At 41.4% G+C, this 62,037-nt stretch overlaps 3 protein-coding genes across 5 annotated transcripts; 1 reads left to right on the plus strand and 2 right to left on the minus strand.

Moving 5' to 3' along the window:
• Positions 1-11,880: 11,880 nt before the first annotated feature.
• Positions 11,881-22,968, plus strand: LOC307253330 (deoxynucleoside triphosphate triphosphohydrolase SAMHD1-like). 2 transcript variants are annotated; one of them, XM_080031319.1, is made up of 16 exons: positions 11,881-12,196; positions 12,373-12,439; positions 12,948-13,020; positions 13,677-13,837; positions 14,596-14,711; positions 14,844-14,914; positions 17,232-17,411; positions 18,748-18,848; positions 18,981-19,089; positions 19,177-19,268; positions 19,354-19,469; positions 19,861-20,000; positions 20,581-20,676; positions 20,844-20,948; positions 21,095-21,232; positions 21,947-22,968. In XM_080031319.1, exons 1-16 carry the CDS (start codon positions 12,016-12,018, stop codon positions 22,100-22,102), a joined length of 1,902 nt encoding a protein of 633 aa, XP_079887445.1. In that variant the 5' UTR covers positions 11,881-12,015; the 3' UTR covers positions 22,103-22,968. The 2 variants fall into 2 exon arrangements, with proteins under 2 accessions (XP_079887445.1, XP_079887446.1); XM_080031320.1 differs by having other exon boundaries at positions 17,232-17,390.
• A 336-nt stretch (positions 22,969-23,304) lies between these two features.
• LOC307253145 (protein NLRC3-like) lies at positions 23,305-39,614 on the minus strand. 2 transcript variants are annotated; one of them, XM_080031032.1, is made up of 12 exons: positions 39,484-39,614; positions 34,690-34,827; positions 34,425-34,562; positions 33,506-33,720; positions 29,222-31,019; positions 28,907-29,083; positions 28,370-28,546; positions 27,779-27,952; positions 26,525-26,698; positions 25,733-25,906; positions 24,256-24,429; positions 23,305-24,007 (listed from the first exon to the last, which is right to left on the minus strand). In XM_080031032.1, the coding sequence occupies exons 2-12, from the start codon at positions 34,818-34,820 to the stop codon at positions 23,989-23,991; spliced, it is 3,351 nt and encodes a 1,116-aa protein (XP_079887158.1). In that variant the 5' UTR covers positions 34,821-34,827; positions 39,484-39,614; the 3' UTR covers positions 23,305-23,988. The 2 variants fall into 2 exon arrangements, with proteins under 2 accessions (XP_079887158.1, XP_079887159.1); XM_080031033.1 differs by lacking the exon at positions 39,484-39,614 and adding an exon at positions 36,457-36,570.
• Positions 39,615-57,524: 17,910 nt separating this feature from the next.
• Positions 57,525-59,206, minus strand: snai1b (snail family zinc finger 1b; the record flags this gene model as incomplete). The annotated part of the gene is made up of 3 exons (XM_080031775.1): positions 57,525-57,706; positions 58,173-58,760; positions 59,125-59,206. The coding sequence occupies 3 exons, from the start codon at positions 59,204-59,206 to the stop codon at positions 57,525-57,527; spliced, it is 852 nt and encodes a 283-aa protein (XP_079887901.1).
• Positions 59,207-62,037: the final 2,831 nt, after the last annotated feature.

Consider the following 62,037-nt stretch of genomic DNA (forward strand, 5'->3'; position numbering starts at 1 on the left):
TCCTCTTTATTTATAGGTTAGATGTAGGCCCTTTTATTATTTTTAGCCCCATATTATATCAATTATATATATTTCGCAGTTTAAACTTCGTGCTTCCTGTTTCTCTCCACCCCAGAATGTCTGTCCAATGAATGAATGACCTCAGATCACGTGTGGTTTTGCTTCGTAATGCTGGTTCACTTGCAAAAGGGGCAATATGAAAGTGGACCACACCAAACAAAAAAAATCAAAACTCTATTTGGTCTGGACCAAAGCAAGTGCACTAGCGGACTTTCCCAGTGTGAATACACCCTAAGATATCTTGCCTTTTTTGTGTTGTCAGAGCGATCGCTGCCTTCAACTAGAGATAAGACCCACCAACTGTCCACTAGAACAATGGCTGGGGCCTAAAAAGGGATAAAAGAAAAGAAAGTTAACGACACTAATAATACACACTACACAGTATAATTACTAATGTTTGGTAATTACTAGTTCATTAACCATGCATTTCGAGAAGACACTATTTATCTCTCCCTCTTTTTTTCAAAAGAAACTCTTTTTTAAAAACACAGCTGATCACATCTTAACGCTTCTCACATCAAAATTAGTCTAACAATCAAGACACTAATGCGTCTGGAGTACCTTTAACTTGAGATATTAGAAGGATAGTCCACACCTTAAGGGTGTATTCACACATGGAAAGTCCGTTAGTTCACTTGCTTTGGTCCAGACCAAATAGAATTTGGATTTTTTTGTTTGGTGTGGTCCACTTTCATATTGCCCCTTTTGCAAGTGAACCAGCATTACGAAGCAAAACCACACGTGATCTAAGGTCATTCATTCATTGGACAGACATTCTGGGGTGGAGAGAAGCAGGAAGAACGAAGTAAAAACTGCGAATTTATCATTGATATAATATGGAGTTAAAAATAATAAAAATGCCTACATCTAGCCTATAAATAAAGAAGAAAAAAATCTAATTATTGTTGTTTCATATGTTTATAATATGTAGCCCTATGACAATGCCACGTTATGTGGCTTCTAGCCTACGATGTGAAACATCATTTTTACTGTATTTTTGCTGCTGGACGCGCGACTCGCGTGAAGAATAGGCTCAAACTGAAACACAGCTGATTAAGCTGTGTATCAGCTGGGTGTCAGTTCGGCGCAGTTCAGCACCAAACTGACACGGGGACAGTATTGACGGTCCCGTTGGGAAGAACAATAAAAACACACACTTCATGCAAAGCGCAGCGTGAACCTGTTGGCACTGTAGGCTACGGGAGACGCTCCTCTCCATCTGATCGCTGATCCGCACGCATCATTATCAAATGTAATATTTTCGCTCGGGGCTCCCGGTCAAACCACAACTAATCTTCCTAACAATGGCGACAACAACACTTTCCCATAATGTGAAGCTGATGGCGATTTATTAAAAAAGAAAAGAAAGAAAAGGCGCAGTGCTTCCTGCAATTGGGTCGGATCGAGTCCGGCCAAATTCACACCACAAACGAACTGCAGCAGAGTGCGTTTTGAAGCGCATCGAGACTACCTCTTCAGCTGGGTCTCGGAGCGTTTGTTTGGTCCGCCCCCGAGTGCGATTGCTGTATTCACACGTGTCTGAAAGATGCGCACCGAAGGTGGAAGTGCACCTGAGTTCGTTTCAACCGAACTAAACACAGCATGTGTGAATACACCCTTAAACATAAATCAAAAAACAAACATCAAAAACGTGTGGCACCTTTAAATTGAGATACTTATCTCCACTGTCTATAATCAGGGCCTTATATTGCATGAAATACCACAAAGCGTGTATTTAACCTTATGAAACAAAACTTTAAAGCTCACAGAGCTTGGGGCAGATCTTTTCAAAGAGAACCCTCAGAGTGAGAGTGAACTCAACTACATTAGTATCTTATTCAAACGGGACCTATATAATACTATGCATGATTATACAATACATTTAAACCTTTTAATCTGATACTAGTCAATAGTCCTGTAAAACAGTGCCACTTTTGCGCATTTCAATGAGAACTCTCCGCAGGCTTCGTGTGTGTGTGATGTTTGGACGTCAGTGTGTGTGTGTGTGTGTGTTGTGTTTAGCAGCGTCAGCGTGTGTGTGATGTGTGTGGTAATATTTATCTGTTAGTATCCGAGCTGAGGTAGACAAATAAATAACATGCAAACACTAGACAAATACATAAACATGCAGTTATATAACGTACAATTATTTCCATGCTGGTGTGAGAGAGAATTACAGAGCCCACGCCAAAAGCATTATTTTTCGTAACCCCACACATGAGTCTTATTGTCAAACATTAACCCCACACATGAGCTTGTCCAACCCTGCCAGCCGTCCTGTGTAATCTACGGTTTCAGCCCCCTCCCCTCGACGCGGCCGTCGCCGACGAAGAAAAAAGCGCGCTTCCGCGTAATTACAATTTTATATTTATTTATAACACAGAGCTCTACTTAAAACATGTCCTAACACACGCTCAGAGAGTCACTCTTCTAGACAAATAACTGGTTAAAACAGTTCAATCTATTTAGAAAGACAGAGAAAATAGACTTTGTCACGAAGAGCAGCTTCCGCCCACATCTTTACTCCGTTCATTGCTCTGTGCAAACTGTTAAAACCTTACCCACACAAGGATACAGTCCCCTGTTTCAAACATCCACTGCGTTTGGTCAGCCCGCTGTATAATTACATAACAGTTTTCGAACATCCAAATAAATGAGGAGTCTCCTCGCTAAACTGACGCGGATTAGATAATCCTCACAACAAATGTCATACATCAAACACTTGTATCCGAATTCAGGTTCTGGCAGTTCATAATCATTTTATCAAACACAATTAACCCGGGCTCTGCATTCTAGGGAAAAATAATTAACCCAGCATTTCAGAAGCACAGACAGGACAGACATTAGCACATAAACAAAACACATATGCCAGAATTTTTTCTGCTTCTGCCGAACATCATTTCCTCATTCTCCAAAACAAATTAAAAAATTCAAACTAACTTAAAATTATACCACTCTGTTAGGACCCGGCTTCAGACTCACCACTCAACAAAATTTGGCATAGTCAAATATGAACTTTGGTTTTAAAAAACAACAGGTGTCCAATTACCTTTATTTCTTTTTGTCAGATCTGATGTGTTGAGTGGAGGCTCCGCTTCCAGGCCCGACCAGCTGGTCGAGACTCGTCCTCCTCTTTTCTCCCTCTAAAGCTCGTCGGTGGTCACCATTTTAATAAAACTATATTAATTCACGTATTCGTTTCTTAAGAGGAATGGAAAAGATGCAAAAATGCTTGAGGAGTCAGACGAAAAAGGTTCTATGGTATTTAATGAAAAAATGATGTTCAGCAGGTTACAGTTATGCAGGTCAAGCGAACAGCCAAAAAGAAGTGAGAGTCTCTCTCTTCATCAACACATTATAACAAGTACAGATATGCATTTGATTGGTCTATTCTGAATCATCTTCTTTCGTCTTCCGGATTGTTGAATCTGCCATATGGGGGAGAAAAACGCCTCTGAGCTGGTGTCCTTGATAGAATAAGGTGTCTTATCTGTTGCTAAACTACCGGTGTGAGCGAGCCTACAGAGGGCCATTGTTAGAAAGGGATACTCGTTGGCCTCGAGACTTTGGGAAAGTCAAAAATTGTTCAACAGTATGTCATGAGATGTCTCAGTTCTTACAGAAGGAGCTTTTTAACGCAGTATAGAGTTCTACGACTTTCTATATCACATGTTTTTCAATGATTAATTGTTAGTTAGGCTATATAAGATATATTGATTAAATGCATTAATGATGGGGTTATATCATCATTAATTATTGAGAATTAAAAATCCTGACACCCCTGCAAGTTTCAGTAAGTTTAAAGAAGTGCCACACTGTTACTGTCTTTGAAATGCATTTAGACATTTTAAGGGGAAAACACATTGTATTTATTATTTCAACTATTGAGTTATTTGTAGAACAGCATGCTAGTGTAGGCCAACAAGATTTATTTTCTGAATTTTCAATACTTTATTTTTATGTTTTAAATTGGGAAAGACATGTTCCAAAACGACCTGTATTTAAAAAGAAATCAAGCAAGTAGGCTAATAATAACCATTAATGAATTATAGGCTATCACATCACAGTAGGCCTATTGTCCACAATAATCACAGCCCCCCATCCATGAAGGAACTTTAAAAAGTTGAATTTGCACTTGATGTGCCTACACAAGTGTATGGTCTATTATTTGTATTTAGTGTGTCTGCATAGTATTGCACCAAAACAATAGAAGTTTTCTTTAATTGTGTTTTGTACTGTCTGTAAAATTATACCTGCACATAGCAAACAAAATTGCACAACTGTATTCAAATAAACAGTTGTTTATTTCTATAGTGCGCATTGGCATCTTCGAGCAAAATACCCCCAAAATTTTCGCCGCAGCGCTCGGCACCGCGCCTCCTGTGACCCTGGCCAGTGACCACTTTGACAAAGACATATTATGGGGGAAACACTGGTAAGAGTAATGATTTGGTCATTCATCAGATGAAATATTGTGGAGTTGTCTGGCTCAGGCCTTTCACACCGCAGCAAAATCGGAGCCGGTTCTGGGCTAGTTCGGAGCTAGAGACAGTGTTTTGGTTTCACAAGGCCAAAGAACCGGCTCCGGCCTGTAAAAACCGGTTCAACTCAAACACCAGTATTGAGCAGGGTCTAAATCAAGAACTGCTTTTACGCCAGGGGCAGGGGGCGGGGTTATCCTTACCTTCATGGAGGGATTATCCTGACCAACCAGACCAACTCAAAGCTCAAACCTCATGCCCGCCATATTTAAAAACACCGCTACTACGAGACGTAAACATAACATAATTACCGAACGTAGCGATCAAATTGACCGGCGAAAATACGCTGTATGGGTCCTGTTTGCAAAGTAGGGTGACCAGATCCCAATTCACCAGATGTGGGACAAAGACTACGTTTGTGCGGGACAATGTGCCGTTTTTTTTAGCAAAATAAACTTGTGTCACCACCGGTAATGCCAGAGACACGGCTTTCTATATTAAAAAACACTATCTTTAGATCAGTGCGCAGCAGTTAAGTTACTGTTAAACAAATAGAGCATTAAGGCTGCGGCTTCACATTAAAAGCATTTCACTGGCTTCACATTAGGATTTCACTGGACAAACGTGAGTTGGCTTTTATTTTGAAGTAACAGGAAAGTAAACCCACTGAGCCGAGCAGGGCGAGACAGACAAACGGAGACACACACACACACACAGACAAACGGAGAGACGCACACTCACTCACTCACACACACACACACACACACACACACACACACACACACACAAACGGAGACATGTAAAAATAACGTATTCGCCGCTGTTGTTGTGCTTAAAGCTAGCGGTAGCTTTAGCGTTAGCCACAAGAGCAGCGGCGTCGGGTGACGTACACACACGTTTACAGTGACGTCATGACGTTGCTCTCTTGCTGGCTCCATGGCTGGCTCTGGTAGTTGTGAAACCAACCGGTTCATAACTGGGATAAGGCTGTAACCAGTTTTGAACTGGCCCCAGCACCAGCCCGGAACTGGCTCATGGTTCTTTTTGGTGTGAAAGGCCTGAGAGAGCCATGTGTATTGTAAGACCGCTTTTCAGGGGGCCCATCAGGACTTTTTGTATAGGGGCCCAGAATTTGGTGCTACACCCCTGCTCACATCTATAGCACTATTGAACAAACAACCAGTCCAGTCCTCATTGCTGTAGGCCTAATACAGGCTACTCAATGTTAATGTAGGCTACGTTTAACTGTATTATATGCAATCTCTTTTACCATGAACACCAGTTTCTTTTATCCTCTTTTTATCTTGTGCAAATTATGTTATCATGGGTAATTTCATTTTAATTATTTTAACAATTGCATAATAGGCTATGCGTAATTTATTTTATAATAGGGCACAAGCTCTGCCATCTAATCTCAACCAGGTCGACTTTTTTTTTGTCTTAAAGGAATACTTCCCCCATTTTGAACCTGCGTTCTATCATTATAAAATCGCTATTATAATATAAGGAAAGAGGTTTTTCTTCACTCAGTCTTCCCTTGGCCCAGATGTCCTGAAACCCCACACCCCACCCTCGCCGCCTCCTGACGCGAAACGCGTCAGGAGGCGGCGGCGTGGCTTGCGTGCCAGAAGGCTAAAGGACTACAGCCTCTAGTTCCGCACCTTTTTATGCCCACCAATAAGGAATGAGGGGGGCGGGAGCTCACGGACGAGATGTAAACACAACGTCCGCCATGTTTCTCCCCCGCTTAGAGAGAAGCCGAATCCCCAGAAACTCCGACCATGATGGCACAAGGACATTTTCCATTTGTAACGCCTGAAGGGGATTTTTAATGTTAACTGCAGTGAACGGACATTCGTGTCTACCTGTATAAACGGGAGTACAGCGAGGAAGAGAGGTGATAGTCGTAAGGAGGAAGAGGAGAAGCTAGCTGTAGCTACACTAGTAGCTGCTCCATGCTGTGGAAGAAGAGCTCCAGCCGCTGTGCCTGTTGTGTTCCCGGCGTTCACTGTTAGAAACGTCACCGTAGATTTGCAGCAATTATGGACAGAGGGACCCTGGATACATATTTCAGCATTGAGATGGTGAACTGGAGGCGCCAGCCACAGGCCGCGGGGAGAGACGGACGTCAACCACAACACAGTAAGTTTTTATTTTTAGTCATTCTCCGCCACACATCTTGCGTTTACGCCTGCCTTTCTTTTTTCCCCTGGCGCTTGTGTTAGCAGATCAGAGCAGCCACACAGCGCTGTATTAATGGGAATTATCAAATAAAAACTCATGTAACAGGCTGGTAAAAGCAGCGCTGCAGCAGTGAGACACTGACTGTGGGGGGGGGACATGCGAGCTAGATACACTGCACATACGTAGGATGTGACCCGTGCGTAAACACGGCACAAGTGTTATATCTTATTATTAAAGTTTTGAATCATGTTATAAAATGTCTTATTGGCACTACGTTTTCCTGTGGTTGGTAACATGGGCAGCAAAGCCAACGTGAAGTAACCTTGCAGTTCTTTTTCATGTATGCGAGCTACTGCAGGCTAAAATGAGCTTGTCTTACTAATGTTTTGCTCAATGTTTTATAGACAATATCGCCGATTCATGCAGTTTCCTGTCGTGAATCATGCAAAGAGAGAGACCCAGCACCTGACCATGCACGTGATGAGCAGTACCGTGGCTATCAAGAAACAAGATCGAGCAGCTGTGACCAGAATGACCTGAACCAACACACAACACATTTTACTTTTATAAATAGTTGTTCATATTTTTGCGATTAAAACTTTGAACTCAAGTTGGTTGATGTGGTTTGTCTACTATCCAGAGTGCTGTTCAACTGGAGTACTATTAGAGAAATACAACTGGGGAAAAAGGTTGAAGACAATCTTCAGATGCTGAGCTACTGTAGGGGAGAACGGGGTAATTTGTCACATGGGTTGGATGTCACATTCGTTATATCTCGCCACCAGAGCGCGCTAGCTCTGAAATGTTGATATAAAAAAGGTCCAGAATTGGGATCAGAGGTCACATACATAGACTTCCTCAGAGGAAGACAGCTGCATTTCAGGTGAGAGGATGTTTTGTGTTTTTCATGTCAAATTCAAAATATTTTGCTTCTCAGTATTTTTCTTCTAGGCTTTTACACAATGGGTTTATAACAAAACACTTGTTACCCATACAAAGTGTGAAGGGTAAACTATAGTTTAGATTGTGGTTAGCAAGCTAATTAGTTGTCAGATGGTTGTTGGCCTTGATGCTAGCAAGAAATTCAAGTTGGGGTTGGTCGTCAAATTTGTTGGGGGGTTGGTTGTCACATGTTATCTCAAGGCTGCAGACAGAAAAGGAACCCAATAACGAAAGAAATTGTCAAGCTGTATCCTCACTGACACCCCAGAGAAGGAAAGAATAGAGCAGGAAAAGGCAGCTAGCAAGCAAAAGAAAAAAGGGCAACAAAATCAAAACAACCCAGTGCATCCCAAACTAGACCAGCTGCCAAGGCTACAGAACGTTATGTAGGCCTATTTGTCAACTTGACAATGCAATTAAACATTCAAATTTGGTTCTGCCTCCTTGCCTTCTTTTTAAGATTTTTCCCATTAAGATAACATTGTGACAAACAACCCCATAGTGTGTGACAACCGACCCCTTGATGGGGTTGGTTGTCACAATGTGTCAGAGTGTCTTTGATGGTAAATTACTTCTTCATTACAATAAGTTGGAAAAAAAGAGAGACACACATTTCTAGCCAACACCTTAAGCTTCAATTTAATGTAGGAATGGCTATTGACAGATGTTTTGGTGATGAGCAATTCTCACTAGAGTAAAAAGTGTGCTTACTTACCCCGTTCTCCCCTATTCAATAAATAAGCAAATGTTTTTTATGCTATCAATATAGAAATGTGACCTGAAGTACTTCATTTTAATATATTCTGGCTAGCTTTGGAAGCAACACTGATAGCTTAGTTATATTTCTGGTTTATCTGTGTTTTTTCCTGTGATTGTGTCAATATGATGAATCTACCTTGCATCCTTGTGATTATATAACATTTACCTCATAGATTGTAGATTAAAAACAATATGACATACAGTAATCTGTGCATCAAAATCAGTTACTATTGTTCAGCCTCCAACCAACAAGTCTGTAGTGGTGAACATGTAGACCTTATAGGTCCATGGTGTAGACAGGAGTCCAAGCTAAGGTACAACAACATAAGATATTTTATTGTTTACAAAGCAAAATCTTGTGGCAAATCAATGCTATAGAAACCAGGTAACACACAATGAGACAATTCTTAAAAGTAAAATGTCCTATATACGAACATGATAAAGATAAGATATAAAGGATGAGCTATGAACAAAACATTTTACAATAGGTCTAGAGGTGTGAGGACATAGTATTAGCATTGTATTAGTATTGCTGCTGAATTTGATGTAGGGGGCTGTTATCCTCTCTGTGAAGCTCACTGCAGCCTCTTTGATGTGGGCACTGGTTGCAGTTCAGTGGGAGACAGCCATTGATCAACTTTATACCCCACTATCAAAGCTGACATGGAGGGTGTAGACATCGGATTCTGAAAGTTCACCATAAAATACAACAGTTAGGACCATAAGTGAAACGTTAGCTTTGAGCATTCACTGAAAATGATAGCGGATGAAAACTTTTTTCTTTAGTTGCTTTACAAACACAAAAACGGTTGTTACATTAGTCTGTTTCTGAAACAGTTTAGCAGCTATAATTGCATACTGTGTGAACAGAAATATAGTCTAATAGGTTGAAAGTCTTACCTGTACGCGAGTGCGTTCTGCAGGAGGTGGTGCATTAGTGTCTCTGTAGGACAGGGTCCCGGTCGCATACGTCCCTCCCGTCCAGAGTTTCCTCTTCTTGCCCAGCAAATTTAGTTTCAGAGTCCTCCGGTTTGAAGCTAGGCTAGTTTTGTTGATAGCGCGCAGCCAGTGGGTCTAGCCTAGCTGCAGGCATTTGAAAAACTATCTTGAAACTGTAGCAAACTTAGCCGAGTGCGTGTTTCCTTCCCTCCATTTTACAGTGAAAACGGAAACTCATACTTTGAAAAATCATTCATTGTGGAATCTAAATAGTGTCTGTATTTGTCGAGGTATCGCCCACAACCATGGACATATAAAGAAATGGACACCGTATTGAAACATGGCGCCCATTCATTCCTATGAAAGCTGCTCATAGGCGCAGAGAAGCAACAAGGAAGCATAATCCGGAAATTCCATACGGCCCGAAGCATGACGTAGCATGGACGTAGCTGCATTATGGACCTATCAAGAAAGAGGGCGGCAAGCGTAGCGGACTGGAGGCGGGTGTAGAATCATTCTCGTTCTGTAGCATCTAGCCTGGCGAAAACAAACTGAAAGCCGTTAAAAGCTGTTGGGCTAATAAAACGCTTGAGGTGGCGTTTTGAAATGAGAAAACTTACATTTTAATAGTAAATGGTCTAAAGATAAGTATGAGCCTATGATTGATATCCAGAAATTTTTGCAGAGACACAATCTTGTTCGCCGCTTGTACTGTGTGGATGGGGAAATCTGCCTACGGGCCGCATGAAAATAAGCTCCACCCCTCACCATGCAATACCAATGGGTTGGCCACATGTCCATGCTGGCTGCTCGGAGAAGGCACAGTCCTGGGGGCCTGCCCACAACTGTATTTGGAAGTTGTTGTTTACCAACTCTCATCAGAGTCAGACGAGACGAGGACGAGACTTCAAGGGGAATGTGCACGGGGCCCATGGACATATAAAGAAATGGACACCGTATTGAAACATGGCGCCCATTCATTCCTATGAAAGCTGCTCATAGGCGCAGAGAAGCAACAAGGAAGTATAATCCGGAAATTCCATGCGGCCCAAAGCATTACGTAGCATGGACGTAGCGGCATTATGGACCTATCAAGAAAGAGGGCGGCAAGCGTACCGGACTGGAGGCGGGTGTCTCGTTCTGTAGCATCTAGCCTGGCGAAAACAAACTGAAAGCCGTTAAAAGCCGTTGGGCTAATAAAACGCTTGAGGTGGCGTTTTGAAATGAGAAAACTTACATTTTAATAGTATATGGTCTAAAGATAAGTATGAGCCTATGATTGATATCCAGAAAAAATGTGCAGAGACACAATCTTGTTCGCTGCTTGTACTATGTGGACAGGGACATCTGCCTACGGGCCGCATGAAAATAAGCTCCACCCCTTATCATGCAATACCAATGGGTTGGCCACATGTCCATGCTGGCTGCTCGGAGAAGGCAGCATCCTGGGGGCCTGACGGGGCCTAGGAGGACCGCGAGCGCAGTGCATTGTGGTAGTAGGAGGATTTCTGACTTTAGAGCTAGAGACAGCCAGAGAGACCATAAAAACACTCTTTTTGCCTTTTCTCAGGCTAGGATGAACCGATTTCTAAAATGTTTGCACATTTATACTATATAGGAGTATAAAGTTCAATACACCTTCATGCTTCTACCGGGGGAATAATCCTTTAAAGTACATAGGTTATAATAGCCTACTGACGTGGTGTAGACCTGTTGTAGGCGTATTAGCTGATTGGTTGATATTAAATGACTGTCTCAGCTCTGGTCAGGACTTTTGCCCACGACAAATTGTCTTCGGGGCAATAAAGTTTATCCTAGCTTAACTTATTGAATGTTATGATGACGCTATGAACTGTTAAAGCTGTTTCCCTGCCCTGGACATAATTAATGGCTCATGCCAGGTGTAAAAGCGTAGGCTGCATGTTCGGGTGGTGGGTCACTTACCAGTCCAAATAACCGGAGACTCGTGGCCTGTCAACTGCTCCCCTGTCTGACCCATGGTCTGACCACGTTAGTTTAAATAACCTGACAAACCAAACCTAATTTACAATATGCGTATAAAAAACAAGAAGGAGTTTTTAAAAGTGCCGGCATTGCAGGTCCTACGTCGTCGTCACTGAACGTAATCCAGGATTTTAGTATTGCTCCGGCCTGATTCGCTCAGATACATTTGGCCCCGCCCTCCGCGTAACCGGAGTGACCTAAATCAAGTCATATTACACGCAGCAAACAATGTACAGGAAGCAACGTGTAGGCTACAGCATCTTGCCCTTATGTTGAACACTTAAAATTGACACACACAATTTGTTTGGATAGCTAAATCCATACGTTTTGACCTCTTCCTCTAGTAGACTTCATTGTTGAATACTCGCTTTGGATAAAAGCGTCAGCTAAATAAAATGTAATGTAATGTAAATGTAGACTTTTATTTTGAAGGCGCTGACCGGAAACGGTGCTTGTGTGACAGTTTAGCTCGACGCACCCGGCGTGGAAACAAAACCCGGGTATTTTTCACCGCTGGTGTCTTTTATTTTAAGGGTTGCCTGATCAGCTGTTACCGTCGACGTGGAAAACATTGTCGGCTGCAATTGTTCGCGGGTCCCTGCCCCTCGGATAAACGCAAATTACTGCCTGTGTTGTCAGATCGACCATGGAGAACCGTAAACGGCCGTTAGAGGCCGTTTTGACCCCCGATGACAGCTTCAAAACGCCGGAGAAGAAAGTGTCAGTTGTCCGGCAGAAGGACTCGGACTACATGCGATGGGGAGTGGAGGAAACGTGCCGATACCTGCGAAGAGAAGGTCTTGGAGAATGGGAAGATACATTTAGAGGTTGGTTCTTCTGGTTTGACAACTTTAAGAAACATTTATTTATATACATACATTTCACAGTAGCCTAGGTCACGTTACCGCCAAATCGGCTGTCCCTATCTGTGTGTATTTGCATAATAAGCCAACATCAGAACTGACTGTTGTGTTTTTGCTGTGTTTTTGCTGTGTTTATCCAGCACAAAAAATCACAGGCGTTGGGCTGCGGTATCTCAAGAATGCTGATCTGGAGAAGATTGGCATACAGTAAGTGTCTCCACGTGTTAACCCGAGTTGTGGGGATTGTGATAATTGTTGGAAGGTGCAGTGGTCAACAATTCTTGAGAATGCTTGTTGTCAAAATCAGTGATTATCTCCTCACTGTCTGCTACCTGTCTGTAGCATAGGCTACTGTGTGTGCATTAGAAAAATAATCCTGTGTTAATAGGCTACACATAGGCTTTGTAAACAGGCATGTTGCTAGTAGCTATGGTGGAAAGTTGTGTACATAGGCCTACAAGTTTACAGAGCCTAGGCTGTGTTCAGATACAGTGTAGGTTATTTTTAATTGAGCACACACAGTATGGAGAAGTAGCGAATCATGAGGAGATATTCACTGATTTTGACAACAAGCCTTCTCCAGAATCGCTGACTCCACCTTTTTAAGCCACCAACAATAGTGTCAAAGAAGGGCAAAACAACGTGACCCTCCTTGGGTTACTTTATATTAATGTTTCACGTTTCACACCCATTTAAATCATTTTATTTTGTCTAGGTGCCTTGGTGACCAGCTGAATATCCAACACAGCCTCGGGAAGCTGTGGCAGATAGAAACGGAGCCAAATAAGGTGACAGCTCTATCACAAGGCTATACTTTGATTTCCTCAGTCATATGAAAGACATAATAGAAGGATGTCTGAAGGACGGGTGATAAGACACAAGGGTCATTGCGTGAATCACACAGGATTGTTCTTTTCACTTTCAACCTGGCAAGCTCAAACATGAATGTAGCAAGGTAAAGACTGGCACACTAATACCTTGTTCCCTGGAGGTTAATTTTACAGGGCTGTCAGAGACGCCCTAGTAAGGTGGAATCCCTTCTTGAGTGTTTCCTATTTATCAACTTTACTTGTCAAAACAGCTTACAGAATGTTCCTACTCTTGTTTTCTTTTTAACTTCAACAAAGGGATGTGATCACTTTACACCTGGTTTAGCCTCGCCCTCTACACACTGGCTGTTTTGTTTGGTTTCATATTGATTTTCACAATTAGCGCATCGTACGGCCAGGCACTACTGAACTGTTTAAATCTTAGAAGCCTTCCTGTCATTTGAGGCCCTCATGCAGGTGGCCTGATAGCCAAGAGTTAATGTTGTAGACCAGAGGTAACTGGCCCCTCTACTAGTGTCTACATGATCTGCTCATCGTCAATGTATCATGTGACCTTCCCTTATCTTAGTCGTAAAACTGTTCTCATAGCTGTTTGTCATCCTGTTTTCTGCCAGGTGTTTAATGATCCCATCCACGGGCATGTGGAGTTGCACCCTCTCCTCATCAAAATCATCGACACACCTCAGTTCCAGAGACTGCGAGACCTCAAGCAGCTTGGAGGGGCCTACTTTGTTTTTCCTGGAGCGTCCCACAACCGCTTCGAACACAGCATTGGGTAAGTAAGTCCTAGAGAGATACAGTGTGACGGTAATTGACCCAAGTTTTCTATTAGAGAGCCCAAACGGTGGAGTAATTGCCAAATGGGAACCATCTTGAAGAAGATCAAGCAGGACCGAAACGTTGGGTTTAGTTAATAAATGGTGATCCTGAGCAATCGCAGGGATCCCTTTTTTACAATCTAAACGGTGGATAATAATAATTCAAAATGTTTTTTCTCTCGGTAGTCATTTAATCAGGGCTTGTATTTGGAAGTTGCTTATACTATAATTTCTATTAAACCTTAGTACAACATCATCGATCGAAGCAAGGCCACACAAGAGCAACCAGCACATGAGAAAATAAGCTAACACCCCATGTGCCCGGTCTTCTTTGGGGGGAGAAGATGGTTCCAATTCAGTTACACTATAGTTGGTGTGATAGAAATTGCTGTACATTTTTTCTTTCACAAATATGGCAACATTTTCTGTAAGGGTGGGTGTGGCAGGGAAAAAGTGGATGAATGTACAGTATGAAGGTGAAAGGATTTGATGCTCACTTTGATTGTAACCCTTCCGCTCCAGAAAATTGGTTGAAGTGATAATATTATTTCGGCATTGAAAAATCTACTTTTGTTTAGAAACTGCATTAGCCGATGTTGCATAATGTCTCGGTGACATTTATCGATATGTCATTTTGAATCTGTCATGTTTTGCGGTGGATGGTTTCATTGCTTAGCTCTTATGGAATTATTGTTTTGTTTTGTGATGCTTAAAGGGTGGGTTACCTGGCGGGACAACTCGTCCAAGCTCTGAATGAGAGGCAGCCAGAACTCCTCATCTCACGCAGAGACATCCTTTGTGTGCAGATCGCTGGGCTCTGTCATGACCTGGGTGAGTGGTGCAAAGGTCTATCCATGTGTGTGGGTGTGAGCAAGAATGAAAGTGAAACTATGTTAATTACATAATAAAGGTCAATAACCCTTTTTTTATCCATCCCCTCCTATCGCCATTGCCACTTTCCAGGACATGGGCCATTTTCCCATATGTTTGATGGGATGTTCATCCCCAAAGCACGTCCCGGAATTGTCTGGAAGGTAAGAAATGTGATTTTTTTTTTTTGTTGCTCTCGTCCTTTTGCCAGGTGCTGCAAGGGTCAAACAAACAAACAAAAAACAGCAGTTCAGGGAGACTCACATGTAGCATGCAGAGGTGGTATGCATGGAGGTGGTAGGAGACAGGAGGGTCATAGCCAAGCTAACCATGTTGGACAGCACATCCCACCCCCTTCATGAGTTAGTTTTATCACCGAGTAGCAACTTCAGTGACAGACTGATGCACCCGCGGTGTGTCAAAGAGAGATACGACAGATATTTTCTTCCTGCAGCAGTCGGAATGTACAATCATCTTGAACTGTCCGTCTACTTAATTAATGTTTCACTGTCACTTGCCTTTTTGAATGTTTACCTAGGTTATTATTATATTTTTGTTCTTTTGTTATTATAATTTGAACTATCCTGTTGGTGCTCTAACCCGAACATTTCCCCACTGTGGGACTAATAAAGGATTATCTTATCTTATTCTATCAGTAATTCAGATTTTTTTTCGCCGATGTGCACGTCCAGCTAGTTTGTTGTAGTTGTAAAATTGAAGCGGATGTCATTCTCTCAGAACAGGGGCCTGTTTCAGGTAGCTGGTTTTACATACTCTGAGTTTAATCCTGCGCTCTGAGTTGGTAAACTCAGAGCGCAGGGTTGATGAGTAACTCTGGGTTTTCGGTTTCAGAACAGTGGATCAGCGTTGGGTTTATCAACTCTGAGCGTGTTCACTCTGGGTGGAGCATGTGCGTAAAAGCCATCGTCAATGGATCGCTGATAACATGATTCACCATGGAAACAGAAGAAACAAATGCTTGATCCTCCCACTTCTCCACTTCTCAAAAAAGGAAAAAAGAAATCTCCGCTCCTCCCACTAGAGTAAGAAATATTAACGAATGAGCTTATGGTAGCCTATGGAGAAGAATTAACGGGATATTGTCTCATAACTCTGATCTAATCTCCTCTGCAATTCAGAAAAAAAAACGGAGCAAACATTTTTTGTCAAGATAATCATTTCGCTTCCGTATGAGAAGCCATTGTCTATTTTAAAAAGTTACTCATATCAGCTGTAAAGTAATAAAGCTGGCACGGCACAGCATTGCTGACAGTGTTTTATATTCACTGTAGGCCTATAATATGTTGGCAAGCTATAGCCTAATAGCCTACTGTGCAGTAAACAGAACAGACTGTCGCTTCTTTTAAATGGGGAGTGAAAGACATTAACATCAGACACATTAGGTGACAGTTTCCATTGAAGAGCCTGATTGATTTATTACCAGATCCATTTTCCTCAAGTGATCACAGTTTAAATGATTATATCATTGTTATATTCATATTAGGCTATTTAACGAGGCTCGTCTGTGACTTTAGGATCGCACAAGTAACAATCGCGTGCAGCCGCAGCGTTACATGAATCTGTTCAGTGGCACAGACGTTAAAAAACATACAATACAAATAGGTTTATTAATCTGAATGTAGAGCATGTCACGATGTGTAAGGTGGCCGCCTATATGAACGGACCGAGGGCTGAGAACAAGGCTACTGATCAGATAAATGATCGGTCAAACGTAAAATCATCAGGAAATGATGAAAACATCCCGATGGAGATTTCTATGGAGTGACTTTGCTTTAAACTGTACAGAGACGCGTGTGACAGTGACTCTTTCTTCAGTCGGAGCTGCAGCGTAAAGTGAAAACAAACTCAGGGTAGGTCTAACCACCTCCCGAGCAGGTTAGACCCACGGCGTATGTTGCCGCAGTAACTGACTCTCGGTTGCGCTGAACCTGCTACCTGAAACGGAAAACCCAGAGTTTCCACTAACTCAGAGCGAACAAACTCTGGGTTGCCTCAAAACCAGCTACCTGAAACAGGCCCCAGGAAACGTCCGCACAGCAGAACAAGCCAACGAAACTCGCATTTTGTTGGTCAGAGGAAATTAATCAATTTCACAACTACAGCATAGTATCCGACAGTGCATTAACCCATTTGTATGCTGGAAAGATCTCCCCATCAGACACAAATCCCCTCCCCACATTAATATATGTAATGTAGACTTTAAACTACCCTTTGACTAAACTCTCTGCTTGGTACTAACTGTGAGGACATATTTATTGTGCCCTCCTTTCATTCTTCAACCTGGTTTATAGATTCATAGCTAAAGATCTGTCCAGCTATACCAGATTGACATGTTTTCCCATGTGTCTGTGTCTTGTCATATATGTATCAGCTCCGATAAGCCCTTTCTGTTTGTTTAATGAATCATTGTGTTTTCGTTAACATTCCCATATCAAATGAATGAGCCTTCTTTTGTTGCAGCATGAGACTGCCTCTCTAGCCATGTTTGACTACCTGGTGAGTGACAACGGCCTGAAGCCAGTGATGGAGCAGCACGGACTAGTGCTGCCCGAGGACCTGGACTTTATTAAGGAGCAGATTGCTGGACCACAGGACATTAATGCTGTTCAAGGCCGGGAGGTACCTGCACGTTTTGCCAAAGTGAATATGATGAATAGAGCCTGTACTCTATCGTTGTCCATTTGGCATTTCTATATACCTCCATTTGTATGTCTGTATGTTTCTATGTACAGTACTTTCCAAACGTTCTAGGCAGGTGTGAAAAATGACTGTAAACTAAGAATGCTTTCAAAGATTTAAAAAAAAAAATGCTAATTGAGTGAACAAGTTGGTTATATTGGATAAGCAAGACTGAGGTTTCAAGATGTGCTGCTCTTTTGACGAAATACAAAGAGGATTGTATACGCAGTGGTCGGCCAAGGAAACTTAGTGAAGCAGATGAAAAACACATCAAGCTCATTTCCCTTCCAAATTCGGAAGATTTCCAACAGTGCCATCAGCTCAGAACTGGCAGAAACCAGTGGGGCCAAGGTACACCCATCTACTGTCTGGAGAGGTTTGGCCAGAAGTGGTCTTCATGTTGGGTTGCATACAAAAAGCCATACCTCCCAACATGGAAAAAAGGTAAAGCACGAAAACATAGGAACTGGGGCTCAGAAAAATGGCTGCAGGTGTTCTGGACTGATGAGTCAAAATGTAAAACAGTGAGGGATTAATGGTGTCCTCAATGCTGAGAACAGTAGATGGATGCACCTGGGTCCCACTGGTGTCTGCCAGTTCTGAGCTGATGGCACTGCTAGATTTACATTTATCTTCTGTTCACTCACTGCATTTTGGTTAATCTCAAAATAAACTATTAAAACTTCGGTTTTTGAAAGCATTCTTAGTTAGTTTAAAGTTTTCACACCTGCCTAAAACTTTTGCAAAGTACTATATATATATATATTGGGGTGACTGTGGCTCAGTTGGTAGAGCGGGTCGGCTGATGATCAAAGGGTTGGAGGTTCGATCCCCGACCTGCCACCATGTGCCATGGTTGTTGTGTCCTTGGGCAAGACACTTCACCCAACTTGCCTCGTGTGAATGTCGATAGTTAGCCTGCTATCGGTGTATGAATCTGTGTGTGAATGGTATCGTGGGAAAGGAAAACAGGTCTCCCTTGTAATAGAGTCTTCGGTCTCAATGGGATTTACCTGTATAAATAAAGGTTAAAAAAAAAATATATATATATATATATATATAACGTATGTAGATATTTTCAAACCTACACCACTTGTCTATGTATTAGTTGTGTTCATGATTATCTTTTAGTTTTGCTGTACCTGTTTTAGCTGTGTGTCTTCCTGTAAATTTGCTCTTCACCCTGTCTAGAAATATTTAGGGCCACTGCAAACCGCATTCAAATTCTTTGTATGCTTAGACGTAATAAGCCTACAAAGCTGATGGTAATGCCGCTATTTTCCCCCGATCTCCACAGTGGCCGTACATAGGAAGAGCGGAAGACAAATCCTTCCTCTATGATGTCGTGGCCAACAAAAGAAATGGTATTGATGTGGACAAGTGGGACTACTTTGCCAGGTGGGGCCTATTGATTTGTTAGTAGTTTGTTTGATTATAATTTCTGCAAATCACATATTGAATTTTCATTTTTTTCCGTTTACTTTAACTACCTTTCTTTTCACACATTTCTTCACCGGTGTCTTTTTTTAGGGACTGCCACCACCTGGGCATCCAGAACAACTTTGACTATCGCCGCTTCCTAAAGTTTGCCAGAGTGTGCAAGGTGGACGGGCAGAGAAACATCTGCACTAGAGACAAGGTGCTGACTTTGTTGCGTGTGCTTTTTGATCAACTTTCCATGTAGATGATTGGTTGCGATTAACGTGGGGTTAATTCATTTTAACAGGAGGTGGGCAATCTGTATGACATGTTCCACACAAGGAACTGTCTCCACAGGAGAGCCTACCAGCACAAAGTGTGCAACATCATAGAGACTATGTGAGTAGCTTATCGCTCTGCTGTAGCTTTTTGTCTTTGCTGCATGATATTGGCAAAAGTGATTATATTGGGTATGATCATGCAGGATCACGGAGGCCTTTTTAAAAGCAGACGAGCACATCAAGATCGAAGGCTCAGGAGGGAATATATACACGCTCTCCACAGCCATAGATGACATGGAGGCCTACACCAAGCTGACAGGTCTGTAGATACCACTGTGTCTTTTGTTTAACTGTAAATCTGTCACACAGAGGAGAAGGGCAAGATACACAACATAGGATAATCTGTTTAATCTACAAAACAAGCTGTATTGTTCAACAAATTAGAATAAATGTTTTGTTGTTTTTGTTTTTGTCAACATTAGGTGAGATTCCATTAAAAATTCTAAGACAGCGCACAAGTTCATATCCAGCATTGTGATATATTCTCCAAACTTTATCTATCATTTGTCCTTCATCCGGCTGGTATCTTAGGTTGTAATGTTCCCTGTCTCCCTGTAAAAAAAACAAGTTGTTTGTAAGATGGAAGTTTAAAACAAAGAAATTATTGACTGAAGGATTTGGTGACTTTGGTTTTTGTGGTTGTCATGTAGATCATGTGTATGGACAAATCCTCAACTCTTCCTCCCCGGAGCTGGCTGAGGCGAGGCAGATTCTACGCAACATCACCTGTCGACGCCTGTATAAGTGTTTGGGCCAAACCCAGGCAGACAAAACCTTGACTGTGACCCAGGTGTGTGTTTATGTCTTCTATGACTGTATGTTCTAACACATCTGCTTGTCAAAACATCCACCCTTGGCAAATATTTATTTTGGATGTAACTATAGTTCAACTGTGTGTACCTAAGGCCATCTTTGATTACACATGGCCTCGTGTTTTAATAAGGCCAAAGACGTCAGTGTAGTAGTGGGTAGATGTAGAAGATGAGTATGAAATATTTGCTTTAGGAGATAACTGGTGTTTTGTGCTCTTTGTTTTCAGGGTGAGATTGTTTGTCTTGCAAGTAAGCTTGTCTTGCAATTTACTCAAAGATGCTTTTGAGTTATGTCAGGCTGCAGCTGCAAGTCATCTTTTTTTATTAATTAATCTGTTCATTATTTAATTAATTAATGAATTGCTTCATATGCTCACTTTTGAGTTTCATATATTATTTTTATATCATTCTCTATGCCTGTGCTCCCAGATTTCAAGTAGACTACATAGAATGTAATAAAAATGTGTATTTTAATTTGTATTTTATGAAGAGATATAGTACTTGTATTATATGAAGATAATAATACAATACAATTTATTTCTCTTCCTCCACCATAAGGAGATGATTCTCCGCTGGGAAGCAGATCTGGCTAGATCCACCCCTCAGAATGGCGTCCAGGATGTCAGGCTGAAGCCAGAGGACTTTGTAGTTAGTGTATGTTTTCAATGTTAATACTTCAAATCTACCATTCTCTCAAAGTTGCGATTGTTGTCTTCGATTCTTCTTATGAATTCTAATTCCATTGTAGGCCAATACATTTTACCTTTGTGTCTTACTGCACATGATAATCTAAAACAATGATCCAATGTTATGTCTTTTAGGTCATTTTGATGGACTATGGGATGAAGGAAAAGAATCCTATCAACAGTGTGCGTTTCTATTGCAAGGATGACCCAACCACAGCCATCCAGATTCGCAAGAACCAGGTCAGAACTGAAGCAAAGTCCGACAAACGTGTTAATTTTCATTCGTTCTTTTCCTTCCTCACAAGCATTTTCCACTTAAAGCGTAGATGCTGTTTGTCACGGCCTCTGTCAAAAATGTGTGCCTCCAACGTTCTCTTTCTTGTCAGGTGTCTAAACTCCTTCCAGAGCACTTTGCTGAGCAAATGATCAGGGTCTACTTCAAGAAGACAGATGACAGGATTCTGGATGCAGCCAAGAAGCAGTTTGTCCAGTGGTGTATGAACATGAACTTCTCAAAGCCTAAGGTAGTCTTGATCTGCTACAACTATAAGAGTTGTAAAATAATATGCAGTCACAATGTTGGTTTGTTGAAAGCATGATAGGCTGCGGGTGACATGGTAAACATTTCTGCTGACTTTAGGTGGTCTAACTTCGATTTTGTAGATCTTTTTATGTGGTAGTAAATTCATTCAGTATGGTATTTGGGCCTTTAAAGACATATAACATATTTTTGTAAAACCGACACAGGACTACTTTAGAATTCTAAGTACAGGTATGCAAATACAGGGTACTGTAATATGATTTCTCCTTATGAAAACAGAGAGACCAAGTGTTGAAATTAAGCTGTGTGAGTTGAAGGGGCAGGCTGAAATGATAATACTCTTACATTCAAATACAAATTCCTTAACCCTCTCATCCTCAAACTGCTACTGTAATGAGCCTGTGGTAGTACTGTAGCTGCACAAGGAGCACTAAAGACAACATATCTATACCATTCACTCATACGATCAGGAGAACTTTGAAATAAAAAGAGACAGGGTGTGTTGGAGACACTGACTGCAACACATCTGATTTTCAACTGCTGAGTATACTTATTGAATCTACAGGTTGGCATTTAATATAATAATTTGCTAAAAGGCGCCTATTGTGGCTGGAGACGGCAAATATTTGAATGGATAGATCAGCTCTTCACTGCTATTGTTAATGCCGGTGTCTTGTTTGTTTTTATTCACACACAGGATGGAGACATAATAGCACCGGAGCTGACTCCTCTCAAAGCCAGCTGGTCGAACAACAATGAAGGCGAGGGTGGTGAAGCTGGAAGCTCCACAGGAGTTAACAGTGCCAGTGTGAATGGGTACAAGAAAGCAAAAACTAAGCTTTTTCTGAGTTAGGATGGAAGAAAGCTAGGAGAAATAGAAATAGAAATGTTACATATTGGCAGATGAGACAAATTATATTTTTCTACGAGGTGAGCGTCTTGGTGAAAAGAGCAAAGATATAAATCCTTATTCTATTTGAAACCATTTCAAAAAAGAGGATTCCTGGATGCATATTTCAGAGCCTGTACTCGACATGTATCCCCATACAGTATTTTGCACCCATTTGTTTTAGTTTGATTCATTTTTAACCAATTCTTTCCATTTGCAGTGTCATGTTTTTGAGTTGAATTATTGTTTAATACCCCTGGATATGCAATGTCTTACTATTATGTGATTTAAGAACAATCAATCATGGTTACTCAAAATGTTTACTCTATACTCCACTCCAAAGAGTATTTTGGGGCACTGCATGTTTACAGGTGATGTGTTTCAGGGAATTCTTTTATTCAACTTTTAAAAGCAAAGCAAGATATGTTCAAAGTGAGCTTTTTTTTTTTTTTTTACTTATTTATTTATTTGAGCATTTGATTTGATCTCATAAGGTTACATTACTTAGAATTTATTCAAGGGTGTTTTTCTGATTTTGTGTTACATGATGCTTTATTTATGGTTCTTAGAGTAAGTAGTGCATCTTGACCATTGGGATTTCCACCTTATTTATGGATCTGTGCAACATTTAAAAGGCTATTTTGGAGACCATTTAAAATGCTTCCTCTGACCGAAAACTCACCTCCATTGCTGGTTGTTTTGTTGTGCTTGATTGTGTAAGTTTTTTTTTAAGGATGTAAAAGGATGTCTACCAAAGGGTTGGATAATCTTTTAAAATATATTCCTATAAGAGTTTGAAAACGTTTTGGAAATAAAACTCCTGATCCTAATTTGTGTCATCCTGTGACTAAACTTGTTGAACACCAGGGGGCATCATTTACTCCCTTCAGACCACATGTTCCATGTGCTAAACGTTTTTCCATTTAAATTCATACACCAAGGCCTTAAAGGCTTTCACATACATGAATAACCCAATAAGTCACAAATGTCCCGTTACTGTAAAGGTTTGTCCTGAATGATGCCTGGATTTATTTGTGTGGCTTTTTATTGCAATATTGAAAATGTGAATATGAGAAAATCCCAAATCTTAACAGATAGCTTTTTTTTTACAATCCTATAGCTTCACAATCAAAATAAGACAGGCAAATATGTGACGGGTAACAGTCTCACTTCATCTTAGGCCCACAAGGAATGGGTGAGATACAGGCCGCTGAGATGTGGGGTGTTTTTTTAAAGGTATTTTAACATTTTATTGACAGTTGAGAGGAAAGACGAAAGAGTACAGAGTTGAAACGGGGAGAGAGGGAGGGGGATGACATGCAGTAAAGGTCCCCGGGTCAGATTAGAACATGCGACCACTACAACAAGGACTGAGCCTATATGGTGCGCTCTGAGGTTCCCGGAGATGTGTTCTTAACATTAATATAGCAATTAAAATAGTACCTAGCTGTTTGGATACATTTAGCATGTAGGTGCTTGAGGGACAACATAGTATTATCTGTAACTTTCTTATTCAAAACTGTTTATGCACATTTTATTTCCACACTGGCATCAATACAATAAATTGAAGATCCAGACAAAAAAACATAGTAAAACTTACTCTAAGCAGACCTGTCGAGGCATAATTATGTTTTTTATACTTTCCATATATTCAAAGTTAAAAATCATATAATTGAAACAATGGTTATAAAAACATACTATATAGGGACATGTTGTGTCAGGCAGTAACAAAATCCATGTAACAGCACCTCTTAAGTTCACTGATTAACACATCTCATTTGTGCACAAGTATTGCAGTGAGTGTGCGCCGGCTGTCAGAATCACTTTAGTCAGATGGACGCACTTCAGGTTTACACCAATTCTTCCGTTCTGTGGGGTTGATTTAATCACAAAAATGATCACATACATGTTCTGGCCTGATTGAGTGTTTTTCCTTTATCTTTATTTTGTGCAATCTCAAAAGTCAACATTCCTGTCACAGATGTACACTAAAGAAAACAGCCAATTATAAAGCCAAAAAGGTCTTAAGGTAGTTGCAGAATATTTGGGATGTAACCAATTCTGGTTTGGAAAATGCTACTGAAACAGGAATAGACTGTTTTAAACTCAGTACTGACCTGAGAGTCTCCAATCGGCAGTGTGGACTCTCCAGGACATCAGTCAGCAACTTCACTCCTGTTTCCTGCAGGTTGTTTTTACTGAGGTCCAGCTCTTGCAGATGGGATGGATTGGACTTCAGAGCAGCCGCCAGAAATGCACAGCCTTCACCTGTAACCCGACAACGTATCAACCTGCAGAGATTACAGAATTATTATATTTACAAACACTCACCGGACACTTTATTAGGTACACCGGTTTAATTTCATGTTAACACATATACGGTAACTAATCAGCCAATCACATGGCAGCAACTCAATGCATTTAGGTATGTATACCAGGACAGGACAACTTGTTGAAGTTCAAACAGAGCAACAGAATGAGGAAGAAAGGGGATTTAAGTTACTTTGAATGTGGCATGGTTGATGGTGCCAAACTGGCTGGTCTTAGTATTTCAGAAACTGCTGATCTACTGGGATTTTCACGCACAACCATCTATTGGGCTTACAGAGAATGGTCCGAAAAAGAAGAAACATTCAGTGAGCGGCAGTTGTGTGGACGAAAATGCCTTGTCAGAGGAGAATGGTCAGACTGGTTCGAGATGATAGAAAGGCAACATCAACTCAAATAACCACTCGTTACAACCAGGGTAAGCAGAATACCATCTCTGCATGCACAACAAGTCCAACCTTGAAGCAGATGGGCTACAGCAGCAGAAGACCCCACCAAAATTGGACAATAGAAGATTGGAAAATTCTTGCCTGGTCTGATGAGTCTTGATTTGAGTTGCAACATCAAAGTACCGCTTAGTACCAATTGAACATCGTTTAAACGCCACAGCCTACCTGAGTATTGTTGCTGACCATGTCCATCCCTTTATGACCACAGTGTAACCAACTTATGGCTACTTCCAGTAGGATAATGCACCATGTCACAAAGCTCAAATCATCTCAAACTGGTTTCTTGAACATGACAATGAGTTCACTGTACTCCAATAGCCTGCAAAGTCACCAGATCTCAACCCAATAAAGCCCCTTTAGGATGTGGTGGAGTGAGAGATTTGCATTGTGGCTGTGCAGACGCAAGATCTGCAGCAACTGCGTGATGCTATCATGTCAATATGGACAAAAACCTCTGAGGAATGTTCCCAACACCTTGCTGAAAGTATGCCACGAAGAATTAAGGCAGTTTGGAAAGCCAAAGGAGGTCCAACCCAGTACTAGCAAGGTCTACCTAATAAAGTGGCCAGTTGGGTATGTTTGTGATGTAGCGACGACTATGTAAATGAAGCATTTCATATCCCCCAAATTGTCACCACAGGTAATTTGATTTCTAGGCAATTTATCATCTCCAGATTAATAAACCTCAATAAACAGTTGTTAATGAACCTCATGTTTAACTGCAAAATCAGCACAACAGTAGATCAACCCCCCTACCCCCCAACACATGTTTTTAACTATTTCTTAAGTTCAAGTAGAGGGAATATAGATTCCTTACCTTAGAGTCTTCAGTCTACAATGTGGACTCTCCAATCCAGAAGTCAACAGCTTCACCCCTGAATCCTGTAGATCATTTTCACTTAGGTCAAGCTCTTTCAGACTGGAGCGGTTGGACATTAAAGCTGAAGCTATGGAAGCACAAGAACTCTCTGAGAACCAGCAGCGCCTCAACCTAAACAAAAGAGTAATGCATGTTATTAGAGAACTATTATATACTACATCACACGGAACATCACACTATTACCGTGTGATGTTCTTGTTGTTTTAGCTTTGTCCAATGTGTAGGTTTTACTGTGTTTTTACTGTGTCATATTGTTGTTGTCTACTGGTTAAGCAAAATGTAGCACAATGCCCAAGACAAATTTCCTTAACAGGACAATAAAGTTTACCCTGACCCTGACCCTGACCCTGAATGCTGCCTGAAACATCCAGAAATTGCATGTTTCAAACTCTAAAATGCCACAAGAATCTAGATTTAAAACATTCTCCTTTAACAAGGAAACACTGAACTAGACAAAAAAAATGTATCAGACCCAAAAATGTGTTGCTACTTTATACTGTAATAAACAAGGTGTTTCAGGATTTTTTTTTCACATTCAAGAGTCACTTGGGTTCAAAGAGGACAATGCTGTTCATCCCATGTGATGTGAAGTTATTGTTTTAAGTATGTAGCTCAACAATGATATGTATTCAAGATGTTTTTACTATAAAGTAAAAATATATAAATATTGTCAGTTTAATGATGATTTAATATTCATATTATTGTTAAACTGAAAACATGATGACTGACCTCAGTGCTTCTAGTCTGCAGTGTGGACTCTCCAGTCCTGTGCATAGCAGCCTCACTCCTGAATCCTGCAGTTCGTTATTACTCAGGTCCAACTCTCTCAGGCTGGAATGATTGGACTTGAGAGCTGTGGCCAAAATACTACAGCAGCTCTCAGTAAGCCCACACCTATCAAACCTGTAATTGAAAGGATTAATATTCAATCTGATATACTTGACTGATTATAAACCTACTTTAATTAGCAGACAGAGTCCTCTCTTTATACACTTGCCTTCCCACTCCTGTGGAGCAGCACACAAAGTGTGCATGAACTGTTGTATAAATGGCCTAATCCCACCCTGATATTTTGGCGGTCAGAACTAAAGGAGTGAAAGGTTACAAGAAGCCTTGTAATATTTTTGTGGGCGCCTGTCCCAACCAAACTAAAACTTGCAATTGGTATCCATTGCTCCGTCAATGTAAAGGGGGGGAAGACGTACACTTAAATGCCATTATGCCAAACTGACACAAAGTTTTGACAAGTTTGTCGAGCTAAATATAAATAAACAAGCAAGGCAACACTAACACAGCCCTTTCAACCTCACAGTGCCACAAGCAGGCCCCCTCTACCCTACCTTTGACTGAATGCAAAAGCGGAAAAGGCAGCAAAGGTAACACACTTTGCATGAAAGTCTAGAGTGTAAAGGACTTTTTTTTTTTTTTTTTTTTTTTTACAAAACGTGTGTTTCATTTTATCACCTTTGCTTTATTATTTTACAGGCACCTCAAAAAAGAGGACCTACGATGCAAAAAAGAAAACAGGAGGGTATGGAGACAACTAAGATCATAAGTATACACTGGTCGTTCTGACAAACAATTAGACTCTGAAAAAGACAGCTGATCAGAGATGACGACTTTCAACCTTGTTGAAAAGTGCTTTATCAGAGTAATATTATAATGTCACACATTCAGGCAAGCAAAACAAAACAAACTTAATAGGAAATTGATGGTGTAGATTGACCAAACATTGCTGGCTCTCAAATCTAATGGTTCTGCGCACCTAAGCAATATGTTGGTAACTACTACTCGTTTGAACTACTACTTGTACTATCAGTACAATACAAATTTAACTGAACTGCTCCACAGTTATCTGTGTGTGAAAGTCTCTAGAGTTTATTAGACAAAGTCTATGGTAAATAGAACTTCTTTCAGTCACCATCTGCTTTAGGAACAAATATGTGTTCGGTAAAGGGTATAAGATCTACAGAAAAGACTCACCTCAGATACTTAAGTCTACATTGAGGACTCTCCAGAGCAACAGACAGTAGATTTACCCCTAAATCCTTCAGTTTGTTGTTACTCAGGTCTAGCTCTTTCATATGGGAGGGGTTGGACTTCATAGCTGAGGCCAGATCTGCACAGCAACTTCCCGACAGCCCACAGCAACTTAATCTAGAAAAAGCAATATACATCATGTAGCTATATTGGGCAACATTTTAGCTAGAGTTTCATCATTATTTAATTTAAACTATTGACTGTTTCATTATCGAATTTAAGCTGTAGATGTTCAAATATGGAGTTATGTTGACTTGGATGCTCAACTCAAACACATTATTGTGCCAGATTACAAAATGTACAAGTACTGAAAACTCACTGTTTGAAAAAAAATGTTATACCATGTAAATATATAGCATGAGGAATGTTATTCCCATGTGAAGGTTAATAATATCGACTAGCACCACAGGAAGTTGGGAAGGGACCAGTAGAGACTACCAGTATGGCCCAGGCATCTGTGCTACCACATTTAGTGTAATAACCGTAAGCATACAAAATTAATCTCTGCACATAGTTAATAAGATTGAGTCTAACCTCAGATTCTCCAGTCTACAGTGTGGACTCTCCAGTCCCGTAGATAGTAGCTTCACCCCTGAATCCCTAAGATAGTTGTTGTTACTTAGGTCTAGCTCTCTCAGGTGAGAAGAAGTGGCCTTCAATGCAGATGCCAGAGAAACACAACAACTTTCTGACAAACAGCAGCTCTTCAATCTAAAAAACACGATGCAGGACATAGTTAAAAGGACATAGTTAAAACAGATTATTAAATCAAATCTAATTGGTTCTATATATGTAGCTTAACATTGCTCTAATCAACAGACTAATTAACCGATTAAAATAGCCATTTTGTTTATGTGGATCAAATTAATATAAGCCTTATACTGATGTAATCATGAAATATTTATAATGCGGTTACAAATAGAAATTCGAAGTGTCTACTCCATTAAAACAAATTTTTGTTACGATAGCATTACTACTATACACACTGCATGTAATGTGAATACATGAGAACCTAAAGATGGAAGAAGTATAAGGACAGGAAGAAACAGAACTGCCTGAAAGTTGTTCAACCTTAGAGTCTCCAGTCTACAGTTTGGACTCTTGAGTCCGACAGACAACAGCTTAACTCCTGAATCCAGAAGATAGTCATTGTCACTCAGGTCCATGTTTTGCAGATGGGAGGGGTTGGACATCAGAGCTGAGGAAAGAACTTCACAATGCGCTTCAGACAGTCCACACTCAGAAAGTCTGCAAATACATAGTATTTGATGTCAGCATTAACTGATTCAGAACAGAAACGGTGCATAGCACAAGCTTAATAAAAAATAAAAATGTCAACATGTATAAAGATACCTTTACACTTTTGGTATTTACATATTTACTTACCGAGCCTCCCTGCAGTTTCTAACAGCTGGGAGCAATCTCCGTCTTCCATCACATGAGTTGTACTTTTTCAGGTCCAACACATCCAAAACCTCTTCTGACATCTGCAGCATGTAGGCAAGAGCTGAGCAATGAGTCTTGGTGAGTGTCTTCTGTGATCTGCTGTCTGATTGCAGGTACTCTTGGATCTCCTGATGCACTGAGTTGTCATTCATCTCCATTAAACAGTGAAAGATGTTGATGCTTCTGTCAGGAGAGATATCATAAGCATTCACCTTCTTCAAGTTGTTTATTACTCTCTGGATGCTTCCTGGACTGCTTTGTGTCCAGCCCAACAGACCTCCTAAGAGACGATGGTTGGACTCCAATAACAGGCCATGTATGAAGCGAACAAACAGGTCCAAGTGGCCATTTCGACTGTTCAGAGATTTTTCCACAACTTTACTGAGGAAGTAATCCAGACTTGGTTCACTGCTATTTCTGTCCCAGTCCTCTTCCAAGAATGTCATCAGAACTTCTATGTTCTTGTTTAGGTAACAGTCGACCATGTAGACAGCAGCGAGAAACTCCTGAATACTTAAATGAACAAAGGAGTAAATCACTTTTTCAAAGAGTGCACACTCTCTTTTGAAGATCTCTTTGCACAGACCTGAGAAAACTAAGGCTTGTCTGACGTCAAGACCACATCGCTCCAGGTCTTCTTGGTAGAAAATGATGTTCCCTTTATCCAAATGTTCAAACGCAAGTCTCCCCAACTTCAGAAGGAGTTCCCTGTCAGTCTGCATCTGCTCCTGTTGGATCATCTCATGCCCCTTTTCGTACTTTTGTGCTTTCATCTTAGACTGAAACAGCACAAAGTTCGAGAACATCTGCGTCAGAGTCTTGGGAAGCTCTTTTAGGTCTGTTGCCAATGTGTGCTCCAGAACTGTAGAAGTGATCCAACAGAAAACTGGGATGTGACACATTATGAGGAGGCTCCTGGATGCCTTGATGTTTGAGATGATTTTGTCAGACACTACTTCATCATTAAATCTCCTTTTGAAGTACTCATTTTTCTGAGTGTCAGTAAATCCTCGTACTTCTGTTATCCTATCAACATATGAGGGAGGTATCTGATTTGCTGCTGCGGGTCTGGAAGTTATCCAAAGTAGAGCTGAGGGAAGCAGATTTCCCTTGATTAGGTTGGTCAAGAGCATGCTGACTGATGATGTTTGGGTGACATCAGAAACAAACTCATTGTTCTGGAAATCCAAAACAAGTCTGCTTTCGTCCAGGCCGTCAAAAATTAACAAAACTTTACAGAGAGCAAGCCTTTCTGCTGTGATCATGCGGAGTGTAGGATGAAAATCATGAAACAGCCCCAGAAGACTGTACTGCTTCTCTTTGAGTAAGTTCAGCTCCCGGAACGAAAGTAGAATCACAAGGCTGATATCTTGATGTTCTAAGCCTTCTACCCAGTCAAGAGCAAACTTCTGCACTGAGAAGGTTTTACCAATGCCAGCAATGCCATTCGTCAGAACTACTCTGATGATTCTCTTTTGGCCAGGTAAGGCTTTAAAGATGTCATGGTATTTTATTGGAGTGTCATGCAGGGCCTCCAATTTGAATAGTGTCTCAAGTTGCCACACTTCATGTTGGATATTAACTCCTTCACACTGTCCTTCAGTGATGTAAAGCTCAGTGTAGATACTGTTCAGTCGGGTTTGAGGTCCTGCTTCAGCAGTTCCTTCTATTGCAAATTCACATCTTCTTCTCAGATTCATCTTATGACTGTCTAAAACATCCTGCAGACTGTCAGCAACTGAAAGATCAGCAAAAAACAGAACAGAGGGTTAAAGAAATACACTGTAGTCCTATCTCCAAAATAAATCACTCTTAACTTTGAAGGTAATGTCAACATGTCACAATGTCTGCTTGAGTTTATTCTTGCACTCTGCCTGTCAGTCTCTACTTTCAGCCACATTCCCACTTCACTTAGCCCTTTGATAGTCCCTCTCTAACTGTCCACAGGGGCCTCATTTAAAAATCTTGCGTCAACCCGGGTGAAATGTGAGTAGGCCCTTTTCACCGCAAATGTTGGTATTTATAGAAAGATTCTATGCGTAAAAATGTGCGTATAGATCTCCCGGAAGGTTTTCCCAACTTGGGGAATCAGCGACATTCAATGGCAACACCACAAAATAAAGCCCAGTTATCAGAAAAACACACACATATTAATATATGAAATGCTTGGCACCCAATGTATTACATCATTTATATGTATAATCTTACCTATAGTTGCGAATATAGGCTACTGTAGTCTTTTGCATGCAGTTATGATGTTGGTTGAATTACTCATCAAGTAGGTCTAGACATGTTTTGGTTATATATTTTACATCTTATAGCGCTATTATAGTGTAAAAGATTCAATGTAAAATACCGTTGTGTTTGTTTTTATCGTCTCTCTTCCATGACATAAGCTGCACTGATGATCAGATCTTGCAGTGCTCACAAAAGTTAATATGAATTTCTAACGGGTTATGCAAACAGAGAATATTACTTTTTTCTCACTGGGAGAAAATAATTCCCTGTGTGCTATTGGTGCACTCCGACAGCACCCTGCGCATTTCCCGAGGGGACTAGGCCTACTGAGCTGAATCTTGCGTCGCACTGCCAGTATTTTCGGTTTGGACATTCGCCCTTTATTTTACCCAACAGTCCACAATGAAACGGGCCGTGGGGGTGAGCCGGGTCCCGCTCATCTCTGTACTATGGACGTATTACTTGCTGCTACTTCACACCCCATCCTTACACTGGGCTTCATAGGGCGTATGGCTATTATGAGTCCGTTGCGACTTCCACAGGGACACAGCGCACAGGTTGAATTTATCAATGAAAGTATGACAGTTGAGTTATGTCACTATCGAAATTGTTACGTGTCATTTTGCATAGTGGGCATACTGAAATGCTGGAGCTTTCAGTGGGTATACGGCGTATACCTGCGTATCACAGGCTGCAGGCTCCTCCGTTGTAAGGGAGCGGCACTCCGTTGTAAGGAGGAAAGTGATGTGGTCTCTTCTGGTTTCCTCTTTTACCCAGCGCAGCTTAAACTTGGGCAGTTAGACGGAAGCCAGTAGCGCAGCTTTGGAATCAATTGTAGCAGCAAATTGATTTTTGATTGCTCCCACAATAACCTCAGGCAACCCTGTGGTCATTGGCGATAGACCATTTCTCATTACTATGGACAACACACCAGTTAGTTTCGGGTTTAAAATGCATTGTAACGCGCGTCACTGAGATTGTACCGAGTAAAATATTACCAATTTTTTTTTTGTAATGCCTTACATTACCGCGTTACACCAAAAAGTTATGCATTACAGTAATGCATTACTTTTGTAACGCGTACTCCCAACAGTTCACTGCAGGTGGGTATTTATGAAGGGAAGACTGAGTACAAGTGAGCGCCACATGGTTTTATAAATCTAAAAATGTATTTGCGTATGCACATTATGGTTTTCGTGAGTAAGCAATGTTTTAGGTTGGATCCTACGCACAGTATATAAATGAGGCCTCAGATGCCCTCAGATTTTTCTTACTTTTGTTCTATCCCCCAGCCACCATGTATGTATGTGCTTCTAACCATACAGTTTTTTCCCCCAGTCAGTATCAGATTGTCTACTTTGCATCTGCCTTATTAGCTTTCAAGCCTCTTTTCTGCCTGCCTGATCTTCTGCCTGGTCCATGGATTGATAACTCTGCTTTTCCTAGTTTAGATCCTTGCCTGTCTTGTGAGTCAGTCAAATTCCTAATTTACCTTCTAACCTAGTGTTCCAAGAGGATGGTAACTATCAACTAATGTCTCTGGAAATTATTCTCCTTATTAATTCCTTAAAAAACCTTAGCCATCTGTTTCAAACAGTGGGTAACTGTAGACCCACAGAATGCATTGCATGTTATGTATATGCATGTCAGTGTCATTATGAACGTAAAGCGACGTAGTCTTTAATAGAAAATGTGATTGAGATGTAAAAACCTGACTCTCCCCACAGCATACCCTTCCACTTTCTTTGATGTAATTTTTACTTTCATGTACAGTATGCTTAAAGTCCCACACTGTAACTTAGCTGCATTTGAATTTACAGTAAACATACTGTAGCTGTTGCAACGGGCTGTTTGTGGTTATTGTGTTCGCCAATATAGAACAAAAGTTTAGTTTTATGATATTTTGAAACATCTCTTATGTGAATAAGGTGATGCAAAATAATAATAATACAGTACAATGCATTCTGTTTTAGACACAGCACTTACTTGGTGATGTCTGCAGTTCAGAATGTTTTCTGGATCTTTTTCCTAACTGGGGACATGAGGAATCTGTTGATTCACAATTATCTGGGTTTGACACAATGTTTTGCCTGCAGCAGCAGTGTCCAGAGCTGGTTGACTGTGGATCCTCCGGAACCTCCTGGCACAAAGCACAGCATAGCAGCTGATCCTTCATAACATCACTATTCCTTTTCCTCTCTCTGTGAAGATAAATGTATTTTCTTTTTTAATCTTTTAGCATGTAACATCGTCCTACACAAATATTTTTTCGATTCACATAGTACTACTGATGTTACAAATTGTTCCCATATTAAGGGTTTGTTAAGTACTTCACTTTATTAAATAAATTGTTTTATTTTTCCCCTCAAACTTTTTGTGTATTCTCCCTCTTCTGGAAAAATCAGTTCATGACATACTTAAAACAGCATTCAGTATAGCCTGAGTGGATTTAGGACAAAAACATATTCTGTTAAAATATACATAAAATATCCATTGTTCCTGTACGCCTTTTGATCAAATGTGATGCTAACAGGGACTACCAACCACTATACAGTTTCTTTCATTTCAGAGCCATAGTTGGACAGTGGGACAGTAGTTGATGGCAAGTTAATGTTTTACATAAAATGATAATGTGACTGCTCCTAAAAGATAATGATGCTATTTTGAATTCACAGTAGGGTTTCCCTACTTAGTTCCTGCCATGATGAAACATTTGTGCCAAAAATAATACAATTTTAGGATGTCAGCACTACTACTGAAAAGGCCCCATGGCCCTCTTCCTGTCCTTTCTCCTCACAATAAACGTTTGTTTCCCATAAGCATTGTGGAATTATTGATAGTCAGCAAAACCAAGAAGATGATCAATGATTTTAAGACATTTGAGGGGGATGAGGAGAACTCTTACTTGATGTTCAATAGTCCAGGTTCATTACTGAAGGTAAGAGGATATTCTTTGGACTGGTCACTCTTCAGAGACAGACAGCTGGAGAGTGGAGACTCTGCTCTGTCCTCCTTGTCCTCCCCACGAACACTCATCCTTGGTCTGACAGAAAAGTCAATAACACAATGTTTGCACAACAGCATCCATGCAGGGGTGAAAGGAAACATGCTGTACATAAAAGGTTGATTGATATGTTTCAAAAGGCTGCAAGAATAAGGTAAACTCTTACTTGATGTCCAAGAGTCCAGGTTCATTACTGAAGGTAAGAGGAAATTCTTTGGACTGGTCACTCTTCAGAGACAGACAGCTGGAGAGTGGAGACTCTGATCTGTCCTCCCCATCCTCCCCTCTAACACTCATCCTTAGTCTAAGAGAAAAGTCAATAGCACATAATGATGACTGTGGATTTTGTCCCCTGTCACTTACAATGATATTATGAAAGGACCTCTTTGCTGCCAGTGTAGACATAACGCGTTTAGGGCAGGCCGGTGTTACACCAAAAGCTGTGACTCATCAGAATGTGTGACCCTAAAGGGTGCTGTTATTTATCAATGCAGTCTCATAGCGAATATGCTATTTAAAAACCCTTTATATAGGCCACAGTATATGGTAAAAATGTTGGTCCACAGCGCAAAACGTAGGCCTATGCCTTTGCTAGTTTAACAGAAATGTCATTGAAAGATTGTTACGTTTTTTTCTCACATTTTTTTAGCTGTGGACCGACATTTCCCTGTGATACAATTTGGTTGAAAAAAGTTGGTTAACAACACCGAGGGTCACACATTCTGATGGGTCACAGCTTTCGGGCATGTTGGCTACGGTAGGCTACAGAGTTCAGGTAATGTGGGACATCAGGTAAAGTAGGACAAATATGCATTGTGTTGATTTAATATGGTCAAAATCAACAACCTATCACCAAAACTGATCTTGAATTGTTGTAACAACACTTCTTTCCACAAAACAATGTTTTTTTCATCACAGTGGGTGTTGTCTGTCTTCATATGAGGTCTACTTGCAAACACTTGGTCAGTTCAGCAGCATATACAACTAAAATCCCGCAGAGATTTTAAAAGTGTATCTTAGTCCCCAAAAGCTTTGTGAGAAATTTGGTGTCAGTAAAGTGAAATTTGAGAAAGTTTTGGTTAAAACCTGTTTTTCAGTTTATGCTAATTAGCAAAAAATATTTCCAGGCGGATTTATATGGTCCCAGAGGCTTTTCTGTAGAGCACCCTCAAGTAGGCCTACCTGTGTATGAAATTTCTAGTCAATCGGAGTTACGTTGTGAGGGGCGTGGCCTCTCAAACTTTTTTCAGTCGGGGCTTAATAACAGCGCCGCCTTGTGTGGAAAATCAAAAAAACTGAATAATAGCACACCCCTTGCCCTTGGGATGGGGAGGTGGGGACGCACGTTCTGTGAAATGTTCGCATTTATAAGTGTAACGTGTGGGAGGAGATAGAGCTAGAAAAAAGGGAAGGAAGAACTAGAAGAAGAAGAAGAAGAAGAAGTATGGTGGATAACAATAAGTTACAGGCCCTCAATACTTGAGCAGCCTGTACTTAATTATATTATTTAGTGATGATTAGGCTGTTAATGAAATTGAAATAAGGTAACAACCTGTGCAACTGGATCCTAATGAAGTAGTTGTGTGGGACAGCATTGTGTGCTTAATGTGTGGTAATTAACTAACCCCAACCCCCTAAGCTTAAGTTTTAACCTTAGTAAAACTACACCACCACCCTAAAATGTACAGAAATGTAAATGAAATAATCTACTGCCATAACATTGAGAGTGATGAATAACATAGCCCATCATTGAAATACATTTTATCTAACATAACCTTTTTTTTCTGGGAACTTCCTGATAACAGGAAAACAATATTGACACAATTGAAATGATGCAGATAGGCTACAAATATAAACAAAAAATGGCTAGCCTACTTATGGACAAGAGTGAGTGATATACAACATGATTAAAACGAAAGTTATTTTAGCCTACTTTGTCCTGTTGAATGTTTTCAATTAGTCATAGGCAGGGGTGGACTGGCCATCTGGCATACCGGGCATCGTCCCGGTGGGCCGGCAGGCATTTTGGGCCGGGCCGGGTCCATTTATAAAAAAAAAAAAAAAAAAAAAAAAAAAAAATTAAAAATCTTTTTTTTTTTTTTTTTTTTTTTTTTATGGACCCTCGGCTGTGTGACTCGGCCCGGCCCGGCCAAGTCACACAGCCGAGGGCCGAGGGCCCTTCCCTCTCGGGAGTGCCATGGACATATAATTGTGCGTGCAGGCTGTCAACTTCACCTGAAAGTTAAATAAAACTTTGTCCCAGGCCATTACTCATTATGATTGGTTCTAGGCTGGGCCTGGCCCAATCACACACACAGCAGAGGGCCGCCCATTCAGAGGCTGCATTAAATTGTATTATCATGCATTCAACTTCTACTCGGTAATTATGAGCATCTGACGATGGTCAGTTACGTTCAGGGCCGTCGGACTGCGGACAGGCTTGGGGGGCCCAAGGCAGAGGGGGGCTGCACCCAAAACATTTTTTTTATTCTTTTTTTTACTGGCTCAATATAGGCCCCTGATCTTTGAAGGCCCAGAAAAACGTTATTTAGGGAAAAAAAAAGATTTCATGGGCCTTTCATTCGTCAGTACATTTATGTTATTTTTTAAATAACATTGTTCGGGGCTACGAAGATCAGGGGCCTATATTGGGCCATTAAAAAATACAAACAAAGGAAAAAAATTCCCGAAGCTGACTGGATTTTTTAAACATGTACATTTCTTCTTTCTGCTTTTTGGTCATCTGTGTCTATACATTATTCCAGCAAATAATAGCCTACTAAATAGCTTACATAGGAAACAGTTGATTTATCCTTAGTTTTCTCTTCAAAGTGCACCAGATTGATGAATTTTACTTTAACATTTGAAAAAAAATCTTCCGGGGGAGCATTCCCCCGGACCCCTCTAGAACAGTGGTTCTCAACCGGTGGGGCGCGGACACTCTACCGGGGGGGCGCGAGGGGGATGAAAAAAAAAAACTTCACTTTTTTTGATAGGTAGTTGCCAAGTTCATCACACAAACACTCCAATCCACTGATATGAGATCAGTTTGCAATTTTCAAGTACTGAATTAATGGTAGGACTGTGGCCACTAGAACTGGTCTCTGGTCAGCAAAGGTCTTGAAAACAGCATAAGTGTGCTTGTGACATGTGTGCCACCCATGCATGTGTATGGGCACGTGTCCCAGCAGATTTTTGAAATCTGAATAAAAAAAATTAAGTTTGTAGTTAGCAAGTGTAACATGTTCTTAGGGCAGAATTTCATAAATAAAGGTTTATTTTTTTAGCAAGATATTTGGTCAAAAGCTAGTTGTCATCCGTCCCTCTGTCCAGTTGTTAGGCATCTGGCTGCTAGCAAGTTATGTTGTTTTGCTAATTTTACTATTCATCTGAACTGAAATGAATATTGACTTTTTCCTTTATTATCTTCGCCAGAATGCACCAGAATGCTTAGATTACATGTTAAAAACACAAAAAAATCTTCTGGGGGGGGGGATGCCCCCAGACCCCCCTTCAGGGGTTTAGTTTTCTGACAAACATTACAATGGATACTAACATGATTTGGGCATTTGGGATTATAAATCATCTTTGAATTGGTTACAGCATATCACATGCTATTAATTCAGGGGTGCGATGGCCACCCCACTCTAGCTCTGTGGCCCACCTTGGCCACCCCCAGTCAAAATTTCCTGGAATCGCCACTGAGACACACACAACTCCGCGTTCAGGCTGCACAGCACATTAATCGCAGGTAGCATTTTGAGCTAAATCTGGCCACTTTCCAAATCCAAGACTCAATAGTTGAAACATTCTCTGAACTGGGTTGTCAGACAGCAGTGTTTCCCATTGATCATAGACTTTGTTTTGTGAAGCTTTTTCATAACAGGTATACCTATTGTAGAATGTATTCTGTGTATGTTCTATTTAGGCTACTATTTTCTTCTCTTCTAAGGAGATTTAAAAAAAAAACATTTCCTCAGTGTCACATAAAAGTGCACCAGAATTTAACGTTAAATTATAAGAAATTTCCGGACCCCAACCCTAAACCCAACTCAAAGGTGCACCACTGGCCTAGCCCTTGTGATAATAACAATAATAGAGTATCTATCTATCTATCTATCTATCTATCTATCTATCTATCTATCTATCTATCTATCTATCTATCTATCTATCTATCTATCTATCTATCTGTGTAGGGTGGTGTGTGTGTGTGTGTGTGGGGGGGGACGGGGGGGAGGGGGGGTTGTCAGGGTCGGTGGGGGGGCCCAACTGCAATGACCCAGCTTTGGGGGGGCCCAGCTTGCAGAAGGTTGAGAACCCCTGCTCTAGAAGGTCCAGGGTCCACGACACAGTCTCTCAAATTCCTGTGAGAAACACTGTGTGTGTGCATGGTTATTAAGAGTCATTAGACCAGGGGTTGTGTTCAAGTACGCGTAATGATTTGGTCATTCATCAATAGAAACATTGTGTTGTTATCTGGCTCAGAGAGTGACCAGTCACTCATACGTTTTGGACTATAGACAAACATAGCTTTTACATGTTTGTATTGTAAGACCGCCTCTCAGAGGGCCCATCAGGACTTCCTGTATAGGGGCCCAGAATTTGGAGCAACGCCCCTGCCTCCACATATCGTATAAATAATCATGGTGGGCTGCCTTGGCCAAAAATGCCAGGGCTGAATTTTTGTCCCAGTCCACCCCTGGTCATAGGCCTACATGATTATCGTGTTGACAAGACTGGAAGGAAATACTGATCAAAATAATTAAAATTGATTGCATGTTATTATTGTGTTTTATTTGTATTTTTAACCTTTATCTATACAAGTAGGCTAAAAATCACGTAGCATTCGCGCTTCCGCGTCCGGTGTGTTTGAGGCTCAGATGCCTATAGGCATAACCTTCAATAACCTAATACCTACGGCAGGGCCTACTTTTAGAACACACCTGAAACCATCACCTACCTTTTATTGGCCGTGGTCCAGTTCTTCCTTTATATTCAGGTTTCTCTACATGCCCACATTTTACTCACATGACCAGAAAAATGCAGAAGTAGACGCGCTCTCCGACTTCTGTTGACAGGCATGTGAAACCGAATTTCCGTACTCTATGACTGCCTCTTGCCCCCGTATTCGGATCTTTACGGTAGGCTACAGAAGCGTATTAAATGAAATGTAGACTATGTGTGATCTTAGGCTATCGTGTATTTCTGACACGTTTACACAACATGCTCACTAGTTAGTCTATTTAATGGGCTATGTTTAAGAGCAATTGTCCTTCAGTTCACCTAATCCGAGTGGCCACAGACGGGGTTTGCACCGGCTTTCAAAATAGAATGACAAAAGTGAAAGCAAGAAACGAGAAATGGTGCTCACTGCTCAGTATTCAAATTATAGATTTGAAATATAAACAATGTTAAATTAATCAAATTATTTAAATTGGGAGACTGCTTGGAATAAAAAAAAACGTTTTATAATAATAATAATAATAATAGTTTAATTTAAAAAAAAGTTGCCTAAACATGAAATTATTTTAGGATTAAGTGCCCCTATATAGTTTAAGAAAGTTATCCTACCGAACCCTCTTACAGCCGTTTTTGGCATTCAATGTGAGGGTGATCATCTGCTTAGAGCACAATCAAACTGTATTGCCTTTGTCACTCTTATAGCCAGAAGATTAATTTTACTTAATTGGAAGCAGGCTACTCCACCCTCCTTTAAACACTGGATTAGGGACACACTACAATTTCTGACGCTTGAAAAGTTAAGATTTGCTTTAAAGGGTTCAAAGGACAATTTTAGCCATGTTTGGCAGCCTTTCATTACATATCTGCTTGACCAGCTCTAAGGATGTACACATTTATTTTTTAATTTTATTTTGTTCACTTGTATTTTGCTATGGATCCCAATAACTCCAAACTGTGCACACACACTTTTTCTTTTTTGTTGTTGTCATTGTTTGTTTTATTGTTATTATAATAATCATTGATTATTGATTTATTTTTGTCTGTTTGTCTTTGGGGATAAAAAAAAATTGTTACATTTGTAAAATGATGTTTTGCTATATTGTGAAAAATCAATAAACAAAGTGGTAAAAAAAAAAAAAGAAAGTTATCCTACTTATTACGTTAAATAAACTTTTTTTAAAGGACTTTTTAGAGATGCCTGGTTATCACAGTGATGCTGCAAGCATTTGATAATATGATAGACCTCTGAGCATGGGGGAGTTAAAATTAGAACAACCTTCAACATTTTTTTACGTAAATTGCTCATAGTGTCTAACTTTAAGTTAAGCATTAGGGTAACCTTCTCTTTCCACCACGGTACCAGGTCCCTGTGCAGGCCAACACTGGCCTATATATGTGATATTTGGAGTGTATGGTCTTTGGTTAAAACTTTATGTTGCAGGGGCCAGCAATTCAAGTTTAAAAAAAGAATAAGACTTGAGTTAATGCTCTTGTAGTACTGACATCTCCATTGAAATTTCAAGACATTCAATAATAAGAGGGTTGGTAGTGTGAAAATAACACTCTTTATCTCAGTTTCATTCTCACATTATAAAACTTCAACACAAGAGGGCATCATACACTCATGTTTCCAAAGCTAGGCCCTCTGCTGTGACTCCGGATACACCGTTTAGATAATTGAACAGATAAATATCCCCTTCCAAAACTGAACATTCGTTGTTTACACATCAATAAGAATATAGATCAAATGTATATGTTCTAAAATAAAGTATTTTACATCAGAATTAAGCAAACATTTGCACAGTTGCACTGGTATTTTATTTATTAATTTGTTTTATTGATATACTATGAAAAACTCTGATAATTACTAAATGCTATTTCAAAGAAATGTCTGTAATCAAATTGTGCTTTAGGTGAGATATATATTTATGTTTCTCATTGAAATTCTCTTAACATATCTACTGAAACATTCAGTTTTCTGCACTTTACTGGATAAAACATGGGATGAGCTCTTGTTATTTAACCAGGAAGGTTATCTCACAGGATGTATACAGAAACACACCGCCCTGGTGCACTGTGGGCACACACACACATGCACACACACACACAAACACACACACACACACACACACACACACACACACACACACACACACACTCCCCTCCACATCCTGTGTCACTGTGGCAGGCAGGGCATATCCACCACACACACTCACGCTGTGCACCGGCAGGACCAAGGCCAACTGACTGCTAGTATTTTTATAATCTTCATCCTCCCTGACCTGTTGCTCCCCTCCTGGCGCCAGTGGTCTCAGCCCTCCCCCTGTTCTGCCTCAACCTTACACACACACACACACACACACACACACACACACACACTTGCAAACGCACATGCTCCTGTACACTCAGCAGCCCCTCCACGGATAATTGAGACCAGCTGTTGCAAGGTGCCTCTTCCCTCGACCCTGCAACCCTCCTTCACCCTGCTGCCGCTGCACTTGCCTTTCTGGCAGAAAGCTATTCCAAAGCCCCCTTCCCTCCCTCCCTCCCTCCCTTCCCTTCCCTTTCTCTCCCTGACTCACACCCTCTCCCTCTCACATGCCTCAGTCCGTTTGCCACTTCCCATCAGTTGTGTAGACTGTCCCATAGCCGTGATTTTGTTTTGTTTTAATTCTGTCTATCAGTCCCTTATTTATAATACTTCAATAAAGCTACATTTAATCCCATTCTGGTTGCAATAAATCACTGGAATCTGGCTCCTCCCTGCTTGCCTTGGTAATCAATATGTCAAGCCCAACAAGCAAAATTGCTGCTGTATAAAGCTAGGGTAAATAGAGTTTAATATTGGACATAAAATTAGAAATTATACACTGAAACTGTAATTGGCAACTGTTTTGTTTCCATTATGGTACTCATCAATGTGACGACAACATTCTTGCCAAACATTGCCAAACATTCCCCAGCTCCAGATTCAAAATGGATTTGCAGCCTTTTTGTCCAATGCGATAGTTTTGGGGGTTTTGAAATTGTAATTTAGGCTTTAGGAATTTTCTTTCTTTTAATTATTTGCTGGCATTTTATGAGCCATACATTTCAATCGAGAAAAACAATTGGCAGGGAGATTGATTATGACAATAATCAGTATTTACAGCGTAATATTAAATCCTATAGTGTGCGTGCCACGTCTCTGTTCTCCGCTTTTTTTACTGTTATCGTTCTGGATTTATATTTGCTAGACACGGCCCGGCCAGTGGTGACTGCATGCGAGTCACTGCCCTGTTGCAGAAATTTGTGGAGTTTGGGAGAGGAATGGGGGAGGAGGAAGGCTGGGACAGGCATGTCAGACTCTTTTTTTTCCAGCTGGTCCTGAGGGGTCAAACTGTGTGTGGATGTGTGCGTGTCATGGCCTCTCATTAGGGGGTGAGACACTGCGGCTCCAGACCCCCATGGAAGGATTGCTGGGTGAGTCTGCAGTGATCCTGCCACTTTGATGCCCCTGACCCCCCACCCCCCACCAAGAGGTTAATGAGCCTCAGTGAGCTCTGTAGGCATGCTGTTATTGTGTGTGTGTGTGTGTGTGTGTGTGTGTGTGTGTGTGTGTGTGTGTGTGTGTGTGTGTGTGTGTGTGTGTGTGTGTGTGTGTGTGTGTGTGTGTGTGTGTGTGTGTGTGTGTGTGTGTGTGTGTGTGTGTGTGTGTGTGTGTGTGTGTGTGTGTAACATTTGAAGAGGGGCATTATAGGATGGGGTGCAAGGAACCTCAAGACCCTTGATATGCTTTTTACTGTGATCCCTTGCAGTGGGCGGATCAGATGACCGGACCATGCATGTGTGGATGTGGAGAATACTCTTAGAATAGGTAAAGCAGCACCTGCTCCTCATGGGGGCTCAGGTCATTCATACACAGGGAATCAACAGGATGAAAGAAAGTATCACAAAGTTGTGTGTTTTTTTATGTATTTCTTTTGGGAACAACATTTTTGAGTGCTAATATTTCACCATCAGAACATTAAAACATCTTGTGACGGATACACCTGCATTTTGGAGCGAAAAATACTTTGTCCCATTTCAGTTGTCTCATGTTGCTTTGAAATATCAAACTGCTGACCGTCAGACTTTTTCAAAGTTGGTATTGTTGACAGCACTGAAGCAGAAAATGCTCAACTTCCCAGCAGCACTCTTTGACACATCTCCACCTAATGCATGTAAGCCACCGTGGGGCAAAATGAAAATCTCCGGGGGCCTACAACTGGAGTTGATTCATTGCCTTAACCTTCAGTAATTACTGGCCGTACGTACTAATTACTAGTCCTACCTGACTTTTCTTCCAATTTTATGTTTATCGCTAACATCTGAAAATTGACCGCGGTCCTCTTCACATAGCTGAACAGGCGGTGAGACATGAATGTGTTGTTTTGGGTGGGGCAGTGCAAGCCCTGGCCCGCAAAAGGAAGGCATAGCAGTCCCAAAACAGGTGCTCAGACACTGTGTTTTTCCTCTCCCCTTTCTTTTCATCATTCACTCCCTTTCCCTCTTTCTTCTCCTCACACCTGTTGAGGTGTGAGGACTCATGCTGGTTGAGCCGAGCCTGAGCTATGCCGACAGGGTGGGGGTCTGAGTTGAGTTGTGGGTAATTACTTAACTACTATATACTTTATCTCCTTTGCCGGCCCCTTCTGCCACCTTCTGATGTAAGGTGCTACTTTGGGGTTGATCAGTTGTGTGTCCTTTAGTGCTGCAGCTTAGGCCAAAAAGGGGGGAAGGTACAGGAAGGCAGACGTGGGAGTATGACATGGCATGTTTTACGGAACAAATGGTAAACCTCAAATTATTTTTATTCCAGAGTAGTTACAGAAGGGGTTAAAAACGATATAAGGTGCTTGGTAGGGCGTTCCCCCCATGGGCCTCGGCCAGCAGCGGACCCGGGTTCGATTCCAGTCGTTCTCTGCATGTCACTCCCCTCTCTGCCCCATTTCAACTCTGTCTCTACACTATCAAAAAAGCATAAAAATGCCAAAAAAATATCTTTAAAAAAATATATATGAGGTGCAACCTATTACAGTACAACGGTGCCATCTGCTCAGAGCTGGATGCTTTGGTTTTTTTACTGTACTGGAAAAAATCACTATCTGTTGTCACCAGGACAAAGATTTACCCAGCTGTTTGGGATCTGAGGGTGTGTGGGTGTGTGCTGGCCTGGCATTCCCAGAGCTGCCACTAGGCGCTGGCAAATTAAATTTGCTGCGCCTGTTGGTCTGGAAACTCTCCGTTGAAGCTTTTTAAAAAAGACCAGAAATTTTGGCTCACGTTTCAATTGGTTCTATCTAATATGGGCGCGCCAGAGCCCTTTGTATGGTACTCTGGGGAGGATGTAACCGGATGACGACAGTGACGTGCATGCGTCGAAGCCATGATAGTAAACATCAAAGATGGCTGCGGATATGTTGTGTGAGTTTGAGACTGCTTTGGCCTCGACCCTTTACGATTTGGAAGACGGCACTCAAATATTTCATTAGCAAGTAAGTGGAATGTTCTGTTTTGCCGACCGAACACGGCAAACGTTTAATTTAACAGTTTAACAGCTGTTCGCTAAACGAACAGGGCTTACGTCACCTTGTGCATCGCTCTGATTGGTTGTAGTGCTATCCAACTGCGTGCAGTGGCATTTGAAATGCACGAGTAGGAGCCGCCCCTAGGGTTGGAAATTACTATTGATCGTGGCCAGACCCTCTATCGTTCAAGATATCAGGGTCTGGATTTCCAGGCTAGGTGTGTGCATGAGTGGCTGGTGAAACTTCACTCTGCCATTTGGGCCTCTTTCTTCAAAAAGTGTGTCACTCTCCATTGAAAACCATGTAGCCCCTATCTCTGAAATTGGTGATTGAGATTTATTCGGATCGATTCAACGCTCCTTGGTGAGAATAGAGTATCATCAAAAACAGTTCATTTTGGAAACGATGAAATAGGCTGAGGTGAGTGCTGTCACGCTAAACTGCCATTTATTTGAGCTGATGATGGTCGAAAGGAACAGAGTGACGAAAGTGATACAAGATTTTTTTTTCAGTTATTTTACATTAGAATCACACTCACCAGTCAATAACACTTCCTGTAATGCCAGGGGGGGCTTCATGTTTTATGGTGACATGGTTGAAATGAACATTGTTGTTGATACCAATACAAAGATGTGAATTTTACTGACATAATAACATCTCCAAAAACCTCATATATCCATTCTTAAAGGATTCTTTTACGTTATCTGATTCTGAATCTGATTCTGATTATCTGTTTTTTTCGTCTTGTGATTCCATTACACATGGCTACCCCTCCACCCTGCTTATCTACCTGTCCAGGTACTACAGGTTGAAAAAATAGCAGTTTGCTAAAACCTGGTACAATGCATCTCTCCTGGCTCTAAACAAGGTTAATGTTCCTTTTGTACATTGTCCCTGTTTAAATAGAGTTACATTACATTATCATCTCATGACACTGCATGCGTTTCTCACCACTGTCTCTTTGCCCTAAGCGTCGCTTGTTGGCACACGGCGCAATTTTATTACAACCACCCTTTAATTTGATAATCAAGCCAACTTTTCCAACCAAGGTATATTTTTTTATGTTGTAGAAGTAGTCATTTTTCAAACATGTCTCTGTTTCGTTTTCCAAAGACTTCTTTCTGTTAATGTGCAGTTGTTATGGAGAAACAGCATTGAGTTGTGCACTTTATAGTTGATGCCAGCAATGTGGAAAAATGATCTCAAGTAATCCAAAAACAGACAGGCTGTTTGTAACATCGCACAGCTGGTAGCTTGAAGCCCCTGTAAACCCAAATCCACAAGCTCCTTCTAACTATGTAATTTGGGGAGTTAGTTGTATGAAAGTAAGCACCAGAAAAGAGGCATATTTATCATCCAAAGTAAAGATATTGTCATTTAAGTTTGATAAACTTTACAGAATTTTTTTTTTCATAAGGCGGTGCTATGCTCTGGTTCTTATGACATATTGTATTTTGAACCATGGAGACTGTTTGATACAGTCACAACATCCTGTCAAACAGAACAGCTGTTCTTACAGTAACTACATTTCATAATATTTATTTACTTTTAGCACATATCTATTGGGAAACTGTTTTGAATAGGTGTTGATTTAACTGTAAGATTAGAGGCTGTAGTTTGCACAACCGTTGAATTGTATTGCTGACAAACTGACAGGTACACTGTAAACAATTGCTGTAAATTTACAGCAGGATTTCAACAGCATTAACCTGTTATTTATAAAAACAGCATTTAACTGTTAATATAAAAGGCAGTCTGTTAAATGACAGTCCTTTGCTGTTATGTTACGGAATGGTAATGTTTTTCAAAAATACTGAACTTTGCTGTTAATTTACCATCAAACTTAGAAGGGACAACTTGACATGAGCTGCCTGCACATGTGAAGCTTATACAATTTTCTTCATTAATCCTCATCCATCCACATCTTAACTAATAAGTGTTGTTTACTTTATATCCTCTGGTTAAGTTTACTTAAAGTTGAGTTATATTTACTTGGAAATCGAAAGTGCAGTTAACATAATTAAACCAAGTTAGTCTGAAGTTATGTTTACTCAGTAGAATGAAGGAAACGGATTGCCTTCGATAAATCAAGTAAGCACAACAAAGTGTATTGTAGAGACGCCCCCTTTCCCACAATGACTTGCACTGGACTAAACGTTTGGTATGTTGCTATTTGCACCCTCAGTAAAGGGGATGTTTCACTCCATTACGTCACTATGCATTTTGTTTAAATAAAACATTTTTGTGTGAACTAACCGTTATTTTTGGTTATAACAAACGGTTTGTGGAAATCTTAAGCAAGATCCCTAGTTCAACTCAGGAGACAATTTGCAATATAAATTAATCATTCCATTGAACTTGATATATTGTGACAAGTGTCTTGAAGTAACAAACAGAAGCTGATCTCTGTGTTTAGCATTTGAACAAATAGGGGACATAGTAAACTTACATATGGAATGAAACACATCTGCCCAATGAAATATAACATCCCCTTCACTCACGGTGCAAACAGCAACATAACAAACATTTAGTCCAGGTTCATCCCTTTTTTTCATTAACAGTATAATCCTGTCAATTTTAGTGACAGTAAAATAATGTTCATTTAACAGTATTAAAATGGCAACCCTGCTGCCAGTTGATTAATGTTTTTTTCCAGGGAAATTTCTTACAGTGTATTTCAAGTATTTTGTCCACCCAATTAATGTCAGTGAGTTTAGGCTAAATAACGGAAGGGTTAGGGTTTGAAAAAATCATCTCAAATATTTTATCATTGTCCAACCACAAGAAGCCAACTATACAAAGGGTGTTTTACTTAAATATTTTTACTTACTGTATTTACAAAAACAAATCCATATATAGGCTGCATACAATAATTTAAGCGTGTACCAAATACCAACACACCACCTGTCCTTTACAGAAGGAACAATACGGTAAGCAGGTTTATTTATTTTCTATATAAAATGTAATTAAAAATATAGAGCTTGATATTTTATTGTCTTTCATTCGATGGATAATCACAATTATGTGTTATAATTTGAAACTATTTGGTGTGAATTTTACTTTCTGCCCCTCTGTTAGACTTCACACTTTGGCAACACCACTTTGCTTGCTTTGCAAATGGGGAAATGAACATCACCAGGCAGCCTTTCATTATTTGTATTACCAATTACGTAACTGACTGTGATCAAGTAAATCTCCAAAGAGTGACGTCCTTCCAGTGATGCTGATTTGGGCACATCTGGAAAGGCTTTTATGAGAAGATTCAAATACCAATAGATTGTGTGTTTCTGGTTTTGTGTGACAGTCATGTGGGAATCCTCTCAGTGCTCTCCACAGGGGGGGGGGGGTGTTTTCTTTGGATTTCAAAAAAACAAGCTCTCGGGTAATGACTTCAGTGTGTTGGTGTGTTTTTATTTCATTTGTGTGGGACCACACTTTAGCTCCTGTCAGTTCAGACACGCCAGGTGGAACCGATATCTCAATTAATGCACCTTTATCTCCAGTGACATTGCATTGTTTCTAATTTGTGGTGCATGCCTGGAAAAGCTTGCGTATGCGTGTGTTTGTGCTTGTTTGGGCACATGTGCGTGCGTGCATGCCACCCTGTACTCCTCTCATCTGGTCGGGCCCTCTAGCTGGTAATCCGAGCATTGAGATTAGAAAGAAAAACAGCAGAGAAGAATGTCTTTGGTTGAGCCAGCGAGGAATTTACAATGGCCTTCAGGCTGCTTTGACCTCTCCCTCCTTTACTCTCTCCCACTCTCTCTCTCTCTGACACATACACACACATACACACAAATATGTAGAGGACATTTAGGATTTTGTCATTGTCAAGGATATATCATTGTCCTTTACCCATATTTTTTATCAGTTATTATAACTCACCAACTTCAGCTAAAATCTGAGGATGCAGTGACATCACAAGAAAGGTGTCCAACAGGCTGAGCCACACAATAAGTCATGTGATCACACAGGTTATAAGCAAGCCCACGGTAGAGACATGTCATTTATTGCACAAATTAAACTGTGACATCCCCTGTCATGTTGTAATTTACCTATTAGAAAAACAGTTTTCTCAGGGATGGATCAAGCGTTCATATTATTTGACTCCTGATATGTCTTATTATTAGCCTGGCTCCGCCCGCCGACCTACTTCCGGCCAAATTTCCTTTTCCCTTCAGTAGTCTTCTGTACAAATGAAATGAAGTACGATGGTCTGGTTGGACCAGGCTAGCTTATTATAACAGTAAAGGGAAGACCCTGGAATTTTAAGAAATTAAGTGTTTTCAGAAGAATTTTGATTTCCTGACACAATTACAAATTATATACAAAAATAAACAAACAAAATTATCATCATTTTAAAAGATTGTATTGTTATGTTTGTGTGTGTGTGTGTGTGTGTGTGTGTGTGTGTGTGTGTGTGTGTGTGTGTGTGTGTGTGTGTGTGTGTTCATGTGTATACTTGTAGTGTCAATCGTTAACCATTTTTTATGGATTCCCATGACATTGTAGTATGTAATATGTGTTGTTTGTCTTGCCGAGATGTATTACCAAAATAAACTCAATCCTCATCACAATCTGATGAAAATGATGAACTTCAAAAAATAAGAAAGAAAAAGCTGTTGGTTTTTGTTTGGACATGTGAGATTAAGCTTTCGATCCGCTCCCATCTGTTGCCACGGTGATGAAATGGTCTGAAGCGGCTGTCACCGTGTGGACAGAGATGACACCATGTTGTGGGACAGAAAGGAAGTTTGAGGAGGACACTTGGATGGAGTTCTAGTTTCAGGGGGAACAGCTGTGTGGATACTTAAGACAAACTGGCTACCGGAACACCTGATCTGTTCCCCTACTCGCTCTGTCACAGCCCAGCAACCTGCCTTCCTCCCAGACAAACCTCAGCCAGTGTGTGTGAGACAGAGAGTGAGGAGGGGGCATACAGGTCTTTGCACAGACGAAGGGGACAGGTGTTAGGGACAGGAGGTGCCGTGCGGCCTTGGGGGGTGTGGTCAGGTGGTGACACACCTGTCCCGGCTTGCACAAGAGGGTCTAGTTACACACACACACACCACACACACACACACACACACACACACACACACACACACACACACACACACACACACACACACACACACAAACACACTCAAGCATGCACATCAGCCGGGCCATGTGTTCTGACATGCAATGTAAAACCAACTAGCCCTGCATGCATTTGAATGTTCTCGCCAATTCTTGTTATGCCAAAGAAAAAAATGGAAGCTAAACTCATTGTGCGAGGGTAGGAGGCACATAAATTGAGCAGAAGACTTGCAGCACAAAGCTCTGTGCAGAGATTTAGTAACAATGAAAGAGTGTGTGACAGAGAGAAAGGGGCAGTGAAGGGAAAATGTCTTTGGATGTGATTTATTATTTGTTATCCAACCACATGGCTTAAGTTTTTCCAAGGTCTCTGTGGGTCATGTGGTCTGTGGTTCATCTAAAAAAGCAAGTCAGGGCACGTGTTTGCTAACTTTACTGATTTACAAATGAGACTATATTAAGGAACCCCATGTTTCCAGATAATTTTTCTTCCTTAAAACTAATAATTTTATTTATTAGAAATGACGCAAATGACTGCTGTAAAACTGATTGACTCACAGGGGACAGAAAAAAGAGATTCTTCCTCCTAGCCAACCATCACTTCTTCAATAACACATTTCTTTCTAACAGTACACCCTCAGAAATATTTCATTTTCAAACTTTATTTTTTACATATGTAGCAGTACTCCCTAAGACTTGTAAACAGACTTACTGTACTTACGTACATTTATAAAATCAATTGAGTTCCACTTTAGGGTAACTGACAGGCCAATTTAAACTGATTGCTCCAAGAAAATCTAATTTCAGAGACCTATCGTCTACAATGTGACTTGATGTCCTCCTGTGCTCCCTTTTCAAAATAATTTAAGTGGACACCAGTGTGTGTGGCACATGCTGTGTTTCTGTAAAGCCTTGGAGATGGGGGGGAGATAGGCGTCTGGCCCTCGGGTGTGGATTTCAGGCAGGTGCATTCGCCTGCCCTGCGGCTCCTTAAGGGACAGGATAGGACGGGACAAGGCTGGAGGAGGGGGAGAGAGGGGAGACAATCTGTGCTCTCTCTGGTCTCTCACACCGTGCACACACACACACACACACACAGATACATACACTCAAACTCTAGATCCTCAATTCTAAGAAGGATCTCCACCCTCTTTGGCCCCCTCCGACCCTAGCCAACACCCCTCCCTCACTCCCTACTACCATATCCTTCATTGACTGGAATGCGTCGGGACAATAGAACTGTCCTGGTCCTTCGGCTGGCGCCCCTCTGGGCCCACACAGGCCCTGACAGGAGGACAAAAGTGCACCTTGCACCTCTCAGCGCCAGCGGCAGCACCCTGGGGGCAAATACCTGAATACCTGTGGTAAATAAGAGGCAGAGAAAGAATGACACGACGGGAGGCAGGAGAGAGAAGAGCAGGATGAATAAAATAATCAAGAAAAATACTCTGCACAGGTGATTTTCTGCTCTCAGCGGGCCAACTGTAACACAGAATCATCCAAGAAGTTCAAGCTACAACACCAACAACAGACTCTCTACTTTGATAGCCTCTCCATTGTATTTTATAATTCACTGTGTCACTCATTCCTTTGAATTCATTCTGACCCCTCCTAGTATAAACTCGCCACATACCCTGCTCTCTGTCAGGCCTCTCTTACTCTCTCATGTCATGACTTGCTGGCCACTGCCTGGCTTACTCTGTGTGAGGTTTGCGCACATTGGGCCCTGACACTCCTCTTCTTGCACCACATTTTAAGCCTGGTTGGTTCACAGTTGTAAAATCATCCCCAGCGGATGCCCAAATTCTATGTGCAGGAGATATCTCATTTCAGCCATTCAGCTCTCAGTAAATCAAACCCCAATCAAATCAAAGCAAAAAGGGTTTCCCGTTTTCCTCCAAGTAATCCCTGTATTTGACCCATACACATCTCTCTCTCTCTCTCTCTCTCTCTCTCTCTCTCTCTCTCTCTCTCTCTCTCTCTCTCTCTCTCTCTCTCTCTCTCTCTCTCTCTCTCTCTCTCTCTCTCTCTCTCTCTCTCTCTCTCCGGGTGGTTGTGTGCTAATCAGTGAAATTAACTGTGTTAAGCCACTCTCACATTAACCACTGCTGCCGCAATCACTTCTCTCAGAGGAACATTTGTGGCTCTCATTTGAGACTCTGAGGTAATAGTACTGGAACAAGTGCTCTTGAAAGTAAAACAACTTTGATGAAAGATACGGATGCTTCATCACTGCTTATATTCTTGAGTAAAGGCCAATGATGGAGAGCACACACCATCAAAGTAGCTAGATGTTTCTATGGCTGTACCTCCCCCTATTTGAACCAAATGGGAAACTAACACCGAACAGCTCGGAGTCCTCATGTTGAAATATTGACAACTTCATAGAGTAGGCCTACATGTAAACCATCTCCACCCACCACCACACAGTAAACCGTATTGTCCCCCTTTTCATTCGCATTACATAATATTAATCAGATAAAGTGTAATTGTATCAGATGGCAGGAGCCTGCGAGATCGGAGATGTGTGATATTCAAGCCCTGGGTCACTGTGAGAGGGACCACGATTATGTCAACATTGTGTTTGGTTAAGTTTGGTGGTGGAAGAAATATTGGGATATTTTACAGTAATTAAGCCGAAGTAGTGATTCCATTTGGGGAAAAAAACTTGGTTGCGTTACTTTAGGAATCAGTTTTCATTTGGGAAATCTTAATATTCAGAGTAACTATAGAAATATTGATGATAGTTTTTAAAAAAAGTTCATTATTTTCTTTATTTTGCAAGTGAGTTGCAAGTCTGAAGCAGCATCACATGTTACATTATTACGCTCAAGTAATAATATAACGCCTTAAAAACTGGACTTAAGCACAGCAATTTCCAACTCTGGTTAATTATATTCGATTTGCCCTAACATTCACCAGAATTTCCCAAGGCTGAGTTTTCTGTATCTAAAGAATGACATAATATATCCCATCTCTCAACTATATTCAAGCACAGTCTGCTTCTTCATTCATGAGCAGATTCTCAGCAGGTTTATAGAAGATTAAAACGTTTCCAGATTCCCTCATAAACCCTCAAGTACTTTGATTTATAGGAATATAAAACTATGGTACTCATATTGAATAACAGTACTGCTATTTTGGGAAGAATTTGATAAACTGGATAAGGCAGAAAATAGACACAAGTGTCTCTATGTTGAAGTTTAAAAAATGACAATCAATCTATCAATATCTATACCTGATAGAAGATTGTATTCATAACCTGTCCGTGCGTGTGCGCAGCTCTGTATGGCACAAGGTCTGTAACCTACACAGAACGCATCTCATCTGTTTACCCTCCTGTCCCTTTATGGCTCATCCTCTACCCTCTGACCCCATGGGACAGAGAGGCTCTCTGTTTAGGAGGAAACACAACACCAGCCACATAACACACACAGATGCATACACACATACACACAAACCATTGAAGGGGGACAGCAGGAGTGCGGAGGTGGGCAGGAAATGGCGTGTACCCCCTCCTGGAGGTCATATCCTGCCTTTGGGTAAAACTGGTTTATTTGTCCAGAGATCATAGCGCTTTGTGTGCATGTTTGTGCGTGTTTGTGCATGTTTGTGCATGTTTGTGTGTGTGTGTGTGTGTGTGTGTGTGTGTGTGTGTGTGTGTGTGTGTGTGTGTGTGTGTGTGTGTGTGTGTGTGTGTGTGTGTGTGTGTGTGTGTGTGTGTGTGTGTGTGTGTGTGTGGAGAAGCATCCGTTAATTAAGACTTTTCAAAGTCCTGAAAGCATCCAGAATTGTACAAAACCCTCAACCAGCGAGTGTATCTCTCTGCCCTTGCAGCACATGTCATTGATCAAGTCCGCATTGCAACATGTGGCATTCCTCAGCAAATTCTACTCCCTACTGATTTGATAAACGGCCCCACAAACAGAAACACTCATTCTTCACCAGACACCCACCAACACCCTCCCCCTCCTCCTCCTCCCCTAGTGTCCAATCCCTTCCCCTCAATCCTCCTCCCATTATCAGTTCCTTATCCCCAGTTCACCCCATCCTTCTGACCTCGTTAGATTCCCCATTATTTTGATGCAGACTGGAGAAATGTTGTCAGCCCTTAAAAAGGTTCAAAGGTAGATGAGACAGCTCAGTAGAAGTGTAGCCCCTGCACAGGGGGGTTGGCGGCACAGCCTCTAAGAGGGTTTGAAACTTTAACCCAGTGACTTAACCCTCTTGGCTTGAATCTGATCCTCCTGTGATTCAGCTCTCTCACCCCCGCCAACTCTGATTTCAGCAATATACTGTATGCTCTTTCCCTCGATGTAGTGCCCTGCGAACCCTGGACAGAGAGACGTCTACACTTCACAGAGACCCACAAACACACGCATACACCCACTGTACTGTATATGCACAAACAGCTGTAGCCACACCCAGATGCTTTATATCAGCACTTTTCTGAAAGAGCTATGTGTATGCAAGAGTGACAGGCCGCTTCCTGCGTCCCAAACATTACCACAAACACATGCACCAGGAGCATAGCAGTACAAGGGGGGAAATCTGCTATAGTTCAGCTTTCAAAACATAGTCATTGCTACTTGTTTGAAATGGTTTGTTTCATTGTTGACACTCAGCGTTGCTTCCCATTGTGCAAATGGAGAGAGAGGAGTGTATACAGCTCCTTAATATGTTCTGTCACACACATGCAAAGCCCCACTTATAACTCTGCACAGGATGCTTGTTTAGAGAGAGGCATATATTTTCTGTTTCCAAGATGACGGCACTCTATAGCACAACTCATCCGGCTGCAAACTGTCAAACATCAGCTTTTTGTGTACACAAAACCAAAGCTGAGCTAAATCCAAGCGTTCAGCTATCTGGGCTATCTGCAAAAAAGAAGAGCAATTCAATTTGTATTGTTTTCACTTATTAGAGAGAGACAATAACGTACTGACATTCTTTCCATGAGAATTACACATGTGAGAAATTAAACCGAACGGCAATCCCCTTCTCTTGCTAATTAGGTGAACATAACATTATTTCCTGTTACACGAAAATCTAATTATTACTGTGACTCAAGAGCATACTGCAAGGACAACAGACAGACCGGCCTATTTTTCCTTTCTGTTGGATGGCTGTATTGTATGTCTGTCACTAATGGCTCAGGAATGTGACATTAGTCAGGGGCCACATGCGTAACGCTGCGACCATTAAAACACTTTGAGGAGACCAATATGATACTACACACACAAACACACACTGATAAAGAACTGTGACAGGTCCAGTGATCTCATTGCCTCAGAGCGATATGGAGTGATAGACCGCCTCCCACACACTACACACCAAAAAATGTCCCCCTAGCAAGTTGTCAAAGGAGTTCAATTTCAAAACGGCCGACGAGTATCAGAAATGACAGTCGAGTCCAGTGGCATGTTTTTGTATACGTTTGTGGTGGTAGAGTTTGGATATCCCATGTTATGTGGCTTTTCCATCCAAACGCGCTGCCCCTTCTCTGTGCACCTCAAATCTGACACTGTCGGCAGTTCAAGTGGAGTTCAGCCCCCTGTGGCCTGCTCCTCTGCCTCACTGACTCATTCATTGGCTGCGTAGGTGTGCAGCAGTTAAATGACTCTCACCTCTCGCTTCTAAAACAGCCCAGAGAGGTACAGGGAGACAAAATGAAAAATCCCCCTTGATCAAAGTCAATCTCCTTATTCAACATGTCCGTGTGTGTGTCCGTGTGTGTGTGTGTGTGTGTGTGTGTGTGTGTGTGTGTGTGTGTGTGTGTGTGTGTGTGTGTGTGTGTGTGTGTGTGCTAGGAACATGCCGTGGTACGGGTGCTGTTTACATTGGGCAAGCTAAGTCATGCAATCTGATCCCAAGCTTTTTGAGAGCCTCCTCAAACCCCCCTCGGTCACTCACACATACATTTTCCTCTCAACACTGAGAGCTATTGGAGGAAATGCACCGTTACCTCATGAAGACATGCTGGCGTCAGTGTGTGTGGGTCAGGAGGGCAGGGGGGATTGCAGACACATTGCTGCCATATGGATGTTCAGCCTCATCTGGGCTATATCAGCTTCCTTCAAAAGTTCCTACAAGGTAACCGGAGTTTAAGCATTACGGAGCAGATGGCTGCACAGACTGAGTGTCAGTTGTAGCGATCTTCTGGCACTGTCCGGAGGATCTTGTTTGTGTTTTAGTTGGTATGGGGGAGTGGGGAGGGGGGGCTTCCATATGTGGCTGCTACTACAGCAGGAAGTGGGTCAGTGGGATTCCCACACTCGCAAGAGGACTTTTTTCTGCAGTACTTTTTTTTCTTCCTCAACATCTTCTTTGTGCCATACATTTTTGCTCACCTCCATTTTCCACACCTGGAGTCGCCACACCACCACTTTAACACATGTTCTCTGTGTGCCTGTGTGTGTGTGTGTGTGTGTGTGTGTGTGTGTGTGTGTTGGTGCTGACAGAACAACAGGTGTGCACAGGTGCCCTCCTTTTTATCACTCAACATCACACAAACCTGTCCGTGCTATTAACACACAGCTCTATCTTCCCATTCAGAAAATGTCATGTCTGTCCTGATGAACTCATTAAGAGATGTGAGTTAATACAATGCCTGTTGAAATGTAAGTTAACAGTTGAGCACATAAGCAGGTCCACACCAGGTTTTTATAAACAAAGCTTTTATTTACACATTGCAGGGAAAAAAGGCACAGTATACCCTTTTGAAAAGGCAAAATCATTCATAAAAAAATCTTAGTATAAATGTTTGTGAAGGCACATTGTGTTTTTTGGTCAGGTTTAAGTGGTCCCATCTCGTCCCAGTAACACACAGTGAGTGTGGCATGAGGAGGGGGCAGAAAGAGGGTCACCTGTCGCCGAGGTCACAGCTAACACGTCTCTCAGCACCCTGCCTCCACAGTACACCATACACAGACAGCTGTCTCAACACACACACACTCACCCATACACACAGACACACACCATGTATGTATAGTATGGTGAGGAATGACATCCCCACATACACACACAAAACACACCCAAGCAGCTGCAACATGGCCAGAGTCCCGGACCGGCCGGCACCGATGGAGTTTCCTGGGAATTAACTGCATGTCCAGCTGCCCTCGAATCACACATGCATAGTACACACACGGTCTACAGAACGCAGCAAAATACCAATATGACCTCTGAAAAATCTACAAAAGTCCTGCAAAAAGTAAGGACAAACTTCATACATTTTAATAAAAGAAACAGAACTCCAGTTTTCGGTCCCATCTCGGCTTTGAAGTGAGCTGGTACCATTCTGTCCAGTGTCCTCATGGAATATTGGCTCTAAATCAAAAGGTCAAGGGGTGGGAACCAAACCAGCCAGCAGCTCCAACTGGTTCATGATGTCAGTTTGGGGAATGTGAGCCTATGAGGCAAGGCAGCATCCAGAGGCATTGTGTTTGTGCAACAGGGACATGCGGCTGAAGGTTCGCGAGCAGGAGCTGCACTGGTACTTCTTCACCTCAGAGTGGGTCTGCAGGTGGGCACGCAGGTTGGAGCGATCAGCGAAGGCCCGGTTACAGTGTTGACAAGAGAAGGGGCGCTCACCTGGTTGAAAGAGAGAAGGGAGAACGTTAGTCGGGAAAAGACCTCATTAACAGGCCAAAAGGCATGTCCTCTGGTCATTGTTTTTCAAATGATCTACAGATATAACTAACAAAAGAGCAGGAACACTACCGTAACCTAATTAATGCAGATTGCCTCTTTTTTATGCACAACCATTGTGTGTCGCCTGAGATTAGATAGTGCCATGCTAAGCAAGCAATAACATTTGCTCACATGTCTGGGCACATCAATGAATATAGATTAGCATGTGGTGCAGCATTTTACAGGTTAATCAATGTGATTGCTCTGACAGACACACCAACAAATGTGAACAGTTGCTTTTTCATGCCTATACCTTAGTTTAGTATTATTCGTCACATACACAATTGCACAGGGCAATGCAAGGTGAAATTCTTAGGTACCAGTGTGGCTGTAATTAAACTACATAAAGTGCAATATTAAAATGTACCTGTGTGTGTGCGAATGTGTCCTCGGAGCAGCCACGGTCTGGAGAAGGCCTTGCCGCAGGTGGGGCAGACGCAGGGCAGAGTGTGCGAGCGGATGTGCATCTTCAGCGCTCCCAGGCTGGTGTACTCCTTGGGACAGTGTTTGCAGTGGAAGGCCGGGCGCGCCGCAGAGACGTCCGCCGTGGGCAGCAGAGAAGAAGGCTTCTGCTGCAGCAGGGGGGCACAGTGGCTGGAAAGCTGGTGCTGGGACAGAGCGGACAGACTGCTGTAACTGTCACTGCAGTGCACACAGTGGTACAGGTGCTGCATGACGTCAGGACTGGGGGGATCCGATGTGCGACCACCGTCCTCCTCTTCATCCCCACTGCTGCTGCTGCTGCTGCTGCTGGATGAGGGAGAGCTGCTGAGGTCCAGAGGGCCAAGCGGTAAAGGAGACAGAGACATGGGCGTGATCGGGGAGAGAGGTGCAGGCAGGCTCATGTCCATGCTGCTGATGGAGAATGGGCTGGTGGTGGGGTAGCAGCAGCTCAGGGCAGAGCTGTGCTTCTGCGTCGGAAGTTCAGCCCGTGGAAAACTTTCTGGGACGAAAGCTGGCAACACAGAAGAAGAAAAGAAAGTCAGGTGGGCTGTAATTTAAAAATGTACAAAAAAATCCTAGAAAAAAGGCATTAAGCTTTCTCTTTATTTTGATAAAGGCAAGCCTAACGGCGTGATTTATCAAGACTTTTAAAATAAAAAATGTCATAGTGATTTTTATTGTATGTTTAGCACCCAGGAAGCTACACATGCATGATAAATGTCCAGGTTATTATTTGCCACATATACTAGCTGGGCCTGCTGCAGTTCACTTGATAATGCACTCTTTTAATGAGTGGCTGGCCAATGTTTACTCAACATGTCAGACATTATCACAGATGCATCAAATGCAGTCAATCAGTGGGGAAACAATCTTACCACTTTGGCTCTCCAGTTGACTCTCCCTGTAGTATGGCTTCTTGTTGGAGAAATACTTCTTGACAAGGAATGACCGAGGCATGTTGAGGGTCTGGCTTCTCCGATAAATTATTGTATTAAAAAAAAATCCCAAAGCGGAGTAAACTCAGATCCGGGGATCTCCTCTTCAGGCAGCTGCAGAAACCAGTCAGGGAGATGGACGAGATGGACGAGACCACTGCCGAGGTTGAATGTATCTTGGTGACGGACTGCAAAGTTTCCTCCTCATATAGTTACCAGAGGGGGGAGGCAGCGGGGTGGGTGGGCACATCTCCCAAAGACACACCCCGTGTGTCACAGCGCCACCATGCAGCTCCACTCACCACAAGTGCCCAAAGCGCCAAAAGCTAATCTAATTGTACGTTTCACAGTTCTGATGGCTCAATCTTTACCTACGGGCCTGCATTCATTGTCATTAAAAGTGAATAGGTGAGTGTGGAATTAAAAGTGGAAGTCCGCCCAAATGTTTTTTGGCCTACCTGATAGATGTTGAATGTGAGCAAAAATTCTTTTAATGTATCAAAAAATAATCAAAAGATGAACAGTCTACATACGCACAGAATAAAAAGTCAAATCCATCAGGATTTCACAAAAAGCTTTTTTTAACACCTTAAACTTTGTTGAACCTTTCTCTGCTGTCCATTCCTTTACGAAATGATTCATTGCAACCCGAAGCAGGAGCGTCCTCTGTCGGCTAGTATGTGTAAAGAGCAAGAGGGACTGTATTGTATAGTTATCTCCAGAATATAGCTGACAGGGTGCATACAATGGTATTCGAAGGTAAAACCTTTGGGAGCTCACTTCTTAGATAAAAATAAATAAAAAAACGTTTATGTAGCCTACCAGTTGAACAATTGGAGTGAGATAATTTCCCAATACACATCAGCCTACGTTGGTTCGAGTCAACTGACACCATTATTAAATTGGATTGCTCTCGGACACTCTTAACTCACATTATATAATGGGTTACATTTGTGTGATGCCAATGAATGTCCCATTGTGCATTTCGCAATTGTTCACTCACTGCCAAATAAGTGACTAGTTATATGATGGCTCTTTTGTATGCCTCTCTGCCTCCAGGCTTTTACGCACCCTGGTGAAGTGGAGACATTTTTCAAGAAGGTGCACGAGGAGACAGAAACGCTCTGTTCACTTTACTATAGCCTATCTCCACCCAAACCATCCTGACATCATCTCTCTTTCTCAGTCTCTCTGTGGGACACAAGTCCGTTTGGATGAAAGAGCCTCTGTTTCCCAGCTTGCTCCCAGCACGATCCGAGGTCAAGTTAACACGGGTCTGACAGGAACAATATGATGATGATGATGTAAAAGCCAGACAGGGCCCTATTACATGCTGTGCCTTAAGGTGGCATGAAATGGAGTGTCACGATGCCCCGAGGAAGGAAAATAGTTCCACGTAATGTTGTATTGTGCCTTTTTTCTTATTATTTTCAAATGCCTAATAGGCTTATTGAAAGCATATCCACAATTCAAACATCAAACTCGTATGATTGTTATCTTTATTTGAGCTGAGATAACTAGAAAGTAATAATAGCAATTTTTTTTAAATTAATATTGTATCTTGTTCTGTCGTGAATGTACACATGTTTGCACATTTGCTACTAATATTATTAACTTTTATCGTTAAATTCGGCTATGAATTGTGCTATTTAATCCTTACAGTGACTGGCTAAATGTATAGCCCTTTTGTTTTTGTATTGTATTTTTTTTAAAGTAACAGGTGGTGATGTTTTTTTTTTTTTTTTTTTGTAGGCTACCTGCTTTTGTTGGTGCACATGTCTGAGAATCCGGTGCCAGCCATTAGACAGGAATGTTACAGTCCTCGGTGCATTTAGCATCGCAAAGAGTCTAAAAGCTGGCAATGGGAGGGAGGGGTGTGTATGCACCTGTCCAAAGGCGCCATTGTCACGGAATGCCCAAAAGTTCACACGTCGTTAGAGCGCTTGTTGACACCGACGCCACGTAGACTGGAGGTCACGAGGGCAGGACAGCAGTGAAAACAAAAAGCAATAAGCGAAGACACACGTGAAAGTAATCTGACAATTACGGTTATAAACCAGTGCAATATGTTTACATTGTGTAAGTATGTATTGTATTTCTCACTTACACAAACAGGAGGAGAATAAAGAGAGAGAAAAAACATCCACCTGACAGACAGAAACACAGTGTAGAAGGCAGTGAGCAGGCAAACAGCCGATTACACACGGTCAGATGTTCTCTTCCAATAGGAGCAGTTTGTCTGTGGGGCAGACCATCTGTGTTACAATGACCGCATGACACACTGAGGACGTGAAGACATGAAAAGTTTGCTACCCCAGAACAGATGTTTTCTCCTCTCTGGCCTCGGGGATGAACTAGCCGGTGTTCCAACAAAGCCTTGGCACTGTATGCTCAGTGCTGAAACCTCCACAAGCCAAAATAATTCATTCAGACGATTCTTATGGAGGTTTTAAAAACTGATTGATGCTAAAAAAAAATTAAAAAAAAAACAGCAAGGTCAAGGTTGAAGTCAGTCAATCCCTGGCCAAAATAATTGTGAATCTGTGAAAGGAACGTGATATATTTGATATCTTTAAAAAAAAGTTAACTATTACTACTAATAATTTCATACACATTTTTTTCAATCTTTTGACTAAATGAAACATCTTTGCTCAAATCAGTATCACTTTATTTATTTAAGTCTTGAGCACAAATAACATTTAGCTTATCATATTGAGCTGTTGTCTTTGAAAGTATAAAAACTAAAATAATAGGTTGGTTAGGATGTTGCAGTTTATTTCTATTGGCTTATGATGCGTTTGCAAAAAAAAAAAAAAAAAAAAAAAAAAAAAACAGGCACAAATAAAGTGTATC

Source organism: Ammodytes marinus (assembly GCF_949987685.1).
Source record: "Ammodytes marinus genome assembly, chromosome: 7".
Taxonomy (NCBI): domain Eukaryota; kingdom Metazoa; phylum Chordata; class Actinopteri; order Uranoscopiformes; family Ammodytidae; genus Ammodytes; species Ammodytes marinus.

What these genes read in the sequence shown, in the direction of transcription:
- LOC307253330 (XM_080031319.1), top strand. Translation starts at nt 12,016, where the DNA reads ATGGAGAACCGTAAACGGCCGTTAGAGGCCGTTTTGACCCCCGATGAC. An exon ending in CTGGAGAAGATTGGCATACA is followed by an intron (nt 12,440 to 12,947) that starts GTAAGTGTCTCC and finishes TATTTTGTCTAG; the next exon opens with GTGCCTTGGTGACCAGCTGA. An exon ending in ACATCTGCACTAGAGACAAG is followed by an intron (nt 19,090 to 19,176) that starts GTGCTGACTTTG and finishes TCATTTTAACAG; the next exon opens with GAGGTGGGCAATCTGTATGA.
- LOC307253145 (XM_080031032.1), bottom strand. Translation starts at nt 34,820, where the DNA reads ATGAGTGTTAGAGGGGAGGATGGGGAGGACAGATCAGAGTCTCCACTC. An exon ending in AGAAACTGCAGGGAGGCTCG is followed by an intron (nt 29,084 to 29,221) that starts GTAAGTAAATAT and finishes ATGTATTTGCAG; the next exon opens with ACTTTCTGAGTGTGGACTGT. An exon ending in TGTAGACTGAAGACTCTAAG is followed by an intron (nt 24,430 to 25,732) that starts GTAAGGAATCTA and finishes TAATCTCTGCAG; the next exon opens with GTTGATACGTTGTCGGGTTA.